At 57.0% G+C, this 68,586-nt stretch overlaps 1 protein-coding gene and 1 long non-coding RNA gene across 2 annotated transcripts; one reads left to right on the top strand and one right to left on the bottom strand.

The window, feature by feature from the left end:
- The first annotated feature begins 8,410 nt into the window (after positions 1-8,410).
- LOC103349112 (uncharacterized) lies at positions 8,411-18,096 on the top strand. Its single transcript, XR_517320.5, has 2 exons — positions 8,411-10,902; positions 11,534-18,096. It is a non-coding gene; the product is annotated as an uncharacterized LOC103349112 (long non-coding RNA).
- On the bottom strand, positions 16,524-42,196 carry IRS2 (insulin receptor substrate 2). The gene is made up of 2 exons (XM_051849974.3): positions 37,799-42,196; positions 16,524-18,686 (listed from the first exon to the last, which is right to left on the bottom strand). The coding sequence occupies exons 1-2, from the start codon at positions 41,754-41,756 to the stop codon at positions 18,682-18,684; spliced, it is 3,963 nt and encodes a 1,320-aa protein (XP_051705934.3). The 5' UTR covers positions 41,757-42,196; the 3' UTR covers positions 16,524-18,681.
- Positions 42,197-68,586: the final 26,390 nt, after the last annotated feature.

Here is a 68,586-nt window from a genome sequence, read left to right as displayed (position 1 = left end):
TCTGGATAAATAACACGAGGTTCAGAGAGGGCACGTGCTTGGCTTAGCTCTATAGGTTGGGAGGGAGAGAGCCACTGGGCGGATGATGGACAGATGACAGAGCAAGGAGACAGGTGATAGATAGGTGGTAGCTGGGTTGCAGACACGTAGCTACGCCTATATTGACAATTCACGGCATTTTGTTTGCGTGTGTTCCTTCCTGTAGATAGGATCCTGAACGCGGCGGGCAGGGCAGCAGTCGGCCGGGAAGTGCCACCTGCTCACCACCGGGACCGCTGGGACTGGAGAATCCTTGTCCTGAGCTACCCAGGGACCGGCCCAGGGGCCAGCCTGGGAACCCCTGAGAGCCAGAGCCGCGGTTTGGAAAATTTGTATGGATGTTGGGAACTCTCTTCCTGAAATCACTAACACAACCCGAATGAGGGCATAAGCCAGGGCTCACCATGTGCCGGTGACACAGAGGCAGTGACAAGGGAGCTGATGAGAGATGCGGGTCCCACAGTGCCCCAGAGTCAGGGTCTGTGGTTCCCAAAGTGAGGCGAGAGCTGGGAGGTGGGAAAGGCACAGACTCCAAAGGAGACAGACGCTCAGCCGGCAGCGCCAGGCCCAGATCCCCTGGGGGTGCAGCAACTGTGCCCAGCCGCAGGGCAGAGTGTCGAGGCGAGGGGGCCCCAGGAGAAAGGGGGGGGTGCGCAGTGAGGCAGGTGGCTGCAGGAATGCAGCAGGCATCGCTCTTGTGCAGAGCAAGAGGGGAAACGCTCCCCAGGGACCTGCCGCACTTGAGCCTGGACTTCCTTCTGGAGGTCGCCGGGGTGCCCTTGGGAATGGAGAGACGGCTCTGGCCAGCATGGCGGACAGCAAGGGTCAGGTGGGGCTCAGTGTGATTCTCCAAGCCAGGCACAGGTGCAGGAGTCCTTGCAGCAGCAGTGGCAGAGGAAATGGACCGGAGAGATGGATTCTGGGGCTGACTCCTGACTGGGCTTGCGGAGGGCCCACGGGCACAGACTGCCCACGGAGGAGGGGGCGCGTGCCCACGATGGCTCTTGGAGCGGAAGCTGTTCCCGTCCTGTGATTGTGGGAATTGTCCAGGCACTGTGCCAGCTGCGGCAGAGCTGTGTGCTCTGCTCCCACATAAACCTGACCCCAGAGACAACACCGGTCCTTGGCACAGGGAGCCTTTGCAAGCACGGCTTGGGGGCAGCATTTGGGACCCCCTGGCCTCCCCTGGGCCAGGCCCCTGAGCTGCGGCCTCACCCCAGCAGGTGCACAGCCCTCTGCTGAGCTGCCTGGGTCACAGATTCCAAAGGCAGCGGCCCAGAAACAAAGAAGGCAGCAGGGAAGGCTCACCAGCACGGCCCCAGCCTCAACGGAGCTTGCATTGCAAATGAGACAGTGCAGCCTGCTTGGCCAGAGCCGCGGTGTTGGCCCGTGGGGGGCACATGAAAGCGCCTTTGAGCCCCTCCCTGGGAAGCGGCTCCCCCACAAAAGTACCTCTCAGAGTTTCCCGAGGGTTTATAACCCGCAGGCCACCCCCACGGTGATGTGGTTTGGAAATTAACCTTGCTTCTCTTCCCACTGCTGTTTTACATATTAATTAAAGTGTTTTCCTCGGATCAGGAATGCCTGCGGCTGGCTGGCTTCTGATAGGGCCCTCATTCGGGCCGCTTCCGCCCCAGCAGGGCTGTGCATGGCTCAGCGGCCGGCTGGCACTTCCCCAAGTCTGCTGCAGGCCCTCGCCGCCCGCCCACACTGCCCTCCTGACATGGAACTCCCGCTCCAGGGCCGGGGGTCTCCATCTCCCCAACAGGAGCCCAGCGAGAGATCTCCAAGGACCTTGCTCCCACTCCCTGCCCCCACTCAGCAGCTCACTCTTCCTTCTGTCAGCCGAGCTTGGAAAGGAATGCGCTCAGCTCCCGCATGGCTCACTTCTGGGGGGCGTGGGGCGGGCTCAAGTCTGAAGACCACCGGAGGAGGCCTGGGATTGATCTACAGCAGCCTGCTCATTCTCAGCCGGGATATGAGAATTTGCAAAGCATCGGAGGACACACAAAGTGGGGCACAGTGAATGCACCCATGACCCAAGACAGGAAAATGAGCTCACAGCTGCTTCCCGAGGGTCGGACAGGTTAGCCCAGTCACCGTGTCAATTCTGAACTGTAAATTGCACCGCACCTGGGAACGTCTGTTAAAGGAACATCTTCTCCTATGCTTTTGGGGGGAGGGGCGAGCCCTTTTCCCCCATAAAACCAAGTGCAAGGTGATTTGAACTGTGCAACGCATGTTAAAGGGATGCCTGCTAATCTACAAGGAAAGCCAGCTCGGTTTATGCACCAGCAAAGCCAGCCATTCCGGGGTGTCTATAGCAGTCTGTGCAGCAGAAGTGGACACCAGGGGAGGTAAGTCCAGTTGATTTATGGAAAGAAAATGCAGCTGCCCCTCATGTTTCCCTCCCCGGCATGGGTGTCTAAAACCTCAGAGGCGTTGGTAATGCCAGGACGATTGCAGTAAGAGTTTAGGGTTCGAGGGACAGGCAGGGGTTGGGGGTACTCCCTGCCACCTGCCATGTACCAGCAGGGCCACCAGAGAGTCCCTCCCACAGCCACTTCTGGGGGTCTCCCTGGTCTTAAGCCTCTTCAACTGTGGCTTCCTGCCTTCCTCACGGACACAAAGAGGAGCCGCCTCAGGTCCATGGAGTGCCCCCCCCTCCCCGCCCTCCCTGCTGAATAGCCTGGGGCAGGGGGCTTCCAGGTCCTCCCAATCTGCAGTGTGCTAACCAGGTCCCCACCCAGGGCCAGGGGCCCTACCAGGGAGGCCTGGGGGCAGGGAGCAGGGGAGGGGCTGCCTGGGGCGAGGGCCACCTCCCAGGGAGAAGGATCAGGCCCCGGGCTGAGCCAGCAGCTGCAAGGGGCAAATGAAAACATCGGTGACCTCAGTGGCCTGGGGTGGCATGCAAGGTATGGGAACAAGGAGGTGAGAAACCACAGTGCTGGCTTCTGCTGTCCCCTGCCATCCAAGGTCAGGACATCCCTGGCCGCGGGGTCACCTGGGGCTGGGAGTGTGGGATCCTCCAGGCCTTTCTCACCCCACGTCTCACTCTTGCTGTGGCTGCCTGCCTGCTTCAGGACAAGTGTGGGAAGTCAGGGAGAGGAGATGGGAAGTGGTGCAGAACCCAAACTGACCACGGAACGGGGACCAGCCCGAGAGCTGCCCCTTGTGCCTCGGGATGCTGCACAAGCAGCCCAGGCCACCCAGTGGCAGACGCCAAGGCTGCGTCATGCCACCTGTGCCCACGCGGCTGTGGGTCAGCAGGTAACTGTTCCTCTCATTCCTTCCGTGCCTGGGACAACCGGGCTGCAGGGTGACATCTAGTAGATGTGCCTGGGATTGTCCCAAGGCAGAAGCTGCAAAGCTCTTTGGGACCTAGGTGTGCGGCTGGCCCCTGTCACCCTCCAAGCTCCTGTTAGCCACGGCTCAGGGCAGCGAGAAAGCAACTCGCTCCTCCCCTGATACCCAAAGCTGCAGAGCTGCAGGCGAGCCGCTGGGTCCAGGGCAGGACGGGAGCCGGGGACTGGCTTGGCAGCTGTGTCTGCAGGCAGCTGCAGGAGAGGAGGGGACAGAGAAGATGAGTGTCGTGGCCAGGAGGGGACAGAGAAGATGAGTGTCATGGCCAGGAGGGACAGGGAGCTTGAAATCTTGGCGAGAGATCACTTTCTGTGCCTGACTAGGCGGCGAGTCCGGCTCGGAGCCGCTGGCTGAAGCTGAGTCATGCGACATGCGGAATGGCCTTCAGCGACTTGGGCAAAGATCTTCAGGGTTTCTCTTACGATTTGTTTGAATGTCTGCCACTTATTCTAAAATCAGTGGACTCTTACAGGACCTGGGCCAGCCACAAGGTAGGGGATCAGGACAGACACTAGCGGAATGATTGTAGTTCGGTCACCTGTGAGCTAACTCGGAGGTAAGGCAGGTGAAGCCCGGCAGGTGGAACGCTCGCTCTGTTCCCCATAGCTGTCATTCTTGGTGAGCTGGTTTTCTGTAGGTGGTAAAGGAAAGTGAAGACACACAGGGGCATTAAGCTGTGTGTCAAGTTTTACTCAAACCATCTCCCACCCAAAAAGGATTCTGACGACTGTGACGTGCTACAGGGAGAGGCGCAGATACCCAGCAAGGTAAGGAATCAGAGCCTACACCAGTTTCCTAACACCCTAACTTGGGGAATCAAATCCAAGAAGAGTGTTCAATTACTTTCTCAGACTCTAATTTACTTTGGCCCCAGCTGCTGCTGCTGCTACTCTTCTTTGTAAAGATTTATTTATTTGTTTCAAAGGCAGAGTTACAGAGAGAGAGAGAGAGAGAGAGAGAGAATCTTCCATTGTTTGGCTCACCTCCCAGATGGCCGAAATAGCCAGGGCTGGGCCAGGCCAAAGCCAGGAGCTTCCTCCGGGTCTCCCACGTGGGTGCAGGGGCCCAAGCACTTGAGCCGTCCTCCACTGCTCTCCAGGCCATTAGCAGGGAGCTGGATCGGAAGTGGAGCAGCCAGTCACGAACTGGCGCCCATGTGGGATGCCGGCTTCGGCGTCACAGGCGGTGGCTTTATCCACTAAGCGACAGCACCAGCCTGGCCCCAGCTGCTTCCTTGACAACCAATTCCCTGTGTACTCAGCTCCTCCTCTCAGAACCCCGTGTCGGCTTCGTCACTGCTTCCTTCTGCCAAGACCCACACGGAGGCGTCCCAGTGCCCTGGGCTAAGAGAAGCCCCAGGCCCGGAGAAGTGGGGTGACCAGGAGACATCACTGGACATCAGTGGCAGCAAGCAGAAGTGCCCGACAGAGGGGGAAGCAGGCCATGCTGGCACCGACCGGCAGGAAGGTTCACGCTACAAAGTGCAGAAAGGAAAGACAGGCAGGAGCGCCTGTTCTTGGGCATCGACCGTGCAAACCACCTGCGGGCTGCATCTAGACGTCACGTCTGTGGCCGTGATCCGGACGGGCAGGGGACAGTGGGATCCCGCGTGGGTTTCTCCCTTCCCGCGTGCAAGGCTCCCCTGCTCCCAGTACTGCAGGGTGGATGAGTGTTGCCGTGGGGACCTGCAGAGAGAGGGGGTTTGTAAGCTGGAAGGAGTGGGTAGGGAGGGGGTGGGAGAGTGGACAGACCCCTAAGAGGTCACCACAGAAATAGTGCAGGGGAGTGGCTGGGTTAGGGGAGGGGTGGGCATGGGAGAGGCGGAGAGCAGACTGCAGCTGGCCTCCCGTGGTCACCTGCTCAGTGGGCTGGGGGTGCTACTCTTTATGGAAACTGGGAGACTGGCAGGAGAGGGGCTCTGGGGGGCAGGGCTGGAGGCTGTGCCCATGAAGAGGCTTCTGGGGTGCGTCCAACAGGCTCACGGCCCCATTATGGGTAGGGGGCCCAAGATGCCTGAGGCCCGTCCTGTGACTTCCCTGGCAGGCAGGTGCCTCTGAGGCTGTGGCTCCTGGAAGGCAGGGTCGAGAGCCCTGATCTGGGAGTGGGTAGGGTGCAGCAGGGCAGACGGGAACATGGACGTAGGACACAGGACGGGCAAGGTCAGGGCACAGAGGAGCCACCGTGCCACACCAGTGCCCCCCAGACAGCACCGACGTAGCCGGGGAGCAGAGTCTGCATCCCAGGTGCATTTGTGGGAAGAGGGAAGTCACAGCAGCCACACGGAGGCCTGGGGCAGCGGGCGTGAGCAGAGCGAGGCCAGGGCCTCCCTTGCCTTCTGGTGCCTGCTGCCGGGAGTGCGGCAGGCAAGTCTTGCAGACACTCAGAGTCTCAGGTCCTCCTCTGCTCCAGGACTTCACCAAGAGGCACCCAGGTGCCTTGGTTGTGGGGCATCCGCCGATTTATGCACAATGGAACAGAGACACCCATTTACCCGACACAGGAGAGAGACACTCATTGATCCCACGCAGAAGGGACTCCCATTCGCCCCCACGCGGGAAAGGGAGACCCCCATTCACCCCACATGGGAGAGGGAGACCCCCCATTTACCCCACGTGGAAGAGAGAGACCCCACATTTGCACCACATGGGAGAGGGAGATACCCCCATTCACCCTACATGGGAGAGGGAGGCCCCCATTCACCCTACATGGGAGAGGGAGACCCCCATTCACCCCACATGGGAGAGGGAGACCCCCATTTACCCCACGTGGAAGAGAGAGATCCCACATTTGCCTCACATGGGAGAGGGAGAGACCCCCATTCACCCTACATGGGAGAGGGAGGCCCCCATTCACCCTACATGGGAGAGGGAGGCCCCCATTCACTTCATAAGGGAAAAGGAGACTCCCATTCACCCCACACAGGAGAGGGAGACCCCCCATCTACCCCACATGGAAAAGAGAGATCCCACATTTGCCTCACATGGGAGAGGGAGAGACCCCCATTTGCCCCATGTAGGAGAGGGACCCCAGTTCACTTGATATGGGAGAGGCAGAATCCCATTCATCCTACACATGAGAGGGAGACTTCCATTGGCCCCACACAGGAGAGGGATACCCCATTCACCCAACATGGGAGAGGGACTCCCATTTGCCCCCCATGGGAGAGGGAGACCCTCATTTGCCCCACATGGAAGAGGGTCACCTGCTTGCCCCAAAAGGAGAGGCAGAGACCCCCATTTGCCCCACATGGGAGAGGGAGAGACCCCCATTTGCGAACGAGAGAGAGGGAGATTCCTATTCAACCCATGTGGGAGAGGGAGTGACCCCCATTTCCTCCACGTGGGAGGGGGACCCCAGTTTGCCCCATGCAGGAGAGGCAGAGACCCTCATTTCCCACATGGGAGAGGGAGCCCAGTTTGCCCCACATGGGAGGAGACCCCATTTTTCCCCCATTTGCCCCACACAGGAGTGGGAGTGACCCTCATTCGCTCCACACAGGAGAGGGACACCAGTTTGCACTACGTGGGAGAGAGAGACTCCCATTCATCCCACGAGGGAGAGGGACCCCATTCACCCCACACAGGAGAGGGACACGGGTCTGACCCACACAGGAGAGGGAGACCCTCATTCACCCCACGAGGAAGAAGGACCCCATTCACCCACACAGAAGAGGGACCCAGGTCCACTCCACAGGGGAGAGGGAGACCCCTATTCACCCCACATGGGAGAGGGACCCCAGTTCGCCTTATGTAGGAGAGGAAGACCCCCATTCATTCACATGCAAGAGAGGGACCACAGTTAACCTCACATAGGAGAGGGATCACCATTCACCCAACGCAGGAGACAGGCTCCAGTTCACCACACACGGGAGAAGGAGACCCCCATTCACACCACGGGGGAGAGGGAGACCCCCCATTGCACCATGCAGGAGAAGGAGACCCCATTTGAACCATGCAGGAGAGGGAGACCTCCTTCATTCCACGAGGGAGAGGAGGACCCCCATTCACTCCACACAGGAGATGGAGAACCCCTATTGCCCCACGTGGGAGAAGGAGACCCCCTTTCACACCATGCGGGAGATGGAGACCCTCCTTCAGTCCACACAGGAGAGCGAGACCCCCATTCACTCTACGTGGAGAGCAAGACCCCCATTTGGTCCACATGGGAGAGGAGGACCCCCATTCACTCCACGCGGGAAAGGGAAACCCCCATTCGCTCCACACAGGAGATGGAGAACCCCTATTGCCCCACGTGGGAGAAGGAGACTCCCTTTTGCACCATGTGGGAGATGGAGATCCTCATTTGGTCCACACGGGAGAGCGAGACCCCCATTCGCTCTATGCATGAGAGCAAGACCCCCATTTGGTCCACGTGGGAGAGGGAGACCCCCATTCACTCCACCCAGGAGAGGGAGACCCCCATTCACACCATGCAGGAGAGGGAGACTCAATTTGCTTCATGCAGTAGAGGGAGACCCCCTATTGTTCCACGTGGGAGAAGGAGACCCCTTTTGCACCATGTGGGAGATGGAGACCCCCATTCAGTCCACGCGGGAGAGGGAGACCCCCATCCGGTCCACGTGGGAGAGGGAGACCCCCATTCGGTCCACGCGGGAGATGGAGACCCCATTTGCACCATGCAGGAGAGCGAGACCCCCCCATTCGCTCCATGCAGGAGAGCGAGACCCCCATTCGCTCCACGCGGGAGATGGAGACCCCATTCGCACCATGCGGGAGAGGAAGATCCCCCTTCACTCCACGCAGGAGAGGGAGACCCCCATTTGCTCCACGCGGGAGAGGGAGACAACCCCATTCAGTCCACGTGGGAGTGGGAGACCCCCATTTGCCCCACGTGGGAGAGCAAGACCCACTTCGCTCCACGCGGGAGAGAGAGACCCCCATTCGCCCCACATGGGAGAAGGAGGCTCCTATTCGCCCCACACTGGTGAGAGAGAGACACCCATTCCTCCCACATGGGACAGAGACCGAATCATGCCAGATGATCCCTGGGGACAGTGGGACACTGGTCGGCTGTGCCAGGTGGAACAGAGGATGTCTAGGCCAGGCAGGTCCCCAGGGAGCCTGCAAGCAGAGATGCTCAGGCATGCTTGTGTCCAGGCAGCCGCCAGGGCCGCCGTCTCTGGCCACCACCGTCCATGGCGGCTCCTCCCGCTCCCCCTCTCCCCCAGAGGTTCGTGGAGCAAGGAAGGAGTGTGTCAGGGCCCTGACTCTCAGAGTGACCCCTCTGCCCACAGTGGCTCCCTGCTCACCCACACTTCTCTCTCCTGTCCCCAGCACAGGGGCCGTGAGACGCCCTGAACCAGGACCTGCCCTCGAACCTGATCTCCAGGGGTGGGGGCAGCACGGCAGCCCCCAGAGGCATGACTGTGGCCAGCGGGGATCTAAAAACACAAAATGGCAAACTGCAGACTTGAGCAAGGCATGCCTCGTGATCTGGGCTTCTCTAAGCAGCGCGGGAACCGTCGGGCCGCCCACCCCGTCGCCCCGCGCACGAGTCCTGCCTGTGTCCTCTTGCTGGTCATCAGCCGCCTTGGGTACGACACTGACCCTTCGTCAGCTGCGCTTCTGCCTGTTTGCGCACAGAGTGACGTCGCTGGCCGTGCACGCGTCCGGGAGGCGCGGAGAGGTGGAAGAAGGCTGGGTCAGACACTCAGAGACCAGATTTGTGTAGCTGTCTCACTCTGCTTTTACCTTTGCTCTATCGTTAGCTACTGCTGCCCACCTCTTTCTGGGCCTAATTTACAAATTAGACTTTATCCCAGGTGTCGTGTATGAGGAAAAAGAGAGTATTATAACAAGTTGGGGGTATTGTCCATGGTTTGGGGCACCTGCTGGGCGTCTTGAACTTGCGGCTGATGTATTACTTGATCATCCTTCACCTGGAAAACGTGTTTCACAAGGAAAATGTCCAAAGAAACTGAACAGCAAACACAGCTGCCTGTTTGTTTGTTTGTTTCATCTATTTGAAAGGCAGGGTTACAGGGAGAGAGAGAGGTCTTCTGTCCATTGGCTCACTCCCCAGATGGCCACCACGGCCAGGGCTGGACCAGGCTGAAGCCAGGAGCCCGGAGCTCCATCCGGACCTCCCATGTGACACCTCTTACCTTTCAAGGAAGGACTCACTTGAGTCACTCCAGGTGTGTGCCAAAGCCAATCCATGCAGAGGCGTGCCGCTCATTACGGTGACTGCTGTGGCTTTGGGGACTATGTGGAGCCCTGGCTGCCTCACTCTTTGAAGGGACCATTATGCAGCTCTGCTTTTCACTGACGCCACAGCAGTCACAGGGACCACACTCTTGTGCCCGCGGAGCGGAAAAAGTGAAGGCTGGCCGGGCGCTTCAGTCGCCCTGTGTCCTGCAGGACGCGAGCCCAGGCTTTCTCTGTTGATTTCCTAGAGGCGTTGGTCGTTCCATGAATTCTCCACGAACCACAGAGTGAGGGCACCCTGTGTACCCTTCTCGGCCGCCTATGTATCTCAACTTCTACTTACAAGGCTTCGGTCCAGCGACCCTCGTAAACTGTTCCCAAGGCGAATTTTACAAGTAGAGACTGAAAGTTCATGTTTTCCAGAGAAATGACACAGAAATGACTTCAACCTCTATTTTAAACTTACACGTGCACCCTGGCGCAGGTCAATAATTAAAAGTCTCACCTATCAACGTGACCTCCACGTAAAGGAAAAACAATGAAAGGTTTGCTTTCTTCTTTTCTCCAAGATAACGTTTATGGAGCAGATTTAATGGGACTTAAGTGGAACTCCAGAACCAAGGAGGACTTTGGAAAGCCCTCCGGAGTGGACTTCCTCTCCAGCAATCAAACAGGAGCGCGGTCAGCCTTTGCAGTGGGCTCACCGTCTGCCCCTTCACCTGCTGCTGCTCGCTGAGCCCTGCGAGCTGCCCTGCTCGGGCTGAACACGTGGTCAGCCACACCTGGATGCCTGCAGGGACCAAGAGGAAGCAACCCCCTGTGTGTGGGGAGAAGGCTCGGTGAAGGGGGCAGCGTTGCTTCCCCTGGGAGACGTGCAACTGAGAGGCGAGGGAGGTGCTTAAAGCTCCCATACTGCCTTGCGTGGCGCTCAATGCACCTGCCCGAGGATGCCAGAGGGGTGGCTCCGGGATTCCGAGGGCACTGGAGGCAAACCTACAGGGCTGCACCTTGCAACCACGGCCGGGTGATTCTAGATTGCATGGCTGGAGTTATACCTGCTCCCTTCCAATGGTGCCTTGGAGAGTGACCTTCCTTTGGACGACTCCCAGGGCATAGGGTGAGCTGAGAGGGAGAGTAGTGGGTCTCGGGGGACTCTGGAAGCCAGCAGGCTGGCTCTGGCCACCTGGGTGCACATGGTCAACCTGGACTGAGCGGGCCAAGGCTGTAGGAGGTGACCAGGAGGTTCACGTCTTCAGGAAATGGACCGGATGGGAAGACGGAGCATGTGTGGTGGTTTTAAGAGCAGCAACCAGAAGACTGGCTTCCCGCCTAGGTAGGAGTGGCTGACCTCTGCAGCCTGGGGCTCTGGAATGCTCGGCGATGCAGCCCTCGGGGCTGAGGAGGAGGCAGTGGGGCCAGGGTGTCCTTGGGCCCTGGTCACAACCTCCAGTGAGGCAGCGGGCAGCTGCAGCTGCAGCGCCCAAGCCCTCACTTGCAGGATTCCTGTCTCCAGGGCAGATGGGGGCAAGGGAGGGGCCCAGGTGGAGGGCTAACCTGTCTCAGCTCACTTAGGACAGAGCGTGGAGGAGAAGCAAGCCGGCGGTGTTGCTCTGGCTGGCAGGGCGCCCAGGGCCCAGGCTGGCAGCCGATTCTCCGCGAGATGCTACTTCCCCCCAAAGCAGAGGCTGTGCAGCTCCCTGCAGGCAGGAAGCTGGGTGCTGCTTCCGGCTGCAGCCTTCCCCTGCTGTGCTTCCAAGTGTGGGGCAGGGGGCTTGCCTGGGGGCACTGCTGCTTCGCAGGGCTCCCCTGCTGGCCGGCGCCCAGCACCCCGCGGTTGGGAGGCAGACAGATACCTAATCTGTCTGAGCACCGGCCCGTGGTCGGTTCTGGGCATGCCCTGCCTTCGTGGAACAGCCTGCCAGGGCACATTCCTTGCACAACCTAATCTTTGGCTGCGTTTACAGGATGAGAACTTCTGCCCTCCATCAACAATGAACCGTGCTGTGACACCAGGGACCTCGTCACCAGCGGCTTTTGACTTTCTTTGAGACGCCACGGCTGTTTTTTTTATGATGTGACCGACACTGGTGGTCTTGATACCAATCATACTGCAAACAACACTGACGTCAGGAGACACCGAGAACACGCAGCCTGGTGTTTTGTTTTTATTCCACGTGCCCTTCGGCGTTGAGATTTCACCAGGAGCCTTCGGAGTGACCCCCACGTGGCAGCCTGCTGCTCGGAGCCCCACCTGGCCACAGCAGGTGCACCCACACCTGAGGTTCAGGGAGCACACCTCCACACCAGGCCCAGGTGCAGCACCAGAGCTGGGGGTCCCCCGAAGCCTCTGCTCCCACAGCCCACCCGTGCACATGTGAGAATGGAGAGAGCCAAGTACGCTGTCCCCCAGCGCTGCCACAGCCCTGGGGCTCTCAGGAGGCCACACGTTGTGCTGGACCCGGCTCTGCACTTGCAGCCCTTCCCGCGTGTGGTGTCACACCTGGCCTCGCCAGGGCACCCGTGTCCTGCCGCCCACGGAATAGAGCTCAGAGGCAAAGGGGAACTTCCGTTTGCTTAATGCTGTGCTTGCTCCTCTTCCTGTCTCTGGTTGGGAAGTAAAGCAAAGCTCTTTTTCTTTTATAAATTTATTTGTTTATTTGAAAGGCAGAGTTACAGAGAGAGAGAGAGAGAGAGAGAGAGGTCTTTTCATCTGCTGGTTCGCTCCCCAGATGGCTGCAGTGGCCAGGGCTGGCAAGGCGGAAGCCAGGCGCCTGGAACTCCAGCTGATCTATGCAGGTGGCGGGGGCCAAGCACTCAGGCCATCGTCTGTTGCCTTCACAGGTGCATTAGCAGGGAGCTGGATCAGAAGCGGAGCTGCTGGGACTCCAACTGGTGCCCATAGGGGATGCCGGTGTCACAGGCAATGACCCACCACAACTCCGGCTCCTAAAGCAAAGCTCTTATGGCAGCCCTAATGTGGAAAAACGTCAATAGGCTATTTGGGAATTCTCACTATGAGACTGAAAAGCAGAATAGACGACCAGGAGCTGGATGACAGGCCTCTCTCCGCATGTCAGCCACAGGGCATTTGCACCTGTGCAGTGGGAGAAGAGTCTACACATTCCGAGAAAAGAGCCTGCGACCCAAGGATCCCCTCCCCCACCAGCCTGCAGCGGATCGCTCTCCAGCACGAGAGAACTCAGGGAACACGGGGCCCAGAAAGGATTTTCTGCAAAAGGCTATGAGCTTCGTTGTCTTGTTTTTAGTAACAAAATCCAGGCAATTAGATGAATCAACACTAACCATGCCCAAAGGACCAGTGGCGGGAAACCAATCAAAGTAAATGGGGGGTGAATAGTTAGAGACCCTTTGAAGTGCGTGACAGAAGAGTGTGGTTTTTTAAAATCTTGTGTGTAACAAATGCAAGGAAGGCAAAAACAAAGGTGACGGAGTCGTCAGATGTCTCAGGGATGCTGTGTGAAGCTCGCATGTGTATTTTTTTTTAAAGCTTCCAACTTCTAAGATTCTGGATCAACGCTCCCGGAGGGAGCTTTTCAGGAAATAATATCGTGTGTAAACAAGAGCGTATCGCAGGTTCAGCAGTTCCTCTCCCCTCACTCCACGTCCCCTTCCATGCGCAGTAGGTGAGCCACGCGGGTGAGCCGGAAGCAGCGGGGGTGGCGGCCAGACCTGGGTGCACCTGCTCAGGCACTGGGGCTTTTTCTGCTAGACGGAGGGGGGGTGTTCTTCACCATGATGGTCGCCCTGAGGGATCCCTTGTGAGGGTCATGGCCCAGAAGCGCTCCCCAAGCCCTGTCCCGTGCGAGGCTGGGCAGTAGTCAGGACCGGCCTAAAATCTGAGCTCTCCTCTCTGTGTGTAGAACTTTGCTTCTGACCCTCTGACGCTGATCTGACGAACAAGGCGTGTAAGGAACTCTGATCATTCTTCCGCCTGTTCAAACCTGGCCAGTGCTAACTTTTGCACCAAAATCAACTTGGGATCCCACGCCAAGTCCCTCTCCCGCCGCCCATCCTCAGAGGAGCCTTGATGAGCTCTAAGACTGGGGCCGGGGGCTTCAGGCCACCTCGCGCCCCCTCTCTGGGTCCCATCGCCCCTGACCCGAAGGTCACAGTTCTTTCTGGAACCTTCCAAGGCCCTGCTTGCCAACCCTTGGTAGTTTGAGCTCTCATAAAACGCCTTCCAAGAGAGTGGTGGGGTGGGGGCTTGAATGTGGCAATTCCGCCCACCACGGTCAGCAGCACCGTTCGTGTCTGCTCACGCTGGATTTGCGACTTCCTTGGGTTCTGTCTGCAAATCGCTCTTCTTAGGATCTCTGTGGCCTCAGGAACAGGTGCCCCACGTGGACACGTATCCTGCACTGGAGAGCCACTCCCATCAGACAGGGTTCTGGTCACTGATTCTCTGCACTCTTAGCCGCCTGCCCAGGCGTGCCACCCCTTCCGCCAACTCCCTCTTGGCCGGCCCAGCTCCTGCTCAGGTGTCTCCTCCTGGGACTGCATGCCAACGTCGTGGTCACCGCCTTCCCCAGGGGTCAGCACATGGCCAATTCTGCATGCTGGGGACTGAGGAGGAGACAGCGGGGGGGGGGGTGGCTCTGGGGTCGTCCCAGCACTCAGACACCCCCAAGGGAGAGGCACCACCTCTCCAGGGTATTAGGGGAGCACTTGCAGCTCTCAGACACGCAAGAGGCCCAGTCTAAGACCCAAAAAATCTGGGACTGGCAGAGCAGAAAGATGCAAAGACCCAGGGCTGCAAACCTGACCCTCTCGTTCTGTTCCATCCTAAGTCCCCTTCTTGTCTGCAGGCCTGGAAACTTCCAGAAATGCAGGTTGTCAGCCTTCTTTGTACCTGCTGACCTGGTAAGGCTAAAGCTTGAGACGGGCCTGCTCTGAATATCTGCGTCCCCCCGATTCACACACTGAAAACCCCACCCCCAAAGTGACGGAGCTAGGAGTGGGGTCACGGAGGGTAACTCAGGTCGGGGGTGGAGCCTCTGCGAGCGGGGGACTGGTGGCTTTGCACAAGGACCCCACGGAGTTGCCCACCTCCCTCTGCCCCATGAGGACCCGCAGTGAGTAGGTCAGAGCTGGTCTCCACCAGGCATGTGTCTATGCCTCACCCTCCGACGGGCCAGCACCCAGCACGTCCCAGCCCGGGAGCTGTTGGGAAAGGACCAACTCCCGGTCTGCCGTCTGTGGTCACGCGGCCCAGGCGACAGTGGTCACGGGGCCCAGGTGACATCCAGCCAGGCCATCGGGATCTCTAACTCACTGTTACAAACCCCAGTGGACACAGATATCGTGTTGAGGCTTTATGCCTCCCCTCTCCAGAAGACGGTGTCGCGATGGGCAGGACACTTTTGCTGTCTGTCAGGGGCGCCTGCACCCTGGTAGTCAGGGACAGGGAGCTCTGGAGGCTGCCTGTGAGCCGTTCATTCCGTGGCGAGAGCTCCGGGCCGCCCCGCGGGGCAGCTAGACTTGGGCTGTGATTCTGGTCAACTTTGGAGCTTGTGGATCCTAGGTGGGCAGAGGGAATATCCTGGACCAGAGAAGGGAACGCAGGGATCCAGACGCAGATGGAACCCAGGTCAGAGGAACCGAGGGCCCGGATCCGGACAGGAGCCTCCACCTGATCCCAGCTGCGGGCGCTAGGGAAGTCAGGCCAGCGTGCAGCTGTGGGTGCTGGCAGGATGCTGGGTGGCGTCCTCTGGGGCCATGGAGGAACAGGCTGAAGAGCCGAGAGGAGAGAGCCCGCCAGACTCTCCAGGGCTGGCCGTGGTTACTAACCTGTCCACCGCATGCGGTACCCGGTTACACCGCGCTCAGCCCCCCGTAGCGGTGTACAATGCAGAGGGAAGAGGCGCCGCCCATTTTCCAAGGACTCCTGGTCCCCGACCTTTCACTAGTGGCACTCACAGCTCCTTACAAGTAGCCCGAGACAGGGAGAGCCCCCTGCTCAGGCTGTCCGACTGTGGCGCCCTGGCTCCCACGAGTCAGCCTGGAGTCGGGGCCCTGTGTGCCACGACGGACCCTGCACCAGTGGGCACCCTCCACGTGCATGGGGTGCGGGTGTGGGCGGAGCCAAGCCAGTGGCATCTCTGCCCTTCATCCAGTTCAGCCTCCTGACAACATTCTGCTCCAAGCTCCTCCCTGGTGCTGGTGAGCACTTCCGGCATCCACACACCTTGGAAGCAACTCCTCCTCCACGCTGTACATGACGGACAGCACTGGTCCTGTCCTGCAGAGAGCTAGCAGACTGTGGGCACCCCAAACCTTGCAGATCAAGCCTCCCACCCCGCGGGACCAGCAGAGCCCCCCGGAACAACTACCTGGGCACAGCAGGTGGCCTTGGGGCAGCAGCTACCCTGGCCCAGGTTTCCACCCTCCAGCACGTGCTGGTCCTGACTTCAACAAAACCATGGTTGCAAAGTTGCCTTCCAACTGGTCCTGATGATATTTGTTTGAAAGACCTATGTGGTTCTGATGGAAGTCAACAGGTGTCACTCATGTATTTCTGCCTCCTAACAGCTGCAGCCCCTGGGGTCCGATGGTGTCTCCGCTTCACAGGGATTCGCAGATCCCTGTGTGTGCATCGGGGCCGGAGCCCAGGGCAACCACTGCCTCTCACGGGCTGCAAGCCCTCGGCCCAACCATTCACCCCGTCTCTTCCCCATCCATAGAATGCGACAGCAGTTCCCACCTCTGTGGTGATGAGCTGCGAGGGGGCTCCTATGTGTGGAGCATCCGGGCCAGCGCCCACACGTCGGGAGGATGCTGGGTTTGGGTCAGGAAGGGGCACGGCATGGAGCACGTTGATTTTACAGGAATTCTGTGATGGGGGCACGGAGGCTGTCTTCTGCTCTCTAGAACAAATGTTGCTCACACCAAAACCCCGAGGCATAAATTAGCAGAAGAAAACCCCTGGAGGCCGTGTTTATTTCATAAATAATGTCTTTTATTTATTGCGTATGGCTATAAGGCGGCGTCCATGGTCAGTATAACTACACACAATGCACTAGGATAGTCCAGTTTATTCTTGTCTCTGGCCCTATATACAGCGTGTACAGTGGAAGACAGAGCAAGATAAGTTAAGTCTCTTGTCATATCACAATAGCAAGAAATATATTTAACATCTTGATATCCAGAAACAATACGTACCCAAAAAGAAAACACTGTTTAATAACTGTTAAAGTTTATATAGCAAAAAATATTTTAAATTTAAGGTAAATCAGGCAAAATGTACAAAGACCCAATATACATCGTGAAGTTTTAGCAAACATAACATTTATACATTTTGGTTCCATTCTGTAAACTAAATTAAAAATGTAAATATTGCATATGCCTTTTTTTCTTTTTGAAATGTACAGGATAGAGGAGAATTTAGCATCTTATCACCTTCGCGTTTTGCTTGCTTTAAGTTACAGGGTGAACGGGAACCACCTGTCTAGTGTCACGGCTACAGTAAGCACACATTCCGTCCTGTCGTACCTGGGGCGGGCAGGCAGCAGCCGCCCCCCGCCCGGATTCGCAGTCCCCACACGACACAGAGACGTCGGGACTTTCTATACAGCTTGATAGAGGACGCCACGCACCAAACTCAGCCTTCCGTCCAACAAGGTGACGTGTGACTTCCTACAAGGGAAACCTTGAGTGTCCAGGGGGATCACGGTACATTCAGCTCTGTCTTGCAATGCAAGCCTCTGTCCCAGCCGCTCCTCGTGGCAGCAGCAAGACCCTCGCATTGCCATTAAATACATTTTTAAGACATTGGATTTTTTGGTGTTTCTCTACAGAAGCCTCGATTTATTAATGCATTATTCTATAGTGATATAGATCTATCTATTTATATATATATATATTTCTTCTCCAAAATGAAAACAAAACAAAAAAGCAAAAAACCAACCAACCACTCACATGTCCAATGGATTAGTGTAACCTCTAGGTGACAGTCAGGGGACGCAGGGCTGGGTGCGCCTCCGGACGGTGCCCAGGGAGCAGCAAGGTGTCGGGACATTCTGCTGGTCCAGTTCAGCAGTTCCGGTGACGTCTGTGGTGACTGCCACAACACTGATACAGAGACTGAAAACACGGAACGAGGGCAGCCTTGTCGGGGGTCTTCCCGGCGAGTAACACGTACCGTGGGATTCTTTTCTCTCTCCATGAATACCGCAAGGGCTGGAATGCTTTTTTTTTAAATTAGTTTCTTTTTTTTCTTTTTTCTTTTTTTTTTTTGTTCAGAAGGCAGCCTCATTGGCCAGCATCATAGCATTATATAAAGACAATACAATTTTTTTGTTTGTTTTTTAAATTAAGTCTACCAAACCCGCGCCACCCCAGAATTGCGAGCAGGCCTACGTGGATTTTTGGTTACAGAAACGCGAGCCCCGCGGCTCAGGACAGCAGAGACGTGTGTGCGGGTGAGCAGAACCAAAGGCCTCTGCCAGACACACGGATGCAGAAAAGACGAGCAGACAGCAGCCCTTCCCTCCCCGGCCCGCTCCCCAGCCCAGCTGCCGCGGTGACGGACAGTCACCATCATCCATCCCCCTTCAGAGTCCAGTCCCAGATTTCACTCCCGTGGGAATGCGTCAGTCCCCCGCTGAGCTGTGTGTGGGTGCACGTGGCAGGTGCCTGGCGTCGGACACGGGGCACACGCCCCGCCACGGCCCCGGCCACGCCGCTCCGGCTTAGCCTTGAACTGAGGTAGGACTGTGGTAGCTTTGAGAGGGTGCCAGGAAACACCAGATTTTACCACTTCCATGGCTGTCGGTAGAATCTCCCAGCATGCTGAGGGGCGCCTTTGCTGAGCCAAGATCAAAGTGAGAAGGAGATTAAGACACTGGCCCTGACGTCTTGCAGCCAATGGGAACATCCAACGGTCTTTGAGAATTGCTCCTTCAGCTAATTCTGTGTTTTTTTTTTTTTTTCTTAAAAAATCAACAACAAACAGGACATGGACAGCACGATGGTGAACGCCCCGCGTGGGAGCGCGAGAGGCGTGGGCGGCTCGCAGGGTCACCGCTCAGATCCCAACACGGAGGGCAAGCTGCTTCCGACCCGGGAGACGCCGGCTTCCGCTCTGCTGCGCGCTTCACTCTGCAAAAGGAGGACAGTGGTCAGGGGCGCCGCCGCCTCCCACCCCTTCCCGCCCCGGCCGGGGACTGCGCCTTCCTGCGCACTCGTGGGGAGCTGCCCGCCTGTGCTGTGCTAAGAATTTCACACAGCTGACCTCCCTGTGATTCTCACTCTTTGCTGCTTTCTCTGATCCTGGCGGGACACACACAGCCTGTGTGTCCTGAAGCTGAGAGGCCGCCCCCAACGCCGGGGCAGCAATGACCCCAACACACGACCTCCCTTGCAGAGCAGGCAGCGTGCGGGTCAGCGAACGTGGCAAACACTCCCTCCACTCCTCATCTGCAGTTTCTTACTGCACCACTTCCCCAGGCTGTGCTATCTCATGAGGGTTTTTTTTTTCTTTAATATTTATTTGAAAGGCAGAGTTACAGGGGGTGGGGAGAGAGAGAGAGAGAGATCTCAATCTGCTGGTTTACTCCCCAAATGGCTGCAACAGCAGGTGTGGGCAAGCAAAGCTGGGAGCCAGGAGCCTCATCCGGGTCTCCCACGTGGGTGCAGGAGCCCACACACCTGGGCCGTCTTCCACTGCTTTCCAGGTGCATTAGCAGGGAGCTGGATCAGAAGTGGAGCAGCGGGGTGCTAGAATTGCAGTCAGCAGCTTTACCTGCTACGCCACAAAGCCAGCTTCTATCTTAATAGTTTCAAAAAGTTTATTATTTTTATAAAGCTTGTGTCTTCCTAAAATTTCACAGGTAGGGGCCGGCATGTGGCCATGGTTAAGATGCTGTTTAGGCATTGGTATTCCACAGCAGAGCGCCTGGCTCACACACCTGGCTCCGGCTTCTTCCTCTTGCAGACTCTGCCAGGCGGCAGTGACAGCGACTACTCGAGCCCTGACACCCACATGGGACACTGAGACTGAGTTCCTGACTCTGGGTTTCCACCTAGCCCAGCCAGGCTGTAGTGGGCGTTTGGGCAATGAATGAAGCAGCAGACTGAAGTTCTCTCTGGCCGCCTGACCACCTGCCTCCCAAGCTGAAAACCACACACACAAAACCAACAGACACTCATAGCAATGACTGACGCTTCACCCTAAATGGGCTTGGGTTTTGTCATCAGGTCCTGATTTTGGGGGGACCCCACGACTGCCCCTAGTAGGCCAAGACTCGCATTCTACCTACAGAAAGTTTGTGACCAACGTCTGTTTTATTTTTCCACAAACATTAGCCAACTGTCTCACTTTAAGTCTGTATCTTAAAACCCACTTTACAACTAAGTTCCTCAATTTCTCAAATTGAAACACGCAGTCATAAAAATGGAGGGCTAATTACTGCTTTAAAAAAAGTGACTTTCCATTTCCGCTGATCTGTTAACGGGGCCGCCGATGGGTTTCAGAATCCTGCAGTGTGAAACCCAACTTTTACCAAGAGATTTGTCTGAACGGAGGACGCAGAAGCAAAGGCAACCGTTTCAGACACTGAACCGAGTCGGCAGCCGAAACCCGCCTTTGCCACACGGCCTGCTGCACACCAGCGAGCCGGCGTCAGCAAGATGGGGGAGTCACGAGGACCACGCAGTGGGACCCTTGGGCAGGCTGGGTGTCTGACTCGTGGCGTCTGACCTGGACGACAGCCACCACCCAGGCCAACCACACACCTGGCAATGGCCAACACCTGCTCTGGCCCCCACCCCCCACCCCAGGGAGGAGGAGGAGCTGAAAACGCTCCAGTCGACTGGAACTCGGGGACTGAGTGCATTTCTGCCTCTACGCTCAGTCTCCTTCATCGCTCGCCCTGAAAATCCATCTGGCTCAAGAGGACCAGGAGAAAAGCACACAGCCCCCAACAGGATGCACCTGGTACCCTCAACACACAGGTGTTTAGGCTGCCTAGAGAGAGACTACGGCAACAATGTATTTATTCTCTTATCCCTATTGATCCTGCTAGAAACAAACCAGGAATTTCAGGGCCTCTCTGCCCTGCCCGTTAAGCAGGGAGCCAGTCTTTCAACTCATCAACAGCCAAAGCACAAAGACACTCCGGGAGCCTGCAGCCTGCACACACACGAGTCCAGGGCAACACACACCCAGAGGGACTGCACGCCAGGAGCGACACCTGTGTAGCCACGCCCCCTGTCCTGCTCGGTGTGCGGCTTCCACAAACCCACCCACAGAAGCACCCGTGTGCAGTTACGTGAGTAGAAACCAACCAACGAAAACCAGCTTCAGCAGGGACGACGGTGATCCACACAAGGGCCAGGCAGTCCAGGCAGTCTGGCCACTCCTCATCTTCCTTCTGCTGGCCCCTGGACACAGGACGCTCCACATGGCCAGTAGTCCCCGTGCAACACTTCCACCCCCTTCTCTCCCACTGAAAGGAGCAAACGAGGACGCCGACCAGCAGGGACACAGGGCGGCCTTGGAGGTGCCACCTTCAGTCTGCTCTACGTCCCTTGCCCACCCCAGAAGACATCAAGTCATGGGGACGCTGTCATTAAAACAGACGGGGAACCTCCTTGCAATACGTGGGCCAGGTGTCCGACAACAGCGGCTGGGCAGGGAGCTGGCGAGGCAGGAGGAGCCCAGTGCACCGCACAGATCCCATCACCCTCAGCCAGGCACCCGCACTGCCCGTCACACGGCTCCACCCCAAACCCTGCCTCCATGGTCCTGCACTCGGTGCCTTCCCAAGCAGCCCCCTTCTCCTGACGTTGCTCACATGACTGAGCCTGCATCCCGAGGGTGCTCACACTCACGACTGAGCCTGCATCCTGAGGTGCACACACGACTGAGCCTGCATCCTGAGGGTGCTCACACTCACGACTGAGCCTGCATCCCGAGGGTGCTCACATGACTGAGCCTGCATCTCGAGGGTGCTCACATGACTGAGCCTGCATCCCGAGGGTGCTCACATGACTGAGCCTGCATCTCGAGGGTGCTCACACTCACGACTGAGCCTGCATCCTGAGGGTGCTCACACTCATGACTAAGCCTGCATCTCGAGGGTGTTCACGCTCACGACTGAGCCTGCATCCCAAGGGTGTTCATGCTCACGACTGAGCCTGAATCCCGAGGGTGCAAACGCTCACAACTGAGCCTGCATCCTGAGGGTGCTCACACGACTGAGCCTGCATCCCAAGGGTGTTCATGCTCACGACTGAGCCTGCATCCCGAGGGTGCAAACGCTCACGACTGAGCCTGCATCCCGAGGGTGCTCACATGACTGAGCCTGCATTATCCCTCTGTCTTCAGAGCACCACCATCTATAGACGTTCTTACACAGGGGAAAACAAGAACCTGGAGTAAGTCTAGCTGGTTGGGGGGCGAGCTCTGGGTCCCCATGACAGAATTCAGGGTTCCCTACCCCCCCCACGGTGCTGGCCCCTCACAGCCTGTGTGAGCACCACAGAAAACCACAGGCATCATCGAGGCAGATCTGCTCTGGCAACACAGCCCGGGCCCCCTCACTCCCTGCTGCTCCTCCTCACTGGCTGGCTGGGCTGCAATGCCTTTTCATGTCCAGAATCCACTTCAGAGTTCTGTCTACAGCCCAGGTTCCCACTACATCAAGGACTGGGCCCCACAGAGATCCCCACGTGGGCTCCCTGCACAGTGCCCCAGAGGTGGGCAACACTCCACCAACCAGGGGGCAAAACTCCCAAGAAGGCAGAGGTCCCTGAATTAGGGTGGTTACAAATATTGATCTGCATAACAAGATGAAAACCATTTGCCTCTGAAAATTGAGTTTTCTACTTGTAGTGGCAAAGAGCCCAGTGTAGACCATTGGGGTTAAACACAAGAGAGAGAAGGGAAAATAAACTTTTCAGTTGCAGGAGAAATTCTTAGAAAAATAAACCTGATAATTCAGTATCTCCTTGAATTATTAAAAGCAAACACTCTAATATTAAAAAAAAAAAAAAGCCCAATAAGGTGGGGTGTGATAACAAGCCTGAAATTCTAAGAAAAAACAGTACTTGAACTTTCTTTTCTATTGGAAAAAAAGACCACTTAGGAGGAAAATAGAGAGGAAGTGAGTTTGGGCAGTAAGTAGCCTCCCAGCCACATCTGCAAGAGACCAGAGCATCTCACTCCCACTGAGAGTTCGAACCCCTTCTTGCTGACTGCACAACCAAGCCAAGGACACATGTGATACGGGACGGGCCAGCCTCGTCTCCGGGGAAGGGTGAGGCAAGTGGCAGGTGCCTGGCTCTGTTTAGCATCTGCGTAGTCCCCCACGAGTCCCGTCTCAACATCTCTGTCCCCCAGTGGCTGGGCGCGCTGGGGTCTCCCACACCACTAGCCACCACACTTGCAATTCCTCTGCACGCTCAGCTTCCTACCCGGGAGCCTGTGCTAACTGGCACCGGCACAGCCTCAGCAGATGGACAGCCGCGTGCAGACCTGCCTATGTCCGTTAAGAACCCCGAGGTGTGCACATTATCTTTTAATTCTGTTTTCCGCAAGGTTTTTGAGAGTGGCTACCATAGTGAAGCCAATTAATGCATCTATCATCTCATATGGTAACATTGTGGGTGACAGAGGAGAGGCTAAAATCCATTTACCAAGCCAAAATGCCCAGCAGGATATAAAGTTACAAGCTATGCTGTCCTGAGATCCTGGTACCTGCTGAACTCACACCTGCTACTTTGTATCCTCTGATCTGCATCTCCCCACTTCTCTCCCATCCCCCCAAGTCATGGTCACTGCTGGTTTATTCTCTGCATATCTGACATGGAGAGTTCACAGCTAAGTAACAGCTCTTTCATTAGTTCTTTAAAAACAGCCTCTAAGGAGATTAGACAGTGCTAGTGTTGAATACACACTGCTAGACAGTGCGTGTGTGGGGAGATGTACTGCTTGCTGGAGGAAGGCTCTGCTCTGTGTTCTGATGTCCCCAGCACTGGGGGACTTGGTGGTGCTCCAGTCAAGCTTGCTGAGATAAACCAAAATGAACCGACACACGGCATCCACTATTTCTCACACGTGGAAAAGCAAAATAAAATCGTCTAAAGCACAAATCCTTAGAGCTGTCTGAGACCCAGAGGAAGAGACAGCCGGTTTCATCTCCCACGAGGACATTGTAGGGCACGGGAGTGGCAGTCGCTGGAACGCAGGCTTGGGCTGCGGAGAGACACTGCAACGGCCCTAAAATGAGCCCCCCGAGGGGGCTTCAGAAACTCTGGGAAAACTCAACTAAAAGCCAAGTTTGTTTGGGTGCAAACGTTTCTGCAGCATTTTCTTACAACATGCATCATCCATGAACTTTGTGAAGATTTACATTTTTTTTAACCAAAATAAACGTGAGGTTTCTGCGTGCGTGCTCCCCCTGGGGATGAACTGACACCCCTGGGGACAAAATCTTCAAGTGCTCATCCTTTAGAAATGAAGTGCCGCCCAGCCAGACCCTGCAGCAGCAGGTCGTAACATCGACTGTGCAGCCAGCATCTCCCTCGCCCGGCGCTCACCTTCTTGGTTTTCCATGTGCAGTGCAGAACGACCCCAAGTCAGTCCGAGTGTGACTGAACACTCCCTGCACAAGATCAGCAGGAGCCTCACCCAGGGGACCGGCAGCCAGTGAAGGGCTCCGAGTCTCTTCCTATGCTCGGGCCATTTGAGAGTGTGAAGGTCAAGGGAGAACCTTGGGGCTGGGACGCAACTCACAGGGAAGCCGCGGGCAGCCTGGAAACAACGTTAACTCTGCACTCAGCTTCTGTGCGTTTCTGTATGTTTTAGGCTCACGTGAGAACACTTATTTTACGTAGGCTAAAAATATTCTTTAAAAGGTTTCTTTATTTATTTGACACGGTCCACGTGGACACAAGGGTTGGGGCTGGGCCAGGCCAAAGAAGCCAGGAGCCCAGAACTCCCTCCAGTCTCCCATGTGGGTGCAGGGTCCTCTGCTGCCTTCCCAGGCGCATTAGCAGGGAGCTGGAAGGAAAGCGGGTCGGCCGGGACTCAGACCAATAGGCTGTTGGTGCCACAACAGCAGCCCCCCCAAAAGAGTTTATGTCTGACATCATATAACTATTATTAGACCCAATCACTACGTTTTTCCCATGAAATAAAGGGACAGGGGAATGCCCAAGCTACTCACACGCACACCTCCAGGCAGCCTGGTGCTGGCCATCACCTGGACATAGCCCTTCCTTCAAATACTCAGATAACAGGCTTAGTCCCCTTGCAGTCCGAAGCATCCACACACGTGGCACTTCAGCCCTGTCATTTCAAAGCCCACGTGTGGATGGGCAACCAGCCAGGTGGACGGATGAGGGGCAAACCCCGCTGACTACAAGGGCAGACTCCCTTCCCCCCACACAGCTCCAGGCACGCACTGCAGTGCCCAGCAGCTAGCAGGATGCCTCAGGCTGGCCCCCTCTGCCCCTCTGAACCCCATGCCACTTCTGTGGCTGGGCTAGACGCAGGTGTAGACGGCACGGAGTCAGGCCCCAGCAGCCAGCCCCGTCACTGCTCGGCTCCCCGCCATGGGGTCCCACTGCAGCGTGTGAAATGTGTTGAACAGTGCGCACTCCTGACCTGACTTGCAACCTCTGGCTAGGGTCCTGCTGCCTTCTGTGTTGTCAAGCAGGACACGCGTGTAAGCACACGTGTGGGACCACAGACTCCTGAGACCCCGCCCCCCCAGCGTGGCCAGCACACCTGCCATCAGCCCCGGGTTCGCCCCTCCCCCCCCCCCCCCCCCCCCCCCGCCAAGCTACACCCTTGAGGACGACTCCTGGCCACTCACCAACCTGGAGGAAGGCACAGCGACCAGGGCAGATGGGTCCCGGCATGAAAGGAAGCCGCTTGTCTCAACGGGAGAGCGGGGAACAGAAGTGGGATTGTCCCGCTGGGGGGTGACGCTAACTAGCACTGCAGCCGCCGGCTCCCTTCATGCCCTGGGCATGAGACAAAACACCCGGAAAGGGGCCCACGTGTGCTCAGGGGGAGACGGGGGCGGCTGCCAGGGACCTGAGCCGCGGCCCCTCCCCCAGGCAGCCAGCAGCCCGGGCTCCTGCTAGCAAGGGCTGGGGAGGGGGGATGCCCTTGCCTCTCCTCCATGTATGGGACAAGGTGAAGTGCTTCCGCCACAGCCCAGAGGGAGCTCCACCCAGACAGGCACTCTGTACTGAAGTTTCAGTAATGAAAAATGGAAGTGCAGAGGTACCAGCTAGGACAAAGGCCATCCACTGGGGAGGGAAACGAGACAGAAGGCAGCAGCGATAGCCAGGCCGGCCTTCCTTGGAGAAGTGGGGCTGGAATCCCACAGGGGTGGCCAGCATCACAGGGCCGGCCACGCCCAGGCCGGGTCAGGTTACAGCAGGTGCTCGCTAAGCCCAGAGCCAGGGCAGCCACAGGGAGCCTGACCCCCTGCCTCTGTCCAAGCAGCCTGAGCTGCCCCAAGAGTCTCCAGTCCCAAAACGGCAAGGAGCCCGCCCGCAGCCCTCTCCACGCTGGGGACCCAGAGCCCAGCATTCCCCGGGGCAGCAACCCCCACCGGGTGTTTGTAGAAGTTCTTCCCCGGAGCCTCGGCTGCACGGCTGTGGCCCGGGCCCTCCTGGAGTGTCCGGGGGCTCCGCTACCCATGTGGCCGGGGCCACCAGCTGCAAGACCCCGAGGACCCCGAGTGAGGACCACCAGCCTCCTGCCTCTCGGGCACAGAGGCCAGCCTGGGGAGACCTGTGAGATGTGACCGCAAGTATCCCCGCCAGCCAGCGGCCAGCCACAGGGACACCCAGCAAAATACACACTTTTTTTTTTTTTTTGACAGGCAGAGTGGACAGTGAGAGAGAGAGACAGAGAGAAAGGTCTTCCTTTTGCCGTTGGTTCACCCTCCAATGGCTGCCGCAGCTGGTGCACCGCGCTGATCCGAAGGCAGGATCCAGGTGCTTCTCCTGGTCTCCCATGGGGTGCAGGGCCCAAGCACCTGGGCCATCCTCCACTGCACTCCCTGGCCACAGCAGAGAGCTGGCCTGGAAGAGGGGCAACCGGGACAGAATCCGGCGCCCCGACCGGGACTAGAACCCGGTGTGCCGGCACTGCAAGGAGGAGGATTAGCCTGTTGAGCCCTTGTGCCAGCCAAAATACACACTTAATTTCCCAAACTGTGCAAGGCAGCAAAGGAGGGGGTGAGTGCTGAGTGACAAGACCGCTACCCACACCCTGGGTGCCACGCTTTCCTTCCCAGGCTTGTCACTGTCACCTACATGCCCTTCCAAGCTGCCTCCCAAGGGACCCAAATGACCGAAGCCAGGCCTGAGTGGACACTGAGCACTGACCGCACGCTCCTGTCACGGTCTCGGCAAATGGCCTCCCGGACAGCGTCCCTCAGCGATGCGCCACCCCGGGATGTCACTCCGGCCGAGGTATAGCTTTGTCCAACTCTGCGACACCGGAACAGGGCTCTGTGCACCACAAGCTGTAGCTTCTCTGATGTTCCGCAGAGCAGCAGGCCACTGCGCGTTCCCACGTGGGACGAATGACGACCAACAGGGTTAAAGCGAGCGACTGGAGGGTGACACCCTCACTGTAATGCTATCAAAACGGACGGGCTGGGGTGGGCCTTGGGCACCACGGGCCAGGTGCCAGCTGGGACACCAGCATCCCATATGGGAGCACCTGGGTTCCAGCCCCAGCTCCCTGCTAACGTGCGCCTTGGGAGGCAGCAGCAATGGCTCAAGTACATGGGTCCCTGCCACCTACACGGGAGACCTGGATTGGGTTCCCGACTCCCGGCTTCCGCCCAGCCCAGCTCCAGCTGTTGTAGGCACTTAGGGAGTGACTCAGAGGTTGGAAGCTCTCTCTCTCTCTCTAATAAAAATAAACTCTTTACAAAACAGTTAGGCTTAAGGCACTGCGTGCAACCATCATTCTTTTTATGTTTCAGGAAAATTAAGGAAACCAAACCCAAACTCTGGACCAGGTGCCAGCGGTTTCCACACCACGGGGGCAGCAGCCCTCCAGGCTTCCCGCCTGCACCCCAGTCCCTCCAACAGCAGGTTCCTGTGAAGCCAGGCTCTGAGAGACACAGGCACTATATCACAGGGTCTCTGCAGGTCCATCCCTCCCCTGTCCACCCCAGGACCTCTCCTCTGCACGCCCACCTCTCCCTGTCCACCCCAGGACCTCTCCTCTGCACGCCCACCTTTCCCTGTCCACCCCAGGACCCCTGCAGGCCCACCTCTCCCTGTCCACCCCAGGACCTCTGCACGTCCATCTCTCCCTGTCCACCCAGGACCTCTGGACATCCACCTCTCCCTGTCCACCCCAGGACCTCTCCTCTGCACGCCCACCTCTCCCTGTCCACCCCAGGACCCCTGCACGCCCACCTCTCCCTGTCCACCCCAGGACCTCTCCTCTGCACGCCCACCTCTCCCTGTCCACCCCAGGACCTCTCCTCTGCACACCCACCTCTCCCTGTCCACCCCAGGACCTCTGCACGTCCATCTCTCTCTGTCCACCCCAGGACCCCTGCACGCCCACCTCTTCCTGTCCACCCCAGGACCCCTGCACGCCCACCTCTCCCTGTCCACCCCAGGACCCCTGTACGCCCACCTCTCCCTGTCCACCCCAGGACCTCTGCACGTCCATCTCTCCCTGTCGACCCAGGACCTCTGGACATCCACCTCTCCCTGTCCACCCAGGACCTCTGGACGTCCACCTCTCCCTGTCCACCCCAGGACCTCTCCTCTGCACACCCACCTCTCCCTGTCCACCCCAGGACCCCTGCATGCCCACCTCTCCCTGAATATCTTATCTTGCTTCCTCACGACTTCAGGCTCCTCACTGAGTCGCAGCCGTCTTCCCTGTCCACCTCCTGCTTCCCGTTGCAGAGCGTTCACCTCCACTGACAGCGCTTCAACACTGAGCCTCTCCCCCCAGGTTTCAAAGGTCAGCGACTTACTGAAGCTTCACTCCTGCATGTCTTTCCTTTTCTCTTGGTAACTAAACCAGTTTCTCTCTGGCCTGCATGCTAAAATTTCCCAAACATATCAAAGTATTTGAAATATCTTGAAAGTGCTTCAATTACCTTTAAAGGAGCAAAACGTGAACGTCGACCAGCTTGGCTAACCTTGAACTCTGAGCCAGCGCAGCTCTGTCCTGCCCACCTCCTCCTGCTCCCCGCCTTCCCCCTGCCCAGGCCGTGAGTGCCATGCATGTCATTCGTCACTTTCTTCTTCGTCTGAGAAGAACAGTAAGGTGCCAGCAGCTCCCAGCCCAGCCTCTGCTCCTGCCACAGGCCCCGGCTGCAGGAGCCGCGCTGGGGTCACCGTGCTGGGGATGGGGTGGGGGAGGGGCGTCAGTGGGTGTCATGCAGGAGGGCAAGAGGGGCCCCTGGACAGGTGGTTGCACCCGGAGAGAGGGACGGGTCAGGCCACAGCCCCAACATCACACAGCTGTGGCGTCGAGGCCAGCACGCACTGCCCTGTCTGGAAATTACTCGTGCAATGAGTCACCGTTAAGCAATTCAGAAGCATCCGATTTTTGAAAAGAACTATGATTATGGGAAATTTTGTGGATCCCTTACGGGAACACGGAGCTACACTCCAAGCAGTAAGGCTTTCATGACAAGGCACAGTTCTGCGGAGGCAGCAAAACCAAACACGCGTTAACCATCAGCTCTTCTGCAGGGCGACCCCATGAGTGCGCCAGGAAGCCGTGCGTCCAGAGAAGGAACTGCCGTCCCAGAAATTCAGGGGCTGGAACACGCGGAGGGAGCAGGGGAAGGAGAGCTAACCGAGCCAGCTTCCAAGCTGGAAGGTTCTGGAAGACTCGATCGATAACAAAGGCAGGGCTGTCAGCAGGACCGGGCAGCAAGAGCTCAGAGCAAGCTGACTCCAGCAGGACCCAAACACTTCCTGCGCTGTGGGTGGGGGAGGGGCTGGGACACCCGTTCTGTGTGTCCGGCCACGAGTCCCGAAGGAAGGGTGGGCACCTGCTGGGGGGTGGGGGTCCGTGCACATGGGCTGTAAAGATGGGGCAGACTGTTCCACGCTTCCCTGTGTCTCCCAGACCCCTCCCCGTGCTGGCAAGAAAAGCAGCCGCCTGGCCACGGTGCGCTGAGACCCGGCTGCGCCACCCACGCGGACCCGGGGGCTTCTCTGGGTGCCTGTGCCGGGAAGATGTGGCTGTTTCGCTGCAGAGCTGTTCCCCTGGGAGCTCCGGCTGCCTCAGCCTGCACGGCGAGCAGCCGGCTGTGTGGAGGAAGCCCCGTCTCCACCAGCCCCTGCAGCCAGGAGCCGCACACCCCTCACAAGAAAATCCCCCTTCCGAAGCCTCATCAGGACAAAATCTCCAGGATGTTTGCAAACTCCTTCACACGTACGTTTACAATTTCATGTGGCTTTCGTATTATGAAAATTGTCTTTTTTTTTTTTTTTTGCTTATCCAGTTAAAGTTAGTGTTTTGAAACTGACTGCAATGAATTTACACTCCTGGATTTATACGGCTCCAAAGGAGGAAAAAAAAAGATCTTTCAATGCCGCGACTACTGCGTGTTGCTAAAGCATCCTTGAAGCATGCTTTCAACTGAATTATATGCACTGGCTGGACACGCAGGAGTCAGTGTAACAGAAGTTCCTCCCAGCAGCCTTCCCAAATGCAACTGCAAGTGTAGCCGGCAGAGCGCACGGGCATCCTGCAGATCTGTTTCCTGTGGCAAATGCTACTTTAGTCACTTTCCCGGCGGAAGACAAGGGAAAAACAAATGAAGTCCACCCTGCCTGCAGCACACCAGAGAAGCGGCTCACGGCAGCGGGTTATTCTAGAGGCGCTACCCGAGGTGTGGTCCCAGAACCGGACACCAGGACCTCCTTCCAGAGCTCCGGTGCACCCGCAGCGCAGCACAGCCCTGGCACTTCCACCCCTGGTCTCTTCCAACAAAAAGCGGCCGCCAGCTCACCCGCGCCTCACTTAACCCCGGGCAGCACCCAGAGTCCCTAAAGCACCATCTGCACTTGCGTCACTTCTAAATTTAGTAAGGGCACCTTCGTCTCCTTCCAACCCTTCTCTCTGCACTTTGTCTCCCCTACCCTCCCCCGAGCCACCCTTCCAGGCACCTGGAGTCCCCAGCGAAGCCTGACGCACCTGCTGAGGGCTGGGCTGGGCAGGGCAGGGGCCCCCCGAGTCAGACCCTGGCATCTGCCGCAGACCCGGGGGCTCAGGCACAAGTTGCTTTGTGCCTCCAGTCCCTATCTGGCCTCGCGCATCAGCCACATGTGCGTTACCGCAGGGCAGGGTATCCTGACCTTGACTCTTCTCGACCTCAGTGGAAACACCACCACTCTCATCTGTCCCCGAAACACTCGGGGCATTTCCCAGTTTTGTTTGTGCCACGAGGCAGGCTCCAGCCAGCAGCGTGTATGCGACAGTGACAATGGCACGGGTTGGTTTATAAACAAACTCATCATTAAACAGGTTAATGGCTCCTATCTTGGGAAATTGTTAGCGGACTCACTCAGAGTGAGGAGTGTATGACATTTCACTTGCAGGATAAACGTATCTGAAAATCACTGACAGTGTACAGGCATCACAGCCTGATCCATTAGCTACCATGTGAACCGGCACACAGCAGCGAGGACCCGGACCAGTTGGATGTCGCAGCCTTCAGATCGGAACTCTCCCGAGAATTGTCCCTTTTCTCTTCTTTTGCAACACCATCACGAATTCGACTATTTGTCAACTGCAGCCAGCACTGCCCAGGCGGCGCTGATCAGCCCATCCCCCGGGCTACAGCTTCCTGGATCCTGCTCCTGCGCTCTCCACTTCCGGCCCCAGCGCACCTTTTAGTATGTGCAGGAAGCAGTCTACTGGAGTGTTTCAAAGAGAAAATCCTGCCACGGCTTCCAGGGGCACGCGGCTGCTCTGGAGGGCACAGGCCCCGGGAGGAGGCTGCTCACAACCAACCCAATGCAATCTGCCATCCTTTGCGTTGCATTCCTGATAGTACTCACACACGGCTCGCCCACTAATTACATCAACGACCTTGAACACGACACCCGGCCTCCCGAGGCCACTGTTTGCACAACCTCAAAATAAATACGCAACCTTCTATCACTGGTGGCCAACGCATTACCCTCAAGATGCCCTTGCCGTGGCGTTGGCTTTCGGACGGTCACCGCTCTCTGATGCACTTGGTGCTGGGAAGGATTCTGGTGGTGTCCACGGTGCTTGTCTCAGACACACGTGGGAGCGGCTGGAGGAAGGAGGCCAAGTTTTCCACCTTGTAGAGCAGTCCAGGCCCGGGAAGCTGGGCTGGACCTCCCGGCACCCCCCCCCCACACACACACACATGAGCTCCTACTGTGGGATCAGCGAAGGCACCAGCAACACCCCGAAACCAGAGCCCTCAAAGAACAACAGAACTTAAGCTCTTCAAACTGGTAGGTGCAAAAACGGCTTAAAAAAAAAAAAAAAAAAAAAAAAAAACCAGGAAAAATTACGAGGGCTTTTCCTACAACGTCCCGTCTTCCTCATTAACTCTCTCAATGTGCTGGGGCACTCATAATATGCAGTGGAACAAAAGAGGGAAATGAAACAATTAAGTCTCACTGGAGGGAACTGAAAACCAAACTGGGGGCTGGCAGCTGCCCGAGGCAGGTCTGCAGGCAAACCCCGGGCAAACCCCATGCCCCAGCTGCCCCGCCCACAGGCAGGTGAGGCGAGAGGGAGCGAGGGGCCCAGAGCAGGGCCAGCAGAGGTCCAAGGCGGACCCCAGCCCTGCTCCCCCTGGCTCGGGGATTTGGGTAAGCCACTCGGCTTTTCCAAGCCACAGGTTTTCGCTCTGGAAAATGGGAGCTAGAGCTGGCTCTGCGTCACCCCGAGATGCTCCAGGTTACCCCGAGATTGTCCGGAGCACCCCACGATGTTGTTCATATGAGAATGTCCCAATGCCCTGACATTTCCGAGGTAATCCGCACAACACGAGTCCTTTGACCCATGCAATGGCCTCTCAGTACTGACCACAGCTGCATTTCGCTACGTCCGCCTTCCACAGTTTCAGCGTGTTCACTGGCCTCAAGTTTTGGGGCTGTGAGTTACACTTAGGCTTCAGAGGCAAAGGGTGAGCTGAGTATGGCCACAGAGGAAGTCATGAGGATTAAGGGTGAAGCATTAGTACCATGAAAAGCATGAGTCATGCTGAACATAAACGCGGCTTTTAAGATAACCATTAAAAATCACATAATACAGTGAATGATATCATACTTATTTTTATGCATTAAAAAATGGAAATCTAATACTATACCATAATACTTCACTCAAGTACCAGGACTGACTCCACATGGAGAGATTCAAGTAACAGGAAGTCTGTCATTATGCTTAAAGTGACAGAGTTTTAACATGATTAGAGACTGAATCATTAGTATCTGAGTTTCAATTTTAAAAAAATCCACACTCAACCTCTCGGAGAATGATGGGTAACATACTATGGAACTACACACACACACACACTCCAGCCCCAAATATTTATTTTTGGAAAACCAGATACCCTTTAAAATAAGAATTAAAAGACCCAGTGATTAAAATGCATGTGATCATTTATCTTTAACGTATACTGTGGATCACAATATTGGGTCGGGGCCAGCGCTGTGGCATAGCAGGTAAAGCCGCCACCCCATATGGGCACCAGTTCAAGTCCCAGATGCTCCACTTCCGATCCAGCTCTCTGCTATGGGCTGGGAAAGCAGTAGAAGATGGCCCAAGGACTTGGGCCCCTGCACCCACGTGGGAGACCCGGAAGAGGCTCCTGGCTCCTGGCTTGAGATCGGCACATCTCCAGCTGTTGAGGCCAGTTGGGGAGTGAACCATTGAATGGAAGACCTCTCTCTCTCTCTCTCTGCCTCTCCTTCTCTCTGTGTGTAACTCTGACTTTAAAATAAATGAATAAGTCTTTAAAAAATATATTGGGGCAAATATTTCAAATTTCAGCAAAGGTACAATAAGCAAGACACACTTGATAAATCTTCTTTGCAGGTGTAAATATATAAAGCCACTTACCAGCTCCCATGTTACACTGTCTCTGGTCAAGAAAAAGTCACCTTAGGCAAATTCAGCAGCTCTCTAGTCTAACAGACATCAGCACAGCTAGACTGATGTTTCCATCGTGTGCAAGCACATAGCTAGTAGGTCTTCACCCAAATCTCCTTCCGTATTCTAATATAATGAACTGAACTAAGAACTAAGACTTCCAAGCACACTAGGCTGGTGCATCGCCGACACCCAGAGAACAAGGTCCCGGTGAAGAATAAGTCTCCTGCTGTGCACATCATGTTAGGGCTCAGTGCATCTAAGTCTCTGTCGCTGTCATGAAGGAAATCAAGTGCTCAGCTCATCACCTCTGACTTCACCCATTCTGAGAAGGACACACGCCCTGCGCTCTGGCCTCCGCCCTCTACCTGAGAGGACGGGAACACACTCCAGCCCAAGGAACGCAACACAGAGAGAGTGTCCCTGGGACAGCTGCGGTTCACAAAACCCGGCAGGTGACTCCAGGACCCAGGAACCCTCGCTGTGCGTGGCTGGTCCCCTACAACGCCCTGCTCTCCTGGCGTGAAAACATACATTCTGTGTGCAGAGAGAAGTTCTCAGGGAATCCACCTCTGCCCACCTGGGTGAGAGCTGCCCCAGGGGTGTGTGGGGAGGGCACCGTGTCTTCTGCACCCTCAGTGTTTTTCCCACTCCACTGGGCAACACAGATAAATGAGCAAGGTTGCATTGTCCCTTTGATTGCAAGGTGAAATGGGAACACTTGATTCTGCGCTGCCCTCACCCCTCTCCCCGCCCCTCCCGCCAAGAAAACAAAACAAAAAAACCTGTGCAGTTGCCAGATCTGATATCAAAAGTTAACCAGCTCTTGGAACTGTGCTTCTGCGGAAAAGCACATTAGTGGGAATTTTAACAGAAAACCCATTATGCCCGGGCTGCTACTAAAACCTCGGTGAGCTCTGCTCTCCAGAAAGGGAGCCTCATTTTAATACCAACAGTTCCAAAGAAAATAAAATTAAAATTCCCTTTTTGGGGGGTGTGGGAGAACCAAGGAATCAAATGTGTCCCCACCCTGATCTGACAACCAAGGAGAACGCAGCGTTACCCATCAAAACCGAGTGACAGCCTCATCCAGCCAGCTCGAACAAGGAGACCTCAGATCAGAGAGCGGACAAATAAACAAGGGAACACGTACGGCTTCCGTATTTCTTCTAATTCAGCCTCCAGTAGCAGCCGGTTTTTAACAATGTGCATTCTACGTCCACAACAGGGCTTCAGAAAGCTGGCGGGAAAACGCGGCATAGGAAGAAACTACCACGGATTTCAAGTTTTTGCACCAAAATAAATTCTATCTTTCACCAACTTTTTGAAGCGCCCTTGGATAGCCTCATCTGGTCAACGGCTCTTAGCACTTAAATCATCAAGGGTACTCAATCATGCAGTTTGGGATCAGGACAGTGTTTTCCTGCACGACTTAAAGGGCCACCCCCTTGCAACGGGCCATGGCTCAGGCACAGATCTTCAATGCAGAGGGGAGCAAGGCAGCCGCCGTGGGAGACCGCGCCGGGAGCTCCGACGATGGGGCGGGCAAGGCATCCACTCCACTCCCAGATGCTCTGAGCTCTGTTCCGGCGCTGGGTGAACCTGCAAGCACCCTGTACACCCACGTCCCTTTCCTGACCGCAGTCAGGGTTTCAGTGTCACTGACTTCCCAGCACCTCCCTGCAGGAGCGCTTGCAACACTCTTGACGCTCATGAGCTCCGCGTGACACGGCGAGGGGAGGCTCGTAATTACTCCCATTTCACAGGAAGAGAAAGTGAGAGGGAGGCACCAGGCGGCTCGCCCAGGCCCACAATGACTCACGAGGATCAGCAACCAGAAACCTTGCTTCCTGATCCTGGCCCAACGCTTCCTTCTACCACGCACTATTTTTGTAAAGGTTTCTCTTTCAATAAAGGAAATGGAACGGGTCATGTGACTTTCATTCATGAAAGCCTGTGTGTGTTTTCATTAGCACCTTGGTTGTCTGTGCGTACAGCGCAGGCAGGAGCCAGCCAGCCAAGGCAGCTTGTCCCAGGACCTGCTAGAAACACACAAACTCTCTTAGACTTCAAAAGCCAATACTTCTAAACAGGAATCGTGATGTCATTGTTTCTGGAAACTGACAGTCCGACTGTCAAACAAAACTGAAATCCAGACGATTCTTATCTATGCCGTTTCACGCACACAGAGACTACGGTGGAACGAAGTCTCACCGTGGTGGAAAACTACAATTGCATATTTTACGGTGTACACTGGTCTGCGATCCTAGCAGAAAAAAAGCCACATAAAATGAATGTTTAAAAAGGCAGCTTTAAAGCACAGTGGCTTCGGTGACAGCTTTCCAGACAACAAACCTTCAGCGGCAGGGAGGTACTGCTGCACCTGCCCCCCACCCCCCCCCCACACACACACGGGGACCCCGCCCTGAACTTTTCAATTGGCGTCTGCGTCGAATCCCCCTCCTGATTCTACCATGGACGACCATGCGGCACCGACTGCTGTGTCTCCAGTGCCACTGATCCAGCTCCCAAACACCGCCCTCGTAACCCCAAATTATCCTGCCCCCACGCCACTACAGGGCCAGCGCTCCGTGTGGGGGAGTGCACTTTCCACCCCATCTTCAAAGGAACGCAGCGCCAGCCTCACTACAAACGCCGCCCCCAGAGGACGCGTGCAGCCTCCGAGCCTTACACGCGTTTCTGGCTGTGTGGGTGAGCCGAAGGTGAGCACTGGTTCTGAGTTTCCAAACGTCCCCTCCCTGAGGGGACAGAGCACAGTGTCCCTGCGAGCCGGCTAAGACGGCACACTCAGCCTCGTGGCACCTCTGCTCACGGTGTGCCGGTGAGTTTGCCAGGAGCCAGGGCTGGTGTGCCTTTCTTCCTTTCTTTTTTTTTTTTTTTTTTTTTTTGAGCTGTGGGTCTGCCACAGCAGACACAGCCTGGTGATCTGGGAGGACATTCACCCGGGCACCCACAGCCTTGGGAGAAACGGCGACCACACCATCCCTCATCTTTGTTCAGCCGGCTGGGAGCAGAGAGCTGCGGTTTGGATTCCAGGGAGGTTAATCCCATAGGCTGGCAGGAATTTCACACTGTGGGAAATCCAACAAATCAGCTAAATCGGGCCTCTAAATAAACTTATCTCTCGCAGTTCAAAATTCTCCCTCGTCTGAGAAGGGCCTTATCTCATACACAAACCCCACGTCTGAGGATCTGCCTTATCAGAAAAGTCTGGAGTTCTCTCGGTTCTGTGAACACAGCTGAGCCCCCAGCCCCCGCCTGCTGCCACCGAGACCCTGCCCGGGAGCCCCCCGGTTTGGGTCAGGTCTGTGTCGCTGCTCACTCCACCAAGCGCTGGGAGGGTCCGCTCTGCTCAGGCCGGCTGGCTGGGTGGAGTTGTTACGGAGTCGGACTGCGCAAACCATGCTTGCTTTCACACTTACTACAGCATATACCCATCTGGGCAGAACAAAAGTGCTTGAGTGTGCTGACCTCACGGGCCACACCCTGGGGGCCGGCTGGCCCGCGCCAGCACAGACCAGTGCTTTGAAGCAGTCCCGCACTGCGCCTTCCAGCCGCGGCTCTGACCACGCATCCGCCGAGATGCCGAGGCGCCCGGCTCCGGAAGCCAGGACGCAACTTCTCCAATCTTTTGTTCCACACCTCTAATGTTCAAAACGGAAGAAGCTTTTCCTCCGGGAGGCGGAAGAATGGCAACGAGGTCACTCTACAGCTGTGGTCCTACGCCCACGGACCAACTCTGCCACGCACAGGCCGAGACACCCGCGGGACTGAGACACCACTCAGAACAAAGGCTCTGCAGCCAGCTCCCTCTCCTGGTCCTCGCCCTGCCCTCTAACCTGCTGGCTTACTGCACGCGCTGCTCAAGGCGCCCAAGAAATAGCTAGGGAGGTAAAATCCATGCTCAACACTGACCCTCCTGTCCCACTCCCCTGCCCCTGCTGCGCCTCCCACCCCCGCTGAGCCCCAGGGTCCCGCGCTCTGTCCTGGCCGGGTGTGTCCTCCCTGCAGGCCACGCGGACACGCAAGGTAAGGGCGCGCAGCGGGGCTGGGGGCCGCCCCCTTCCCAGGCCAGGCCCAGGCCGCTCACCTTTCACGGCCGCCGCCTCCTTCAGGCGGTGGGACAGGAAGTCGATGCTGGCGTAGGCGTTGGCCGAGGGCAGCGTGCCCGCGCCGGGGCCCCCGCACCCGCCGCCTGCGCCGCCGCCGCCGCCACCCACGGCACTGAGCAGGCCACCCAGGCCGCGCGCCCGGCTCCAGGCGCCCTTGTCGGCCGCCTGCGGGTGCGGCTCGTCCCGCACGTCGATGGCGATGTAGTTGAGGCCTTTCTGGAAGCCGGCAGACGTCTCCCTGCGCATGGGCGAGCCGCTGGCCCCCGGGCAGCCCACCAGGCCCGCCGCGGGCAGGCCAGGTGTCCACGGCCGCGCCTGTGTCTGCGTCTGCGGGGCGGGCGGCTGCGCCCGGCGCGGGGACGCGGGAGGCTCCTCGCCCGCGCCCGGACCCCCGCCGCCGCCACTGCCGCCCTCGCCGGCTTTCCTGAGAGAGACGTTTTCCACGGAAGCCGAGTTGTGGCGCTTGGGGTTGTGAGCGAAGGACGGGGACACGGGGGTGACCGTGGTGGTCGACGAGAAGGTCTCGGAGCTGTGGCGGCGACGGCCGCCCTGCGGGTCGGCGCGGATGACCTTGGCCCCCCGGTGCGGGTCAGCGGGCTGGCCGGCCTGCAGGAAGGCCTCGACGCCCGACACTTGATCCATGAGGCTCAGTCTCTTCAAGCCGGACGTGGGGCTGGACACTCGGGCCCCGTCGGGCTTCGGAGGCGCCGCGATGGGCTGCGGCGGGGTGGCGGCCACGCCGAAGGCCATCTCGGTGTAGTCGTCGTTGTCCCCAGCGTTGGAGAGTGCCCGGGCGGCAGCGCCGGGACCCTGGGCCGCGGTGGCGGTGGCGGCCGGCGCGGGGGGAAGGCGGTACAGGTCCCCTGGCGCGGGCGGCGGCGGCGCGGACGGCTGCGGGCAACACGCGGAGGCGGAGGGGCGCGGGGGCAGCGGCGGGCACAGCGAGGCGGCCTCGGGCGACAGGAGGCCGTCCATGGGGCCCGCGGCGTCCGCGCCCTGCGCGCCCAGCCGCGGCGACCTGGGCGAGCTGAAGTCCAGGTTCATGTAGTCAGAGAGCGGGGAGCGCTGGTGGCTGTCGCTGCCGGTGCCCGGGGTGCCCGAGCCCAGCGAGGAGGCCGGGCTGCTGGCAGACAGCAGGGAGCAGGACGAGGCCGCCGACGCCAGCAGCGGGGCGGCCGGGGGCGACAGGCGGGCGCCTGCCTCGCCGAAGTCGATGTTGATGTACTCGCCGGGGCTCCGGGGCTCGGGCGGCAGCGTGTCCTCTTGCGGGCCGGGCAGCGCGTGCAGCCCCTCCAGGGCCAGGCGCGTGGGCCGCACCGCCCTGCAGCGCCCGCTCAGGGGGCCCTCCGGGCGGCCCCCCGGCCTCAGGGGCGAAGGCACTGCCTGGGGAGCCGGCTGCGGGTGTCCGGCCTCGACGGCGCCGCGGGCCGGCTGCGCGGTCCCTGGGGGCGCCTGCGGCTCCAGCCTGTCCTCTTCCGGGATTCGCCCCACCGGGGAGCTCATGAGCACATAGTGGTCGCCGCCGCACGGGTGCGCGGCCTTGTGGCAGCGGGGCAGGGAGCCGGGGCAGTAGCCGGTGCCGCCGCCGCCCTGCAAGGCCGCCGAGAAGTAGTCCGGGGGCGTGCCCGCGGCGCCCGCCTCGCCGGGGGACATGTTGAGGTAGTCCCCGTTGGGAAGCAGCTTGCTGTCGGAGCTCTCCATGGAGAGCTTGGAGCCGCACCACATGCGCATGTACCCGCTGTCCTCGGGGGAGCTCCCGGCCGGGGAGCCGGCCTTGTAGGCGCCGCCCGCAGGCCCCGCGAAGGCCCGGCTTGCTGCGGCGCGGGGCGTGGGCACAGCCGCCCCCGAGGGCGGCAGGGCCGTGGCGGCGGCGGCGGCGCCGCGAGGCTGCAGGATCTGCTTCGGAGCCGACACGCTGGTGGGGCTCATGGGCATGTAGTCGTCGCCGCGGCCGCCCGCGCCCACCAGCAGGGCGGCGCCGGGCGTCATGGGCACGTAGCCGTCGTCGGCGCGCGCGAGGCCGCCGGAGCCGCCGTGCGAGCCGATCTCGATGTCGCCGTAGTCCTCCGGGTACGGCTGGTAGGTCGGCCTCGGGGAGCAGGCAGGGCACGGCGGGCACAGGCGGCCCGCGCTGCCCGAGAAGGTGGCCCGCATCAGCGTGTACTCGTCCAGCGAGGCGGACGAGGGCTGCGGCGGCGCCGGGCGCTGGCGCGCGGGCGTGGTCAGCGAGTAGGTCCTCTTCCGGAGCCCGCGGTCCAGGTCCGGGGCGCCGTCCCCGGAGACTCTGCGGTAGGCGCGGCCGCAGTGGCTCGGGGGCCTGTCCATGCTCATGTAGCCGCACAGCTCGCCGCCCCCGGGGCCGTCCCTGGCCGGCGGCGTCTCCGAGATGGACTCGGGCGTGTTGCTCCTGTGGCTACAGCAGGCGCGGAGGTCGCCGGGGCTGGAGCCGTACTCGTCCAGGGACATGAAGCCCGGGTCGCTGGGCGAGCCCGAGGCCGAGGCGCTGCCGCTGGAGGGCCGCTGGCCCGGGGGCTGCTGGTGGTGGTGGTGGTGGTGGTGGTGGTGGGCGGCCAGCGGGTGCGGCACGTGTGAGGGCGGGCCCGAGCCGTGGCCGCTGCTGGACGACAGGCTGCCGGGGCTGGTGGCGGCGGCGGGCGGCGAGTGGCCGGCCGCCACGGGCATGGACATGGAGCGGCTGTGCTGCAGGACGCCCCCTGCCGGCGCCGGAGCCACCTTGCTCGCGCGGCCGCCGCAGCCGCCGCTCAGCGTGTGCGAGCGGCTCAGGGGCGCGCGCACGGGCCCGGGGCTCAGCGGGCTGCCGGCCACCGACACGGGCCGGCCGCCGCTCCCCGCGGCCGCCGCGCCGCCGTCGCCCTCGCTGGCCGTGCGCACCCGGCAGGAGCTGCACTTGGCGGCGGGCGGCGTGGCGGCCAGGCTGTCGGTGCGCGAGCGCCGCACCAGGCCGGTCTGGCTCGGCGGCAGGTTCACCAGGTGGTGGTGGCGGCGCGCGCCGGGGACGCTGATGGGGTGCGTGGCCGACGAGCCCGACGACTGGCTCTTGCTACGCGGCCGGAACTCGAAGAGCTCCTTGAGCGCCTTCATGGCCTCCAGGATGGTCTCGTGGATGCTCTGCGCCACCACCGAGTCGTCGGCCTGCATCCACAGCTCGCCGGGGCCCGTGACGGCCGAGCGGCCCACCTCGATGAAGAAGTAGCTGTCCGAGTGGCCGCAGCGCCGTATGTTCATGAGCTGCAGCGTCACCGACGGCTGCTCGCAGTTGAGCTTCACGAAGCCGATGGAGCGCGCCGAGAGGCACAGGCGGTACACGCCCGTCAGGTTCTTGCTCTGGCCCAGGCCCTTGGGCTTCAGGTTCACCTGCCACACCTCCCGGTAGGCGGCCGCGGCGGGCGCCAGCAGCCCGTAGCTGTCATCGGCCGAGCCGCCCAGGGCGCCGGGCAGGGAGGCGCTGCAGGACGCGGCGGCGGCGGCGGCCGGGGGCGCGTCGCCGGCGGCCGCGCGGCCCTCGCTGACCAGGTCGGTGAGCGCGCGGTACCAGCCCTCCTGCTCCTGCTCGTTCTCGGCCGCCACGGCGAAGTACTCGTCCTTGGTGTAGACGGCGATCAGGTACTTGTGCTTGGCGTCGGCGCGCTTGTTGATGTTCAGGCAGCAGTCCAGCGCGATGACCCGCTTCGGCGCGCCCGCCTTGCTCCGCCACTTCTTCTCGCTCTCGTAGTACTCGAGCCGCGGCGGCTGCGGCGCCTCGTCGGCGCCCGCGCCGGGCCCGCGCAGCACGAAGAAGCGCTTGTGGCCGTGCTTCTGCTTGCGCAGGTAGCCGCACTTGCGCACGCCCTGGTTGTTGTTGTTGTTGTTGTTCAGGTTCGGGGCCTCGCCGCCGCCCGCCGGCCCGGGAGCCCCCTGCGGCGGCGGGCTGGCCATCGCGGAGCGGCGGGGGCGGCTCCCTGCCCCCCGCCCGCACGAGCGCGCGTCCCGCGGGGGGCTCCGGGGAGGCCCCGCGCGCGCTCCGGGCCCGCTCGAGGACGCCCGGGCCGGGCGCGGCCGCTGCCTCCCCGGCTTCTGGCGGGCGGGGAGGGGGCGGGTGATCGCCGGCCGGGCCGAGAGTCGGAGGTGGCGGTGGTGGTGGCGGAGGGGGGGTCCCCGCGCCGCGGGGCCGAGCCTAGGGCGCGCGCGGCCGCCGCACCGGGGCCCTGGCCGCCGCTGCCGCCGCGCCGCGCTCCGGGAAGCCGGGGTGCACCCGGGCGCTCGGGGTCCGCGCCGCCGCCGCCGCCGCCGCCGGGGCCGAAGCTGCTGCTGCCGCTGCCAGCGGCGACCCGGGCTCGTCGCGGTCCCCGCCGCACAGTGAGTAACACATCGCGCACCGAGTGACTGAACTAAGAGGAGCAAAACAACATGTGACTCGGCGTTACGCAGGCACACACGGCGCGGCCGCCCCGCCCCGCCGCCCGCATTGGCGCCGCGGCCCCCGACGGACGGCGCGCCGGGCCAATGGGCGCGGGCCGCGGGGGCCGGGGGGCGGGCCCGCGCTCCGCCCCGCCCCCCTTTCTCCCGGGGCCGCGTTTCCCGCCGTCCCCTCCCCCTCCCGCCGGGGCCGCGGGCCGGGCGGGGCGGGGGCGGCCCGAACCCCATTAATCAGAGGCTCGTCGCGGCTGCCGCCCCGAGCGGGAAAGGGGCGGGGGCGGGCCGCGGCGCGCAGGGCCCTGCCCCTCCCGCTCGGACTCCATTCAGCGGGCTGCGAGCTTCCGCCGGGAGGCGGCGCGGGGCGGGTGCGGGGGCCGCCGCTGTCGCCCCCGCCGCGCTCCGGGGCATCCCGCGCCCGGCGGGCCCGTGAGCGGAGGCGGGGGGGATGCTCGTGGGCGATCGAGGGCCGCGCGGGGCCCGCCCCTGCAGGGGGCGCCGGGCACGGCCCCCGGAACCCCGCCCGGGGCGCCCTTCCCCCCGCACGCCGCGCGCGCGCTCCCGAGCACGGGCCCTTTCCGGGGCGTCCCGGGCGCCCTCCCCGGGCCAGGGCTGGGAGTGGAGAGCGGCTGCCGCGGAGGGGCCAGCAGGCCGCCGAGGGCGCGCGCGCGCCGGCCGGGCGGAGGCGGCTCTCGTGCCCCGCACAGGGCCCCGCACCCCGAGCGCGCCGCGGGCGGTGGGCGTGGCCGCACCTGTGCGCGCGGCCGGTGGCCTCTGCAGGGCCGGCGGCCCTGGACGGGCCCCCCGGCGGCCCTGGGCGACTCTGGGCCGGCCACCGGGGCGCACGCACACCGCGGCATCCAGCTGGGCCGGGCGCTTAGGAGCCGGAGCGGGACCCGCTTGCCCGGCGGTTTGCCCCTCCTGGAACCCCGGGTGGGTTGTTTTTGGTGAATCGAGGCCTTGGAGTTTGCGTGGAACACCTGCTGCGTCCGTGGGCTCCTGGGCGCAGGCGTGCGTCTCCACGGCTCCCTGGGACGTGTGGCCCAGGCTGCACTGTGGCGTTGTCATTTTAAGCACGTGTCCAGCTAGGCGCCCATTTAGGAAGCCTTCCATGTTTACCTCCTCCCTCTAGAAAGTGGCCCCCAGGGCGCTTCGGCCTCCGGTGTGTGCACCTGCGGAGGGGAGGGGCCGCCCCAAAGGTGGCGACCAATGCTGCCCAGCAGAGTGGCTGCGCAGAGGGGACGGATGGAGGGATTTCCTGAGAACACATCAGCTTCGGGGTCCCTGACACCTGGCCGGCGTGCCGTACCCCCGAACAGCGGACGCGGACGGTGGGGACACCCTCCTTAGCATCAGGTGACCTGCCTTCTGAGAAAATGTCTCCACAATGGTTTCATTCTCGTCTGATCTTTTACCCTTTTCAGAACACGTTAGCTTTCCGTGTTCGGGTGAATACTTACCTACTTGCTATGCCATGGCAGGCGATTAGCGGTCACTGTGTGTGTTTATTTTGGCTTTCACTGGTTTGATTCCTGCCTGTCCTGGTGGTAAACGCCAGCATTTTGAGTGAGTGGGGCAGACACAAAGCACCAGCTCCCAGGGATGGCTGGCCCACCGCAGCTGCAGGCCACGCGCTGTCCCAGCTCCCGGGTCCCGCACATCCTAGGCCTGAGGCGTCCCTTCTCCGGAGCTGCGGGCCCGCGACCCCCGCCCTTGCAGCCAGGAGCAGCCGGTCCTCGTCTGCGGTGTGTTTGTTGTTGTAGAGCTTGCGCTGGGCCTCGTGGTCTTCCAGCTGCTCTCCCAGGCTTTCCCAGCGGGCGTCGGCTCACATGGCTGCTTGTGTGGCCTGCCGCCAGCAAGCAGCGTGGATGACATTTTTTCTCATGGTCCCAGACCTGTCACTCTTTCCCTTCCCCCACAACAAAACGGCTACCTCTTTTAGCCAGGAGTGTGTGTGTGTGTCTGTGTGTGTGAAGGTAGAAGCCTACGCCATGATGATTCTCTTAGGAAAACCTGAAGTCCCATCTGGAGTCACTGAATTACTTTCCCCAAAGCCATCAATTTTGTAAAAGTTTAGCATCTAGAAACGCGTGAGGAATCCATGACACAAACAGGAGCACTGAGCACGCCTAGTTCCCCTTTGTTTTATTTAAGGAAGCATGTAGAGGGAAAGAACCCAACAGTAGTGTTTGGGAGTCAGCCCCGCCTCTTTCCCTCATTTTTTTTTTTTCCAAAGAAACCTTTTATTTAATGAGTACAAATTTTGTAAGTACAGCTTTAGGAATATAGTGATTCTTCCCACCACACCCCCACTCCCACCCCACCTCCTTCTCCCCCTCCCCTCCCCAGTTCCATTCTCCATTAAGATTCATTTTCAGTTCACTTTGTACACAGAACACCAACTCTACGCTAAGTAAAGATTTCAACAATTTACACACACACACACACACACACAAAGTGGGGACTGTTTTTACAGTTAATTCTCAGAATCCGACTCATTGAGGACAGAGGTCCTGCATGGGAAGTCAGTGCTCAGAGACTCCTGTTGCTAACAACCCACGCTCTTATGTGTGACCTCGGTGACCAAGGTCCCTCGTTCTTAACACTGGGAGCGGACAGCACGTTGTGGCCAGGAGAACGCAGCCCAGAGCTAAGCGGGTTGTGAAGCGCTGTGTCACCGGTTAGAAGAGCTCCGATTTAAATCGCGTTTGGGGAGCTGTTTGGGAGGTATCTGTGTTGGTTCCACAGGTTAATGTCAGAGGATACTTAATCTTCAGAACGCGGGACACACACACACACACACACACACACACCCCGCTTTATGGAACAATGTTGTTCCGTAGCTCCTGCAATAATTTCCGTCTCTGGAATGAACCCTGTGCAGACTTTCCCTCATCCAGACTCATTAGGGGATGCCTTGCACCTCCCCAGCCAGCGTTTCTGCACAGATCTCTTTGCTAATGTGTTTCAACTGCAATTGCACAAGAATTTTGCAACATGCTAACGCTGTATGTGCAAGAGAATGGTTTACAGGGCGGAATGTAACTGCTGTTTGGATCATTAGTATCTATGCATGGGACTGCAAGCTTCGGATGAATCAAGATGTGTTAATGGCTTGTTTAAAGAATTAAGGTTTGTTAATGGATGGTATCACTTCCTCCGAAATTATAAAGACTTTCCAGTCTAGTATTTATTCTGCTCATTAAAAATATTGATTAAATCGTCTTTCCTAAATGCTCATTTGTGCAGCATTGTTTTCTAAAATAGATGACCACTTAATGTGCACATGTAGTAGAACCAACTATTACAACCTTTAAAATAAGAATTCCAAACAGCACAGGAAATGAATTAACACTGTTTTGGAAAACATTTATCTCGTAGGTACAATTGTGACTAATCCAATATTCAAAACATTTCATATGAAATGTAATTGTGTTGCAGAAATACGAGAATGTAAATACTCCAAAAGCGACTACAGTGAGGGACTTAAAATTCTTACTAACACTCATCTGGATTTTGCTGTGTTTGGATTTTGCGAACGCATTTCCATTAAAAACAACAACATCAATTTTTTTTCCCCCAAGACTTTGCGCACTTGAAATGCAAATCGCACACTAATGGCCTGGAAGGGAAACATCTCACTCACGGTGTGGGTGCCTGGGTTCGTGCCCTGGGTGGTGTTTGCTGTCGCTGTCCTTGCTGTCGGATGAAAACACTGTTTTTTATCTTATTTTATTTTTCCTGCCAGAGCACAACAAAATTGTCTGCTTCCCAATCCGTATATCATGAGCGGTTGACATTAAAAATGTCTCTAAAATGACACAGCTATATTTTCCGGGGAGGGCGGGGGCGGCGCCGTGGGGGCGGCTGGGAGTGTCCTTGCCCAGGGTCCCTGCAAGCTGCCCGGGGCGGGGACCGGCCTGGGGCAGCAGCTGCCCGCCGTGCACTGGGGACAGTGTGGGAGCCCCGCTCCCCTGCGCGCCTGGCCCGCGCGCTGTTCCCGGGCTGGCCCTGGCAGGGACCTGCTGCCTGGCTTGTTTTGCAACTCAGCCTCGAGGTAGCAGAGGAAACGGAGCCGGCTCTTGTGAATGCTGCCACCAGCTGGCGGCTTCTCCCCAAGGCGGCTGCACAGCTCCCGCGTGGCTGCTCCAGGGGCACTTGCTTACCCCCCTCCTGCAAACTCGCTTTGGGGAGCCCTGCGGAAACCGCCAGAAACAATCCGAGAACCAACCAAGAAATACTGGTACTGAGTGACCGAGGGCAGTAGCCGGTAACAGGCGACGGGGCAGGAGGCCCGCACCTGCGGGAGCTTGAAGAACAGGGTCCTAGGGGCCTGCGCTGTGGCACAGCGGGTAAAGCCCCACCTGCAGTACCGGCATCCCACATGGATGCTGGTTCAAGTCCCGGCTGCTCCACTTCCTATCCAGCTCTCTGCTATGGCCTGGGAAAGCAGTAGAAGATGGCCCAAGTCCTTGGGTCCCTGCATCCGCATAGGAGACCTGGAAGAAGCTCCTGGCTCCTGGCTTCAGATTTGCGCAGCTCCAGTCATTGCGGCCAACTGGGGAGTGAACCAGCAGATGGAAGACCTTTCTCTCTGTCTCTCTGCCTCTCCTTCTCTCTGTGTACCTCTGACTTTCAAATAAATAAATAAATCTTTAAAAAAAAAAACAGGATTATACTGAGCTAATGAGTTTACGCTTTGTTTCTTTCTTTTTTTTTTTTTTTTTTTTTTTTTGACAGGCAGAGTGGACAGTGAGAGAAAGGTCTTCCTTTGCTGTTGGTTCACCCCCCAGTGGCCGCCACGGCCGGCGCGCTGCGGCCGGCACATGGCACTGATCTGAAGCCAGGACCCAGGTGCTTCTCCTGGTCTCCCATGGGGTGCAGGGCCCAAGCACCTGGGCCATCCTCCACTGCACTCCCTGGCCACAGCAGAGAGCTGGACTGGAAGAGGAGCAACTGGGACAGAATCCGGTAAGGTATAAACCTTCGGCTCGTCTGGGAACAGGTGCCTAGGACATGTGCACCAAGGGTTCAGGAAGCTTTGCAGCCAAACCAAGGCTGACATCGAAGGTCAAGACTGGGGGTGTTGACCCCGTCCACAAGGTTTGCTTGTCACACAGGCCACACTTCCGTCACCGTCCCCCTACGCTGACGTCCAAGTGACAGGTTCTTTCTAGAATAAGAACAGATCCTCTCAGAGGAGAGTGAGAAGCAGCGTTTTAACTGTAAATAACAAAAGCACATTTTAGAAACAAACGATGGTTGAGTGCCAAACGGGAGCAGAGCAGTTTGAATGCACGCACTCAGGACTGCTGCTTCCGCTCCAAACGCACGGGTCACTTCTTCATTGCTTCCGTCTCCCTTGGCATTGAGTGCAAGTGTCAGAGACAGCCAGCTACCTGGACGTGGTTGCAGCCGGGGTTCCAGCCGAGTGGAGGGGTGAGGAGGCCTGCGTTTGTGACCCAATCTGCCCTTCCAGTCCCTTTATCCAGGGACAAAGCTAAAAGCTCCTCTATGCGGTAGCCGAAAGACCCCTACGGAGGGGGCAGCTCCCTGGTGTGTCACCATGTCCTGCTCCCAGGATGCCGGTGCTCCCAATGGGTGACATGACAAGCCGAGTGCGCACTGGGTGATTGCCACCTGCCCTGTGGGGCTCGGTGTGTCCAGAATATTTGAGAAGCATGACAGCTTCTTTGCACGTGTGCCGGGTTTGGGATTCTGCCTTGCTTATGACACTCCTAACGCAAACACGAGCTAAACTAAAGTAACGTAAGGGAACATGGGTTGGTGAGGTTGACAAGAAAACAAATAAGGCAACAACTTGTGAAATGTAAGCAGGTGCCGCCGGGGCCACCTCCCGCTCTCTGTGAAGTGGAGATTTCAGTTCAGATAAAAGCGCATTCTAAGAATCACTCCTGGCAGTGTAGGCATCAGGCTGCATTCCCATGTCTGCCGGTTCTCGGTGACCGTTTCAGACGTCAGCCTGATGTTCTGCTAGAAGAGAAAAAAAGAAGTTATGTGTTGCAGCTACCTTACAGTTCTATTCACATAGTAAGAGTCGTTTTAGATAGTAAACGAATTAAAAAGCCGTATTTCCACTGCTATGAAGGACACATTGAAAATGAAATACATCCATATTCTAAGACGTGGTATTTTCTGCTTTGGTTTTAGTGACACTGTGCCTAATTTCACACTCAAGGTACAATACAATTCCCAGCGGCACCTTTGTCTCTGAGTACAACTTTAAAAAGAAACTAATAGATAATCATTTTGTCTTCCTCAATCAAAAATATATTAGCAAATATTAAGTTGCTTGACACGTTCAATATGTGCTTAGCCTCATATTTGAGGAATTAGCCAGAACATAAATTCTTTTTCTCATGAGCTTTTTTCACTTTTCCTTACATAGTTAGGGAATTCCTTATTTTCTTGTACCCTTTGCTATAATATTGTCTCACATAATTAGAAAACAGCAATCAGCGTGTTATCAAAACCAACATCTGGCCTTTTGCTTACTTTTTCTTAATACTTCCTTCTGGGTGTTGCTACTTGAGCCTCTTCTTGCTAATGGTGTATGGTCCACAAAGGGTCATCTTTGAGCCTACGAAGTTTCACAAAGGATCAAACATCACAGCAGGTCACCAGGGAGACTCCAAGGAGAAGTGACACAGCTGAGCCCCTCCTGCTTAAACAGATTTATCTGCTGATGAATATTATGTTTGCACTTAGGAGAAAGGAAATGGGTACATGAGACCAAGGAGAATGTAAACTGAGTCAGCTTTTCACTTTAATGTGTGAGTACTAAATGGGGAGTGGTTGACACTTAACTTGATTTACAAGTGACCCAGCCCCACGGCTTCTGTGGGGTCTCTGGCACCTGCACCTGAGCTGTTCAGATCTAGTGTTGTGTGCCCCTGGCAAACATCACCCACGCTCCCAAGCTCTACCCAGGGCTTAGATGTGACAACTCCACCTCTCAAATACTGCATTCTCTGCTTTATTTCCAAACGTTTCTAGAGTACAATTCAGTGATTTGCTGTTTGTTCTCTCTCTCTCTCTCTCTCTCTCTCTCTCTCTCTCTCTCCCCAAGTTCTTAAGGTTGCCTTTCTGATTTCTGAATGGAGTTTGGAATCTCAAGCGGATTTCATAGGTGGAGAAAACCCCTTTTTAACTCTGTCTTTGTTTTCCCGCTGGTGTCCCGAGTTCTGATTGGCTTTGAGCTTCAAACTCGTGATGATGCATAAGGAACACGTTTTAGTGATAAGAACTAAATGCTCGCTTTCCACATCGTGTGCCTGCATTGAAGAGCGAGGAAGGCACTTCAGCCACGAGCTCTCTTTCCAAGTCGCCAGCTGACATTTCACAGGAAATGCAGACAGTAAATAAAGTCTCTATGTTTCATTTCATGACAATCAATTTTAATTAGTCAAACACTAGTCATTCAATTTAGTCTATGTTTAGTTTGAATTTTTGAAGGTCGCATTTGAGACTACTGTTGCTGTGCAGCCCGCAGTACTAGGAACCATTCTCTTAGCAAGGAATCAGACCACGGGGCAGTTCCTAGTTACGTTATCTGGTTATAAACTCACACTGGCCCAGCGAACTGTTTGGTTCTCTCAGAGCTACTGGTCACTGCTTTGGGTCCTGTGCATCACCAGCCCACTGTGCCTTAGGGGAGGAAGGGTTGTCCTGGGCCACGGCCACTGCCACTGCCTCCCGTGGGCGGGGTGGGGGAAGTATACAGGACCCTGGCCTCTCTGCATCCGGGCATCACTCGGGAGGTGCCTGCAGCGGAGCGCCCAGGAGCTCAGCTCTCCCCAGGGGCAGCTGAGACCCACGTGTGTGGTGCTTGGGGGTCAGGCGATGCTGCCGTCCAAGCTGCGGGCTCCAGCCCCAGCGCGGGCATCCCTGCACAGGAGCCTGCTGACTCATTCACTGGGGAGGGAAGTGAGATAAAGTCTCAGTGTTCAGGAAATGCAGTCTGCTAGCAGTATGCGAACAGCCAAAGCAGACGGCCAGTTCTCAGTAGAGAGACACAGTGATGGGGGCAGAGCGGTGTGTGACTGGCCTTGCATTTTATTCCATTGGGGCATAAAACAGATTATTCAATAACTGGAGTTGGCATAGCCAGAAAAGGCATCAGAAGACATGTTAAAGTTGGATTCCAGTCTGGGTTCACTGAAGCAGTGCATAAATGAAATACCTAAATACTAGAACATGATACCATAAAGTTTGGAAGAAAAGAAAAAAAAGGATGAATTGGACTTTTAAAAATGGAAATCTGGGGTGGGAGGTGCAACGCAGCAAAACATGTAACGCACAGACATCGCACAAGGCGGGAACTGCGTCCAGTATCATGGATGAGTGCTACCCTCATGCTTCTGTTAAGACCTTATGAGCTCTTGTGATAAAGGGACCAAAAACATAAAAAGTGGGAGAATGACAACACAGTGTTCACAATAATGAAAACAAATGTGAGAAAGTCTTAACCATCTGAGGCTTGTTTAACCTTTCTGCAAATAAGATAAATGCAAATTAGAGGCACAGGGCACTCCATCACTCAGCAGAGTGGCGCGGATGAAGCAGCTGGGTTTGCCAGGGCTTGGGGAGCTGCTGCCGTCGCCCAAGGCCATGGTGAGCCACACAGAAATCGCATCTCTGTCCAGACACCAGACGCCCAGCCTCCCCCACCCACAAGTTACCTGCCAGGAGCTGCTTGTCCCTGTGTGAGGAGCTTGCTTGGAGTAGAGAAATCTGCACACGTTCATGGCAGCTTTGTCTGGAGTAGAAAGTGCTGTTGGACTCACTTGAAATGTTTTCTTGAAGAATCTGCCACATCGTGATGCTTGGAATACTCTGTGGGGGTTGTACTTCTGTGTTCTTAGATTCAGTGTCTACACTGTTTTCCCCACTACGTATTTTTGTGGTTTTTGGAGGGCTCATGCACGTTAGTACATGAAAGTGCTCTGATCCGCCTGCCTGTTGCCCTAGGACAATTGCCATCTTTGCTGCACTTGTCAAACCCACCACAGAAAGGGACGGTTCATTCTTCCCCCTTGCTACCCAGATTCTCGCTTCTCGAGTTCATCTTTGATGACAAGGATACTTGTATTAATTTAGAAAGCTGGGCACAGCGGTTAAGGGCCGCTCAGGACACCCGCATAGCATATCTGAGCGCCTGGATTGAATCCTGGCTGCTCTGCTTCCAACGCTGCTCTCTGCTAACGAGCACCCTGGGAGGTGGGCTGCCGCGTAGAGCCGCGTGCGGCTTCACGCCATCTCTACAAACACCGTGATGGGAACCTGCTCCCTGGGCTTGTGTGGGGCCACTGTCTGTCTGTGGCAGGTAGCATTCCTGAGATTGCTTGTGACCTAAGAATGATGAGGTAGGAATCATGATAGGGTTCATGCCTTGAGCCCACGGGCAGCTGCCTGTGAAGTTACTGTACACATGTTTTGATCACCACCACACACGTCTTTCAAAGAACCTGTCAACTTGTCACAAATTTGGTTGAATTTCACCAGTTTCATCCATCTCCTCAAAAACTTCAAGTTAAGGGGCTGGGACTGTGGTGCAGCGGGTTAACGCCCTGGCCTGCAGCGCCGGCATCCCATATGGGCGCTGGTTGGAGTCCCGGCTGCTCTCTTCCAATCCAGCTCTCTGCTATGGCCTGGGAACGCAGTAGAAGATGGCCCAAGTCCTTGGGCCCCTGCACCCGCATGGGAGGTCCATAAGAAGCTCCTGGCTCCTGGCTTCGGATCAGCACAGCTCTGGCCACTGCAGCCAATTGGGGAGTGAACCATCAGATGGAAGAACTCTCTCTCTCTCTCTCTCTCTCTCTCTCTGCCTCTCCTCTCTCTGTAACTCTTTCAAATAAAGTAATGAAGTCATAAAAACGCCCCAGCGAAAGCCAAGGGCAACAGTAAAGAAATGTATGTGCCCCGGATGCCTGCCAGTCTGCTCCCTTTTCATCTCACAGTTAGGTAACATTACTCCTTTTCACTTTTTTTTTTTAATAAAGATTTATTTATTTACTTGAAAGGCAGAGTTATAGAGAGGCGGGGGTGGGGGAGGTCTTCCATCTGCTGGTTCACTCCCCAACTGGCCGCAATGGCTGGAGCTGTGCCAATCCAAAGTCAGGAGCCAGGAGCCTCCTCTGGGCCTCCCATGCGGGTGCAGGGGCTCAGGGACCTGGGCCATCCTCCACTGCTTTCCCAGGCCATAGCAGAGAGCTGGGTCAGAAGAGGAGCAGCCGGGATTCGAACCAGCGCGTACGTGGGATGCCAGCACCACAGGCAGTGGCCTTACCTGCTGTGCCACAGCGCCGGCCCCAACTCCTTTCACTTTCTCTTTCTTCCTTGGGTGCCTGTGGCGTTTCCCTTGCTCAGCACAGTGTGAAGTTAGAGGACCACAGGAACTGTTCTTCGTTTTCCTGTCTGACAAGGAAGGACGCCTGGCCCCTTGCCGGGTGGGGCCCATGTATTTATATGGTCTCCAGAGGGGCTTCCGTCCGTCAGCTGGCACCTGACGGTCCTTCTCCATCTCCACCCCACAAGCAGCCCTCCCCCACCCCCGACTTAACGTGCTGAGCCCACAGCAGCCGCCGTGGCCGTGGGAAATGAGACGTCTCCCTGTGACGGTGCAGGTGGACGACCCCCTCACGCTGTCTCCGGGCTGCGCCATGGACAGTCTCAGCCATCGCGGGAATTATCCAAGGTCCTGAACACAATCCCACGGGCTTCTCCAGTCTTGAAATTTGAAGGTTCGCGCTCTCTCCTGGATCTGCCCGGGCCAAGCCCCTGCTTGTGTGTGGTGTTTGATGGACACCTGAGGTCTACGTGGCCTTGGCTTCACGTGCACACCACTGAGTTGCTTCCCAACGGCGCAGCAGAGCCTCTCTCTCCCAGTTGTCCCCATCCCCGGGGCGACGTTGAGCACCTGTGCCTGACCCGCAGGGACTGACACCTCTGTGTTTTAATCTGCTCCTCTTTGTTGGAGTGGTTTCGTGTGTGTGTACACGGAGTTTCTCTTGTACACATCCATTCGTATAGCTTTGCTAGTTCTTTTCTTGTGTTGGTAATATTTTTAAATATTATTTAAATATTTTTAAATTTCAATATTTTAAAGTATTTAGTATTTTTAAATTGTAATATTTTAAAATATTTTTAAATTTTAATATTTTAAATATTATTTAAATGTTTTAAAATAATATTTTAAATATTTAATATTTTTAAATGTCACTAACTTCTGTGAAATTTGGTTGTAGTAAAGCTGTTAACCCTTGGTGATAAGTGTATTAAAATATTTTTCTGAATTAGTAGCTGAATTATAATTCTGTTAATTATGTGCATTGATCTGTGCAATTTTTAAACTGCTATGTACTCAAATATTTTCTATATTTTCCACTGTGGTTTATTTGGAAAGTCTTTTTTTGTTCAGACATCAGTATTACTTATGTTTTCTTATAATTTATTATGGATATATTTATTTACTGACTTCATTTTGGTAAATGATGTGAATGAAAATCAAAACTGAGTTTTCTCTATATAAACGCTAGTCCCCAAGACCACGCATTTAGTGAGCTCTTTCCTGGCCATCTATTTTGTCTCTCTTCTTTCAGTTGTGAGTAATAGTTTAATAAACTTTGTTATATATAAAATTGTCATTAGTTAAGTTCTTCTGTAGGCAAGGTTAAATGCCTGAAAAAGTGGGCACCTTCTTCTTCTGCCAAAAGACGCACGCAGCACTGTCTTTGGCGGTCGTCATAGGAGTAGCAGAGACTGGAAACCAGAAAAGGAGCCATGAAGAGCAATGGGCAGCCCCCGAGGAGCGTGTCCTGTCCCAACAGTGAATGAACCTCGCAAACAAGTTGGTGAATGGAAGGGTTCGCACCGTGTGGTTCCACTACAGGGCAGTACAGACAGGCAAGGCTTGTCTCCGCCAACAGAGGTGGGAAACGGCACAAGGAGCCTTCCCGGTGCGTTGGCCTGGTCTTGTTGATGGTGACACGGTGCACGTGAAAGTGGAAAGTCCCCTGGCCAATGAGGACTTACCTATAGGTACACAACATGTTCGTATTCAACCTCAATTACACAGACAGACACATTCCCATATGGAATTAATACTTACAATTTTTTTTCACTGAGCATCATGCATAGAATAAACCTTTAAGATTACTCTTAGAACGTTGACAATTTTGTTGATCAAGGTCAAGTGTCTCCAGTACAGACGTCTGTGACCTCTGAGACCAGCCTAGACGCAGTGACAAAGTTGTCTGGTTGGCCGGGATCGAGCGCTGCCTCTAGTCTTGGGAGAGACAGACTGAGAATAAGGATCCGGATCTGAGGCTCATCTCTGATGCTGACTGCTTGCCCTCGAACAATGAACCTCGAAGCCACCATTTCTACTTGGTATAGGATGGTGTGATGTTAACGCCAGCCAGATGCATGCCAGACATTATTCCAGAATTCTACACTTGTTGCCTCAATCAGTGTTCACGGAACACAAATGTGACAGTGTCACACAGCAGAGTGCAGGGAAAATCAAACTGCTGGCCCCAGTGCAGGAGAGAGCATCCCCCCTCCAGGACCACAGCAACACTAGTCCTCATTGCGTTGCTGCTGCCCCCATTTAAAACAAAAACACATTTAAAACAAAACTGGTTTTACTGCAATGCATGTCAATGAGTCAGAACCCCCAGTGGGAAAACCCTGGACTAGCAGTCAAAGTCTGTGAACTGAAAGAGGTTGAGGTAGTGGCCGCACTTCCTTGCATTTTCCAGGACCATGCAAAGCAGTAACTCTTAGCCCAGAGCGGCAGTGTTCAACGTGCCTTCCCCCGTTCCTTTGCCCCCCACCCCAGCTTCCTCTGCCCTTTCCCACGGCCATCCTTGGCCCCTCTCTGGCACTTCCCCGGCGCCTTACCCACGTGGGCAGGGCTCTTCATCCCGCCCCTGTGTCACCCCTTCATTCCGCCCCTTTCACTGCCTCCAGAATCAAGTCCAGCGCTCCCCAACCTACATCTGCTACCTCCACACCTCCCAGTCCCTCCCCATGTGTTTCAAGAACAGGTGCTGGGCAGGGCCAGGGCACACGTGGAGCCTCAAGTCTCTCGGGGAAGCAGCAGCCCCATCCTGGGAAACCAGTGGCTTTTACTCTCCTCCTCTTAACAGATGTGGCTTCTTGAGGGGCTGGAAGTCCAGGCTGAGAAACTCAGATGGCTCTGAGCTGAGCCCTGGCGGGGTAGGAGAGCTGGTCCCCATGCCTGGCCAGCAGCTGCCCCTGTCTTCTCTCTCGATCGCACACCACACAGCCACCCCTCAGTCCCCCTCGGCAGGGAGCCTTTTCAGAAACGAGGTGCCCAGGTTCTCCTGGGATCTCCTTAGCCCCAAGGACGCCTACACCACTATGGAGGGATCCTCTGCAGCTCAGGGGCCATGTTCAGTCTACTAGAGATGTGGAGGGTGAAGAGAACAGAGACTGCCACCTGTTTGGTGCAGGAGGCAAGACGACAACTCAGTTTTGAAGGCTTCACATCGAACACAGTAATCCTTTACAGCATTTGGCATAGAGATGATGAAGAAATCGAGACAAATGGAACCTACAGCCTCACCCAGGACTATTTAGCAGGGTGGAAAAACATTGTTTCCAGGACCCTAGCACCCATTCCTACTTGACACCCTAGTAGCTTTGAGGGTGTGGCTCAACACACCACACTTCCAAAGTGTTGTGTAATTTAATGCTGAGTGTGTGACTCAAACTCACCCCAGAGAGGCTGACTGCACCCCAGCACTGGGGAAAGTCTGTGACCAGGACTTGGCCGAGTCCTTTCTGCCCACCAGGAGCGTGGACGCATGCCCTGTGTCGGTGGTCAGAGATGGTGACTCAGCTCCAAATCTGAGACCGGGGAGCCGGTACAGAGCTGTGTGACTGCGTCCAGCCACTGGTTGGAATGCCACCAACAAACAGCAGCCAGGGCCACCGTGAGAGGCTGGGAAGGAGTGCACAGGGCCAGCAAGACCAGAGGGGAACGGGCAGGGGCTCAGCACAAAGGCGGGTCGACCCCTGGACCTTCCAGTGTGCAGCCAGCCAATCTCCCCTCTCGGCTTAGCTGGTTTGTGTCGGGGGACCTGCTGCCCACACAGGCAGAGTGCTTTGTGCAAAGCTTCCCGGTTGTCATTGGTGCAGCCGCCAGGGTCACTGGGTCAGGCTCCGCCCCCTGCCGAGTGGGGCTGCCCTCACTGTGTGACTTCGAAAGCTGTGCTTTTTTTTTTTTTTTTTTGACAGGTAGAGTTATAGACAGAGAAAGAGAGAGAAAGAGAGAGAGAGAAAGGTCTTCCTTCCGTTGGTTCACTCCCCAAATGGCCGCCACCCAAATGGCCGCCACGGCCGGTGCTGTGCCGATCCGAAGCCAGGAGCCAGATGCTTCTCCTGGTCTCCCATGCGGGTGCAGGGCCCAAGCACTTGGGCCATCCTCCACTGCCCTCCTGGGCCACAGCAGAGAGCTGGACTGGAAGAGGAGCAACCGGGACTAGAACTGGCACTCATATGGGATGCCGGTCCCGCAGGCAGGTGGAGGATTAACCAAGTGAGCTGGCAGCAGCCCTGAAAGCTGAGCTTGTTTTAATGGTCTCTGATTATCTGTGTGATAAAGATATTACTTTGTCATCTAGGGAGTGAAAGTGGTTGATGGAGTAAGGCGCATTGTAAGCGCGCCACCATTTTGGTTGTGGGTTCGTGCAAAGCGTCCCGACCAGGAGCAAATAGCATTGTTCCTCAGTCAGCCTGGTCCTCCCCCACCTCGATGCTGCCCTCCTGATGGAGCCCCCGCTCTCGCACACCTGCTCTCGCCTGTTTTCGGGGCTACTGTGGCGGCCGTATCCTCTGTGGATGCTCCTCTAAACTCAGGTCACCTTAACTCCTAATCACCACTGGACCAGCAGTCATCATGGGTGTTTGGTCATCTGTCTTTGAAAAAGATTTATTTATTTATTTGAAAGGCAGAGTTATACAGAGAGAGAAGTAGAGATAAAGAGAGAGATCTTCCATCTGCTGGTTCAGTCCCCAGATGGCCGCAATGGCCAGACAAAAGCCAGGAGCCAGGAGCTTCATCCTTGGCTCCCAGGTGGGTGGCAGGGGTCCAAGCATGTGGGCCGTCCCAGGTGCATTAGCAGGGAAATGGATGGGAAGTGGAGCAGCCGGGACTCTAACCAGCACCCACTTGGGATGCTGGCATCGTAGGCAGCAGCTTAACCTACTGCACCACACCACCGGCCTCTTAGCTGTGTTTTAGCCTGACTCTGGTGCGATCTACCTGGGTTCAAACCCCAGCCCCACCCCATCGGCTGTGTGTCCCCAGGCAAGTGGCTTGGACCTCTGTAACTCAGCTTGCTTCCTTCTAAAATAAAGATAAAGGTATTTTCTTCCTCCCAGGAGCACACAGGTCGAATTCTGGATGTGGGGGCAGATTATGCTACTGCTCGTGACCCAGCATCCCAAGTAGGAGTGCCAGTTCGAGTCCCAGCCGCTCCACTTTGATGCAGCTTCCTGCCAATGCACCTGGGAAGGCAGCAGCAGGTGGCCCAAGTGTTTGGGCCCCTGGCATCCGTGGGGGAGAGCCCAAGGGAGTTCCAGGCTCCTGGCTTCAGCCCGACCCAGACCTGGCCGTTGCAGCCATTTGGGAGTGAACCAGCAGATGGAAACATTTTTCCGTTTCTTTATCTGTGTCTTTCCCTCTATCTCTGTTGCTTTTTTAAATAAATAAACATGTCTTGAAAAAAGGCTTGATGTGTAGGCTCCTCTAAGTTCATCTTTTGAGGAGTATCCCAACCATGTCTGGCATAGACAGACACGTGATGCGTAAGCAATTGCAACTTTGTCAGGGTCACCGTGAAGAAATGCCCAGCGCATTTATGGTCACAGGAGCTTGAGTTAGAATCCTGACTCCAGCTCATCTCTGGAGTGGTTGTGACAACAGCCACATGGTCCCCAGTGGCTACAATATTTATGGTCTGACCCTTCACAGACCAAGTTTGCTGCCCCAGACTATCAGCCACGGAGGGGGCTGGCCCATGGCCGCCACGAAGCCAGTCCCCACCTCCCGGGACACTGGTCCCTGTCTTTGAATGCTGGGGCCAGGCTTCTACAGCTCCCAGCCTGCAGACAGTGTAGCTGCAGGTGCAGAGCCATGGGCAAGGGTGGCTCCCACCTTCCCTGCCCTTCAGTGGGCACCTGTCACCGCCTCTGCGACTCCACTGGCCGAGATCCAGCCTCCAGAGGTGACCCTGACTGGCGGGGCTCACCCTCCCGGGGGGGACGCTCACTGCTGCGGGCAGCTCTGAGTTCCCTGAAATGCCAACCCGCCCAGCGCACACCATCCGCTCACTCCCGGTTTTCTGCTTCTCTGCAGAACCATTCTCCTCCATCTCCACGCCTATTCTGTGGCGAGAAGAAGGCAGCAGGTGCAGTGGTTGGCATCTGTCCTTTCAATGGAAGCATCTGGATGTGACGTCAGGACAGCGGCAGGAGAGGGAGCTACAAGTCCTGCCGGCTCCACGTCGCAGGTTCTACCCTCAGATCTCGACAACACTCCCCGCTGAGCCCCCGGTGTCTGGTGGGAGGACAGGGGCAGCACGGGGCTCCTTCCTTTGTGTGCTCTCTGCAGACAGAACCAGGGGAGAGCTGAGTACGCAGTTGAGTGAGGACAGCCGTCACCAGCTGGGAAACCGTGCACTGTGAATGCTGAATTATGCACACCCCAAGGCAGGAGAAGTCGACAGGCCGTGTAAAGGGCTGGGAGGGCTTCAGGGTGACATGAGGCTTGAGCCACTCCGTGCCCACCGTTTTGGAACTGCCTGTGGGGTCTGTCTGGGAAGCAGGTACCATAAGCCCTCCTCTCAAAAGCAGCATGACACTTGTTCTGTCTGCTCTCTGCAGGGCTGGCTGAGTAGCCTGGTGGAGAAGGGAACGCACTTCAGTCTCGGAGGACCACGGTTCAAGTCCCATCTGCACCATGTCTTGCTGTATCACCCCAGGCAAGTACTGGGACCCCACTGGGCTTTGCTTCCCCGTTACCAAGCACCACGTGGCATTAGAACCTGACAATGAAATTATCACACTCATCCAACACCCTCCGAGCCCTCACCCAGAGAGGCACAGCGTGAGAACCTCAGTGCAGAGACAAAGTGATGTGGGCCTTGATGGGCCAGGTTTTCACTTCTGTCGGAGGCTCAAGAGAAGTGGACGTGTACACACGCTTCCACTGCGGGAGGGGCCGCGAGGGGCCCTGGAGGAGCACAGGGCAGCCCCTGCCCCGGGATGTAGGGGCTGTGGGACCTAGGAAGTACCTCCCACGTGAGAGCCTGGGGCTGGCCTGAGAGGGGAGTGAGGGAAGATGGCGCGGACCCTATTGGGGGCAGAGTGGCCTGGCCTGAGGTTGAGTCTGGGCTCTTGTCCCAAGATCAGACACTGCCTGAGCAGGTCAGAATGCTTCACCGCTCCATTTCCAGTGTCCCAGCCTAGAAATGGCGAGTGTGTGCACACATGTGTGTTTGTATGTGTGCACTCGTGTGTTGGCACAGGCTGGAGCCCTGGGCCAGAGTGTGCCACGGGAGGTACAGTCTGTGACACTTCCACTGGGTGCAGGCGTCCTGGCTGATGAGGACCCACCCACAGAGAAAGGCGACACCGCCCCCTCCCGCGGGGACCCAGCTTTGAGGAAGTGGCAGCTCTGTGACGTCATCGCCACGGAGGGGCCGGACCCCACCACACAGCCCTGCTCACCGGCACAGCAGGGCTCTGGGGCCGGCTGCATTCAGAGCCACCCCGGGTGATGCCTGCAGCAGCGGGAGGGCTCAGAGCCATGCAGCCCCCTGGTCAGGAAATGCCTCCCGTCTCTGCCTTTCACATTCCCGCCACCTCCTGGGCACAGTGCATGGTGCCAGGTGTCAGCGGGGCAGAGGGTGGCGCTGTGCTGCCCAGGGCACACCCCGCGGATGGCCCAGGGCACACCCCGTGGATGGCCTCACTGTTCACGATTGTGTCGTGCACCAAGAACCCAGGGGAGAGTCCCATGGAACAGCTGTTGTAAGCAAGACCGCCCGAGGGCTGAGGAGAAGAACCGGGGGCCAGTGCTGTGTTTGATTCTGGGAGTGCCGCGTTTCACGGGACGGTCCTGAAGCCAGCAGACAAGGAGTCCATGGAGCGCCCAGAGTCAGGCCACCTCTCCAGGTCTCCCAGCCCCTGACAGAGGGCTGCTGGCGGTCTGGGCCCTTCAGGGGAGGTGTGGTGCGAATGTGGAACCATGGTGGTTCCCGGAAGAGCCGGACTTCCAATTTCCTTGAAAGACTGGCCCAGCTATAAATGCTTCTAAGTGATTGCTCTCTGCATGTTAATCTCTGGGGCACGTGTTGTGTATCTTGCCATGGGCAATTTGATGGCACTGGGATGAATTACGATGAGCTCCTGCTGTAGCCAGAGAGGGGACGTGGCCAGGAGAGGGGGGCGGGACTGGGCAGCTGAGGGTGGGAAGGGAAGGATTCTGGTTCCTTTGCACTAAAACCATGGTCATGAAAGGACAGGGACCCCGCCAGCTGTGAGATCGCCGAAGTTCTGAATGCCCACAGGTCCTGTCCTAGTGTCTGTCACTGCCCACCGTTCTCAGCCCGCTGACTGATTCCTGCATCCTCTCTCCTCAGCTCCAGTGGGGGCCACCCAGCAGGGCACAGATGCCTGCCCTGGGCGCTCTCGCAACCAGTGAGCCCCACACGCTGGCTGAGGGTGGCCATGGTCAGCAAGTCCCTGCAGTGTGTGTGTTTGGGGGCAGCAAAGCCACACAGACTTCAGAGGGGCTGCACGGCTCTTGTGTGCAGAGCACGGCGGGGCCCCAGCTCCCTGGTTGCTCTCTGAAGACGAGGTCCTGACAGCTTAGTGCATGATACAAAGAATAAAGGCCTTTTCCACTGATTGCTCTCAGCTCCGCCGTGGACTCAGCGAAGGTTAGACGAGAGGAAAAACCTCCTTGTGCGCTCTGCCAGCCCAGGAAAGGGAACCAACCAGGATGGAAGTTCTCCCGATCCCGGTGACGGCTCGCGTGTAGGCATGGAGCCCAGTGGCGATCGCTGTCAGAGTGGTACCTCCTGACGGGGAAGACAGAGCCCAGAGCCACCTGAGCTGTGGCGGAGGAGCTGGGCCAGCTGCGCTCAGAGCTGCGTCCAGGCGCACTCTGATGCTGCGGGACCCTGTGGTCGGCAGCTGCTCCTCTGCAGAGGACGCAGCAGGACAGGTGGTTCAGTTCCCCAACAGAGGGACCAAAGAGAGAAGGCATGGGTGTGTGTGCAGATGTAAAAACGTATCAAGGTCAAGTGCAACAGTGGAAGATGGAAGGGGGCAGAGGCTTAAGTCTCCACTTGGGATGCTTGCGTCCCATATGAGAGCGCCTAGTTCAAGTCCCAGCTGCTCTGCTTCCAATACAGCTTCCTGGCTGATGTACCCATGAAGCAGCAGATGCCACCCATGTGGGAGACCAGGATGCAGTTCCTGGCTCCTGGTTTTGGCCCGGCCCAGCTCTGGCAGGTGTGGGCGTCTGTGGAGTGAACCAGCAGATAGAAGATCTCCTTGTTTCTCCCCATCTCCTGTCACTTTGCCTTTCAAATAAATAAATACATGTTTAAAAAATATTGCGAGGAAATGATCGACACGTAAGGCAGGAAGAGCAGAAACTTCGGCTGAGGTGGGACGTGTATAGGGACTCCCAGGGGACTGGCGCAGCTCCCTTACTGAGCTGGCAACCATCACAAGTGCGTGGACTCCGGGGCAGTTCTCTGCGTGCTCCGTTTGTTTGCTACTGGATCCATGTTGTATTGGCACCCCGAGGAATGTTCCTCTTTTCTTCTCGTTGTTTCCAAGCTGCAGGAAGGCATGTCCCCTTTCTGTGTGTGCCCGTGTTGTGTCTCTGATCCTCTGGTACGCTGCACCTCTCTTGGTTGCGTGTGTCTTTGGAGAGACAGATGCATAGTTTCCTGTGTGGGTGGGAAAGTCGAGGTGGACGCTGGCCATGCCCTTTCACGTGGGAATCACTGGCTCGAGCACAGTGCGAGAGGGCACTGTATCGACCCCTGTCCCGTACCGGCGAGTTGACTCATGCATTCCCCATCGATCCCTGAACCGAGTGTGGACTCGCACAGTCCCCAGCACTTGCTGCCGAGGAGCGCGCCCGGAGAAGATCCAGGAAGCACCATGCAAGCCAAGGGGAATTCCTGGGGGATTCCAAATGGGCGGCAGGGAGTTGAGACACAGCGGTAAGGAAGCTGGCACTTCCTGGGCATTCCAGCGAAAGGCCCTAAGGCCGTGGGAACCAAGGAGAAACAGGAGGTGTGCGTGTCAGGGCTCCTCTGCTTGCAGCTGACACGGCTGAGGCTGGATTCACTGCATCCAGCACTGGACTCCAGCTCCCCTAGCGTCTCAGGCACCCGATGCACCAGGACTGCCCTCACGGCCGATGGGGAGAAGCACAGGACTTGCAGAAAGTGCCGGAGTTCGTTTCTGAGCTCCTTTGTCCATGACCCGCAGCCCGCCTGTGTGAAGAGGAGAAATTGGAGGAGGGGGTGCGTGGGGTGGCTCTCCTGGCAGGGAGCTGGTGGCCCAGTGTGGAGTCGGTGGCATTTGTGTCCCCATCAATGACTCACAACACAGGACACGCCTTCAAGAAGGCCAGACTTCCCGAGGGGCAACCCTTCACAAGACCAGGGTGGTCTGTGTGCAGCCAAGGGGGCTGGGCCTGAAGCGCATCCCCTGGAACTGGTGGGTGCATTTGAACAAAGACCGTGGACGGACTCTTACCCCCAGAGGCAGGAAAGCAGAAAACCCACAGCAGCTCCCAACAGCAGGGCAGAGCCAGGCCGCAGGGGAGACACTGGCTCTTCCTGGTCGGGCAGCGGGGGTGGGGGAGGGGGAAGCATGTCAGGTGTTTCCATGGACCAGGTGCACACCACAAAAGAGGAACAGAGTGTGGCCCCCTGTCTTCTCCCAGGAGGACTGCAGGAAAAGCAACAGGGCGGAGAGCAGTCGCATGGGGGCTCCTGAGTAATCCAGAGATACAGAGACAAGACCAGCACCTGGACGCTTAGCAAAAAGCAGGAATGAAGAGCTGAGCGCTCAGCATGTGCTCCAATAGGACTCCGTCCCTGCACCCTGGGAGGAGGCAGGGTGACGAGAGGACGAGCCAGGGCATCGCTGTCGCTGGGATGCGGTCTGAGTGGCTCCGAAAGGCTCATGGGCTGGGGATGTGGGCTTCAGGGTGGTGGCCTTGGGGTGGCGGACCCTCGGTGGGAGTGCAGCCCAGTGAGCAGTCCTTAGGTTACTGGGCACCCCCCCCCGGGGGGGGTCCTTGTCTCCTGGGATGAGTGATGATGGAATTCTGGCCCCACCCAGTCCCCCGGCCTCTTGTCTCAGGTGTACCCTTCCCCTCACCACTGCACAGGCCCTGAAGTGACACAAGCAGAGGGGACGCCCTGGCTAGAGCTACGCCATGCTGTGTGGAGTCTGCGCACCCCCACTTTGTGGATAAATCTGTCCTGTGGTCACAGTAGCCAGGAGATAAGCAATGCAAACACCGGGAGCGGAAGGACAGACCTCACCGGCCCTGTTCTCATTGCTGGTCTGTGGGATTTCAGGGAGTTCCTGAGCTGGAAGGCAGAGACGCATGGGCAGGAGGTTGTAGGCTGCAGTGGGGTTTTTACTCCGAGAACGTGGGTGCTCCAGGGAGCACACGTGATCATGGCAGTTGTGGGAACGGCCTAAGGGATCTTCAGGAGCCACACGGCACAAAGGTTTGAAGCCAGTGGTGCCTGCTGGCCCCGGTCTGCTCAGCCAACGCAAGTGCACTGGCTCATTCGACTGCCCTATGAGATGGACCTTCGGTCTGCGGGCAGCTGCAGAGTGGACTCCGTGCTCGCTTGGACCGGGAGCTTAAACGGCACAACAGAAACTGCCTTCTCCCGTCTCTTCCTGCAGCGTTCCTCAACTTACTGCTGCTTCATTCTCTTGCTGACCCTGTTGCCTCCACCGCTCACGGACGCCCTGCGGGAGGCGGCAGAGCTGGCTCTGGGCCACTTCCCTACATCTTTGCAGCTGGCGATCCAGGAGGACACAGCGTCAGTTTTCAGGGAAGGATCCTGATTGGTCCTGCTGGGATGTGTCTCTGTCCCTTGAGCCGTGGTCTGTGTCCCTCCTTTCGCCAGGGGCGGCTGGGTCCCAGACGTGATTACCCAGCTGCCGTCATGTGGGGTTGGTGGGGAAGGCTCTGCAGTGGACAGAGAAGTGTTGGGTCAGTAAGATGACACTGACGGATGGTCTGGAGAGCAGGCAGGGCCGCGGGAGCCACAGGTCGGGGAGCAGACCGGAGGCTGGCGATCCAGCTTCCGAACGCGCAGGGTGCCTGCGGGTCTGCGCATCCACCGTGCTGTCTTCCCCAGCGCAGCCCAGACGAGGCCCCGTCTCTTCCTTAGTCTTCATTTCCTGTGTCTGCAGTGGAAGGGTAGATCGACATTTCTGAAATAGGGAAGCTGTACAAAGGACCAGCACGCCTAGCCACGCTGGATCCAGGTTCATTCCGAAGCAGCTTTGATTGAAACACAATTATGCAGGGGAAGTGGCCAGGAGTTCAGGTTTTCTTTCCATAGATGATGACTATTTTTCTCTCAGTGGCTGTGGCAAGAGGGCGCATGGTCTATCAGTCAACAGGCACCTGGCCAGCCCTCGGTGCAAATTCCTACCTGGGAATACAGTTCTTCCTCACCCCATTCCAGTAATCATAGTGATGCTGCCTCCGCCAAACAACCAAAAGCTGAGAAAAAGTGTAGGGGTCTTCAATTCTTACGGTGTGCTCTAGGGAGAAAGATAAATGGTTCTAGGTAGAATGCAGAAGAATCACACGGCTCCTTTTTATACCGGCAATGCTTGGATACCGGTGATACTCTGGAGATACACTCCATAAAGTGAGCTGTCCTGCGCTGCCATGAAGAGCCACATCGCAGGGCACAAGGGAAGATCTGCCTCCCCAGGTCGTTGCCACCACGGGTCAGTTGATGGACATTTATGTCAAGAAAGTCACACGTCGCGGGACATGGTTTCGGATGAGCAGAACTCTGCATTCACTCCTGAGCACATAGAGAGACGTGGTCACACCTAGAAGTTCCTTCTGTGGGAGCTCCAGGGCGGCCAGGGCTGGTGAGCGTGCCAAGCCGTGCTCCGCCCTGCGTGGTGCACAGCTCTCTCTAGGGATGTCAAGGTCCTCGGAATCGGAGGAGACAGAGCCACACACAGCGGTGAGCACAGACAGAAGATTACAGTGCGTAAAGGAGGGAGGAGCGCCGGAATGCCAGTACGCAGATTCAAGCATTGTCAGGTCACTTTACCCATGTTGGGCTGAAAAGCAATTTGATATCAGCATCAACCCCCAGGGACCAAGGCAAAGTGCTCTCCTCTCCCCCACCCCACACATCCCAGGTGGGCCAGGGTGCTGGCCCTCCCAACTAACCTGCAGGAGACAGTATCCCGGGTGTCCATGCAGGAGCCCTGAGGTCAGACCAATCTGAATCCAGAAAACCGGAGGAGGTGGCTACAGTGCCACCGGGATCTGTCGCCTGCCGTGACTCAGCAGCTCTGGCGCCATGGGCAGCGCAGCAGCCTTGACTACTCCCTCCCCTAAAATCGCCTCGGTGTCTGGCGACAGGCTTGCGAAGCCTCCTTCCTGATCTGAGAAATCACACATCTCTACAGAGTTTACACCCAGAGCCCTCACTGTTCTAAACAGGGCTTTGGGGCCCTCTCGTCTCAATCGGCAGACTGACTGGACAAAGGTGATGCGTGAGGTGCTCTGCTAGGGCCGGACGATGGAAACTAGATTCTGGGTACCCCAGCTCATTGCTTCTTCAGCCTGGCGTGGCTTCCCAGCCCCCACAAGCCACTGCTTGCCTCTCCATCCGACTCCACGTCTGCAGCCCACTTACCACTGTCCCTCCCTTGCAGTTGCTTGTCCCACCTGCAGAGCTCCCACCTGTACCGGGCTGCAGTCTCCCAGCCTCCAGCCCAGTGTAGCCAGACAGCACACACACCCCGCCAGCGGTCCACGGTCACAGACATCGGGCACATTGGGCTGAGCAGCCACTCACATTCAGTGTCCCAGCCACCACGCTCAGCCCTTCTCCTCTCCTTGTTCCTCCCTGTGCCTCCCGCCCTGGCCTGCAGCTGTCACACACCACAAACCAGTGGCTTCCAACAGAACTGCTCCGGAGGCCACAGTCTCCGGAGGCCACGGTGCCCTCTGAAGGCTCTCAGGTGTCTTGTGCCACTCTGGCCATCGCCTTCCACCCTGGGCCTGTAGATGCAGTCCCCCCATCCTGCCTTTGCCTTTCTTTGTAATTTACTGCCCCACAAAGAAACCTTTTATTTAAGGAATACAGACTTCATGCATTTCATAAGTACACCTTTAGGAATAGAGTCATTCTTCCCACCAAACCCGCCCTCCCTCCCACTCTTCCACCTCTCCTCCTCCTCCCTCTCCCATCCCCATTTCCATTCTTCACTAAGATCCATTTTTGATTAACTCTAAACACAGAAGACCAACTCTATACTAAGTAAAGAGTTCAACAATTTGTATGGTAGACAAACAAACAAACAAAAAACCTGTTCCTCAACAGTCAACAGTCAAGACAAAGACTGTTCAAAGTCATTGGGTCTTGGGGCCGGCACCCTGGTGCACTAGGTTAATCCTCTGCCTGCAGTGCTGGCATCCCATATGTTTTTTGTGTGTTTGTGTGTGTGTGTGTTTTTTTTTTTTTTTGACAGGCAGAGTTAGTGAGAGAGAGACAGAGAGAAAGGTCTTCCTTCCATTGGTTCACCCCCAAATGGCTGCTACGGCCAGAGTGTTGCGGCTCGTGCGTTGCGCCGATCCGAAGCCAGGAGCCAGATGCTTCTCCTGGTCTCCCATGGGGTGCAGGGCCCAAGCACTTGGGCCATCCTCCACTGCACTCCCTGGCCACAGCAGAGAGCTGGACTGGAAGAGGAGCAACCGGGACAGAATCCGGTGCCCCAACTGGGACTAGAACCTGGTGTGCTGGCACCACAGGCAGAGGATTAGCCTAGTGAGCTGTGCCGCCGGCCTTGTGCACCGGTTTTAGTCCCAGCTGCTTCTCTTCCAATCCAGCTCTCTGCTGTGGCCTGGGAAAGCAGTGGGAGATGGCCCAGTCCTTGGGCCCCTGTACCCGTGTGGGAGACTAGGAGGAGGCACCTGACTCCTGGCTTTGGATTGGCGCAGCTCCAGCTGTTGCGACCATCTGGGGTGTGAACCAACAGATGGAAGACCTTTCTCTTTGTCTCTCCTTCTCACTTTCTGTAACTCTACCTCTCAAATAAATAAATAAAATCTTTAAAAAAAAACAAAGTCATTGGGTCTTGAAGTAAATTTCACTTCTTGCTTTTTTTTTAGAAACTTAGTTAACAAAGCACCCCAGAATTATACATCTTTTGGGAGCACTTAGACATAGTTATAATACAACTCTTTGAAGACAGAGGTCTTGCATGGGAAGTTAGTACACAGTGACTCCTGTTGTTGATTTAACAATTAAAACTTTTATGTATGACATCAGTGGTCACCTGAGGCTCTTGATGTGAGCTGCCTAGGCTGTGGAAGCCTTTTATATCTATAAATTCCTTCAGTATTTAGACAAGGCCATAAGCAAAGTGGAAGTTCTCTCCTCCCTTCAGAGAAAGGTACCTCTTTCTTTGATAGCCCCTTCTTTCCACTGGAGTCTCACTCACAGAGATCCTTCATGTAGGTCATTTTTTGCCGCAGTGGCTTGGCTATCCATGCCCGAAATGCTCTCATGGGCTTTTCAGCCAGACCGGAATGCCTTAAGGGCTGATTCTGAGTTCAGAGTGTTTTTAAAATGATTGTCATTCTATGAGTCTGCTGTGTGGACTGCTTCCCATGTTGGAGCATTCAATCCTTTTTAATTCTATCTGTTATTATTATCAGACCATTAATCCTATCTATATGATCACTTTAATACTTAAAATGGTATTTTTACCACCCAGAATATGGGGATTTGGGGTCCCGTAGTAAGTTTTTAAACTGTACTCTTAGAATTAAGTCTTTAGGAATGTATGCAGAACTATACAGCTTTACAGTTACAAACTTCACACACTTCATAATTGCAACTTTAGGAAAATGGTGATTCTTCCCACCATGCTCACCCTCCTACCCATACTCCAAACTCCTCTCTTATTCCCACTCTTATTTTTTACTGAGATCTATTTTTCAATTGACTTTATACACATATGTTTAACTTTATGT

The sequence above is a fragment of the Oryctolagus cuniculus genome, chromosome 9 (genome assembly GCF_051225735.1).
Source record: "Oryctolagus cuniculus isolate XC-2025 breed Fujian yellow rabbit chromosome 9, ASM5122573v1, whole genome shotgun sequence".
Classification (NCBI taxonomy): Eukaryota; Metazoa; Chordata; class Mammalia; order Lagomorpha; family Leporidae; genus Oryctolagus; species Oryctolagus cuniculus.
This window is presented reverse-complemented; position numbering and strand designations above follow the sequence as displayed.

What these genes read in the sequence shown, in the direction of transcription:
- IRS2 (XM_051849974.3), bottom strand. Translation starts at nt 41,756, where the DNA reads ATGGCCAGCCCGCCGCCGCAGGGGGCTCCCGGGCCGGCGGGCGGCGGC.